The sequence below is a fragment of the Thermobia domestica genome, chromosome 9 (genome assembly GCF_964235325.1).
Source record: "Thermobia domestica chromosome 9, izTheDome1.hap1.1, whole genome shotgun sequence".
In the NCBI taxonomy this organism is placed as follows: Eukaryota; Metazoa; Arthropoda; class Insecta; order Zygentoma; family Lepismatidae; genus Thermobia; species Thermobia domestica.
This window is the reverse complement of record NC_137462.1, coordinates 151,987,473-152,059,561: the sequence shown is the minus strand read 5'-3', so window position 1 is coordinate 152,059,561 and position 72,089 is coordinate 151,987,473. Positions and strand designations below refer to the sequence as shown.

Genomic DNA, 72,089 nt, shown 5'->3' with positions numbered 1-72,089 from the left:
CACTACTGTCTAGTTTCGTAACCAAAATATCTGGGGTTATGTCATATATGCCATCCACACTCGGACCTAGTAGAGAAAAACTCAAAGCGGACTTATGTATGTATTTGCACTTCAACAATATACTGCTGATGGCATATATATATATGTATATATATACATACACGCTCTCAACACTTTTAACCACCAGAGGAAGTTTTACGACTTAGCTATAGCCTATCTTGTGCGGAAAAAGCTATAAACGTTGATCCTGAGATTGAGTTCCTATTCGGGTACGATTTGTATGGATTTCCAGGTTCTATCGCAACTTTGGGCATTGATAAATATTGTCTGAGGAAAATCATAATCGACTTGAAAATCACTCTTGCGGAGATTGAGAGTCCAGATTTTGATCTTGCGATCATGAACTAACGACCTTTTACTCTAATTTTTCTTTCCCCCAGCTTACAATACTGGAGGTTATATACAAGAAACTCACAACCACGCCCAAATGTAGGGCGAGTATAGCGACCAGTTCAAAACTCGGAAAGTCTTATCTACAAGCTTCTCTACTTAGGATCTACACTCTGCTTCCTAGCTTGAAGCACCGGGAAAACGAACAAGTCCAGGTTTGAAAAGGACATCTCTGTTGCTGAGGCACAAATCACGTAACGGTCTTCGCAGAAGAGCCCTGAGACTTTTATATCGACCCTCTTATACTCTCGCAAAGCAATGGGAACGAGAGATTTTTCTGCTTCGAAAAACGAGAAGATCACTCACTTCTCGCAACAGATAAAGCTCGGGAAGTCGATAAATCAAGAAAGAGCGAAAAAAAAAAGGTAAAGTTGGAACAAGAAATCTCATATAAAACCTACTTACAATTTATAACGTATGTATATCCATTGTAAGAGGTTCGATTATCATGCCTCAAATTCTCCCAATATTTGTGTAATGATTAACATATACCAGATACTAAGGTTGTGTTGGTTTATCGGAATATTTGAGTTAGAGGTGTTCGCTCTGCGTAGAGAAAACGTCTAATTTGCGAACGTATTTGTATCAGTAGTACAATCTGTGTTCATCTGTGCTTACTAGAACAACTTTCCGAGTACCTCGAAGTAGTAGTAGTAGTAATACTCATATAAAGCTGTTCCAGTATATATAGTTCGCAGATGTTTCAACTTCTAATACTCTTACATCGGTTGTCATGTGGTTTTCTTTTTTCTTCATCGACAAAAAAAGCCTATATCTTTTCAAATTACATGAATAGCAACTAAACTACGATTAGAATCACAGTCAATTTATTATGGATGCTTATTCAGAGAATGACACTTTCTGAGCACTTTCTAGTGCTAAGAACCATTTTAATATTAAATGTAATAGTTGCACAACACTATTATGCTCATGCACCAACTGGCAACTCTAGCAGAATATCTCGTATTATGTCAATTATTTCCGCTCAAATCAATCGAGAGACTTTTGTCAGACAGTAAATATATGCATGTTCTTGGGGGTGAAGACATACCGAAGATATCTCGTGGTTGGGGTTTAGGTCGCGTCGCTGCCTCGATGGCGGCACAAACCCATGGATTCAAATGGGTAAGCGCATGCCGGAGATATACGCTACATCACGACCTAGAAGTAGACCACGATGGTGAATTAGTGGTCGCGATGATAAACAACCGAGTTCGTTTTCACATCGATGTTCAGCAGAAGCATCGCTGTGGCTCGTGTTTTCACTGGTTCTCTCTGAAGCGCTGAACGGAATAAAATCTTTATTTGTTCAGAATTTCGTCTGCACAAGACTGTATGTGTCTATGTTCGAGAGGTTTTACTGCTCTATGAAATTCGATTATGAAATACATATTAATAGAAATAAAGAGGAATGTTCCAGTAATAAGGGATAAGAAGCACAAACATAATCATAATAAGCACATTTTAAATAGAGAATGGAAGAAAATAGCAACTCAAATACGAATGTCAGATAAGTTACTCATACTTATTTTAGAATTATACTGTATCTTATTATTATATAGGGAGGAAGAGGGGGTTATAGGGAGGAGGCTTTCGGGCTGAAGCCCCCAAATTCCAGAATTTCCAAAGAAAAAAGAAGCTAGTGTTAACTATATCTATGCTTAAAATCTTCATGCCCCCTCCCCCCAATAAAAAATAGAATTTGTTCTAAATTCGTTACTGATATAAGGTAAATAAACAGCTGTAAAGATTGGCACATATTCATGGGGAAGCAATGTCGAATAATGAAATTGCAGTGACGAAACTTCACTTGGTGAAATTAATACTCCCTCCACCCCGAAATCTGAAGACATGAATGTTTTTGATTTTACTAGGAAATTATTTTCTCGCCTGGGTGCTGAAAGAGAACACTTTTTCACGGAAAATTAAAAATAAATAAATAGAAGTCTTTGACTTACTGATAAAGATAGATCAGAGTTGAGTTGAGTTTGAGTTTAACGTCCCTTTCAGCAGCAAGGCTATATGAGACGGAACCTACTGATTAACGTGGAATTCGAACCACATAAGCTCCCGCCGGGAATCGAACCCGGGTCTCCCATGCGAAAGGCGCGTACGCTAACTGCTTAGCCACGAAGGAGCTTTAGGGATAGATCAGAGATGAGACTCAAATATTTTTGTGAAACACGAGACGAGATCTTTGTCATTTTTCATGTCTCATCTCGTGACAATCTCTATTTATAAACTGCTTGGTCGTTTAAATTTCAAAATGTGGTTTTACAGTGATATTTATACACTGACGGAAAATTTCACACACATCACAGCAATGTTTCTCCTCAAACTGAGAACTTACAGAGAGGACGTTACCTCTTCGCTATGTGCGTTCTTCATCCATCGCGACCTAAACATCGAGGTAGCGATCGCGACTTAAAACCTCGACCGCGAGGTATCTTCGGCGTGTCTTTTCCCTTGTATTGCTGATTGATTTATGCATTTTCTCTTACGTAACAGTAAGATGCCAGAAAATTATAGACATTCTTTGTTTGGATAAATTGCTCAATATTGTTCATCCTTTTTTGTTCCCGGGTTTCAGAGTACAAAAATGAATGGACGCTTAATCCTCTACTGAGAAAAATGATTTTATTTGTGTACAATCCTATTCAAAGCTAAAGATAAAAATACATTTAACAGAGAATTGTATGGCTAAAGTAGAAATCTTTCAGATCTCTTTTTATTTTATTTTATTTTATTTTATTTTTTATTTTTTAAAGCTATAGATGAACCACACACAAGCTCTTCGCATAATAGAATTGATTCTTAAATATACACTAAGACAATTAACCTCATTCTACAAGAAGAAGAAAGAAAAATAAAATTTATAACACAAATAAGGAAACAAATAATTAATTGAGAAAATCAATTACAACAAACATAATTTCATCGGCTTTGGATTCCAGATTGTGATTAGAAACCCATTCAGTTATTGCAATACAATCAACAACGAACATAAAATAAACTTATAAATAAATCAACGAATTCATTAATACCTGTTTCAAAGTAAACAAACACTAATATAAAACTTAAATATTTGGAATTAATTTACGGTAACTATAAAATTACTATAAATTTGATGTCAAATGTTTCTTTTCTATAATTTTCAAAACAAAAATTCGAATTTATATATGAATTCGATATATTATATATATAAATAAATAAATCTTACGTCAAGATATTTTCCATCTTTTCGTCACAAAATTTTCGACTACAGTATATTGGGAATATACATTGTAGTATATATACGAGGGTCGTTCCGAATTTAATGCCTATATTTTGTGTTGACTTTGTATGTCCGTGCCAGATGTCATTGGTAAAGTGCTAATGATTGAACCTTCCTCTTTTATTGCAGCTGGTCCCCTTGTTCTGCGGTAGTTGGCGTCAGCATAGGATTGTTCCCAAATGGTGCCTGATATGGAGGTGAGTATAAAACAACGATGTGTAATTGAATTCCTCACTAATGAAGGAATTGCGCCGATTGAAATCCATCGACGCTAGATAAAGGTTTATGGAGACGATACAATAGACGTGAGCAATGTGAGGCGATGGGTACGGCATTTTCAAGATGGTGAAAAGGGTGTTCATGACAAGCCATGGCCCGGTCGACCCTGCACATCTGTCATCCGTCGCAATGAAGAGCGTCTTGATCAATTCATCCGTGCTGATCGCCGAATAACGACCAGAGAATTGTGTGCAAAGATGAATGTGGTGAACATTTTCAAGACTCGGAAGCTGTTGTCAAAGCTGTAAGCGGTCTCAGCTGGTTCCGATTTTTACAAGCGCGGCATGCAGGCTCTGGTTCATCGTTGGCAAAAGTGCATAACGAATGGTGGGAACTATGTGCAAAAATGACAGTCTGTAGCTAAAATATTGAACTGTTTAACTGTGCTGTTGTTATTTATGTATCTCCATTAGTTTCAATGAAAAAAAGGAGGTATTAATTTTGGAACGACCCTCGTATTTACATTAATGAAAATAGTTAGCATTGAACCAAATTTGTATCATAGATACATGAAGAAGAAAGATTTGAAATACATGGTACCAATATAATACTGATTTTACATTAACAACAGAAGGGTACTCATCAGTGCTGCTTTTTTTAATTTTCTAAATATCTTGGAAGTTATAGAATAATGCTAGAATTTCTCTGTTATAGGACGCTGAAAATATTACTTAAATGAAATAGTCTGTGACGATATTACTCATTGTCACATAATATATACTCAAATAAATGTTGACGAAATACGCTTAGATGACTGACTAAGCATTAAAAAATACCACTTCAAAAGCACTACTAGTTTTTTCAGTAGTTTTTCCAACTTTCGAGAAAATTGCACAGAAAGAGAGAGAGAGAACTACCACTCATACCACGTAAAAGTGTTCATGTTTAGATAAATTTCTAATTGTACTTTTTAAACTAATTTGAAGACGTGGAATCCAATGAAACTTGTTAAGAATTTCCATCTATGGGGTCACGAGTAAAATGACCTCAAAATTGGTAATTTTATATCTTTTGCTTATGTCTTAGATATGATTAATAATAAGTTATTTTATTTATTTAATATTTGTGTAACAATTCCTTTATAGTTCAGTTCTTTAAACGCAGATACATATGAAAGCAAGAAACAATTAGCCAAAAGAAATTAAAAAAGAAATAACCTGAAAAAAATTGAGAAGACAGTGTACTGTATTTCAGACAGATAATTATAGACATGTGTTTATATGCGTATAACTATGTTTTATCATTTGTTTTTTTATTCTGATAGCTTTAAATTGCATAATTACTTTAAAATGGACACTTTTTCCATCTCTAAGAGAAAATGCATGGTACGTTTGGCTATCAACCGACTACTACAGTTGATCTTTCTGATTCTTCTCTTGGTTAAACAGATTTTTTTTTTTTTTACTACTTTAATTTATATATTTTTGTAGATCACGTCTTTTGTAATATGTATACTTTTTAGCTTTTTGAAATGGTATTAATTTTTTAATTATAATTATTTTAATTACGGGGCTTAAAGTTTATTAAGAAAAATGAAATCTTTCAGTTTTACTTCCCATGGTTATGGCGTGTGGGATAAAGGAGACTGTGATGATGAGAATGAAAGAAATACTAGAATGAAGTGAGAGGAAAAGGGAGAACCCTGAGAAAACCTATGCATAGTGTCTCCAGTACAAATCTCTCTGGCACGTTCTGGCATCGAATTAGGGACCCCACGCACAAAACGTGAACGCCCTATTACTGAGTCACCGCGGCCCTCCCTTATTAAGAAAACGTTTTCGCATGGTATGAAGTAATATGTTTGTAGGACAACATATTCAAGGGATTTCTTCTTTATGGCCAATAGTATCTTAGTACGTCCCACGATTATGCCGGTTAGGCTAAAGGAGACGGTGATGATGAGAAATGAATGAAGTGTTGGAATGAAGAAAGTGGGAGGAAACGGGAGAACCCCGAGAAAACCCACGAGCACGGTATTTATCCAACACAAAGTCCACACGGCGCGAGCTGGGATCGAACCAGGGACCCCAAGCACCGAAGGTGAACGCTCTACCACTGAGCCACCGCACCCCCTTAACCCAACTTTGAGATAATTCTTATCGTAACCCTATTGACGGACATGTTCAATAACAATTTCATTAAATTCCGCGTCCTCAAATTAGTATAAAAAGTGCAATTAGAAATTTATCAAAAAATGAGCGCTTCTACCATTGGCTTGAGCGGTAGTTCTTTTAATATTATTCTTTAACTTACGCAATGTTTTGAGATTTGAAGAAATGGATTGGGACTGATGCGTGCGTTTAATAAAATTTTAATTGCAGGACTAATTGCAGTCAGTTACATTCTACATGTAGAACCAAAACACAGACCAAAAACGCAATAGGCAGTTTTCTTAGAACTAATGTCGTTCCATTATTTCTTCAAAAACCTAATATTCTACACACAACATAACATTTCAGCAACTTCCATTTCCAGACTCGTATTTGACAATCTTTCAATTAGTTTCTTGCAGCTGAAATTGATAATTTCTATTACTGATTAATTAAATTTCTTTCCTCTAAACAAAAATCAATACCATTCCATTTAAGATTATATAGTGCTTGAGAAAAGAAGTACACGTGGAGACTGTTAAAATGACATAAAAGTATTAATGTTATTTGTGAGTTCATGCACAGTAGTATTCGAGGAAAAAAAAAACTTACGTCGATTTCTGTAAAATTAGGTCTAGGGTTATATACTTTTACCTTAGCATACAACAATTTTAAGTACTTTTTCTATCGTGTTAACTCATATAAAGCTTTACAAAAAGTTAAATAAATTATGTCACGTTTCTCCAAAGGTATTCTGGCAAACAATATTTAACTACATTCGTGAATATTTAAGTTTCGATACCTCGTTGTGGTACCTTACTCTGAATTTATAGCTAGAATAGGGAGTTTTGTTAAGGATCAGGTCAGTTATGGAGGATGAGCTACGAACTATACCCTGACTTCATTTATGATTTGAAGCTGTGTTTTCAGTCTTATTTTTTGTGCTCTCAATTCGCCTTTCCTTCTTTCTATATTTAGAACATAAAGAAAGAAAAAAAATTAAATGTATTTTGAACTGACTTTAAATGATGAATGTTTGCTTCACTCCAACTTCTCTTCTAATTTCAAACTAATAGTTGCCAGGTTGTTTTCCACCAAAATAGCCTTGTTGAATAACTCTTAGCTATACGATTATTATGCTATAACTTTGTAATTTGTTTTAATAAAAGACTGATAAAGTTGTGTATTTATTGGTATGTATGTAGTATTTATCATATTCTTACCTTTTTTTATGATGTTTATTTCGTTAGACTTGATTTATTTTCTTTAATGAAAGAGATCTTGGTAATTAGAAAGCACTATTATTGATACATTTGTTTATAACTACGATTTCATCTCACAAGTTGTTGAGGTTACCATTATCTGTATTCAAGGCTGGTAGTTTTGTACGTACGTAGAATGACTACGAATTTCTTTCTACCTGAAATTTAGGCCTGAGTAAAACTTTCTATACATTAAATGTTACGAAAGACCTGGTAAATTATTTTACAGCTAAAGAAGTTTTATCAGAAATATACATGGCTTCCTGTAAATGAAAAAAACATGTATCTCTACATCTATCTATACATACATATGTTAAGGGACATACAGCCATACATATCGTAAGGCTTAAGTAACATGCTACAATGTCAAAAACACGTCGATTCCGTTACATCAAATTTTACAAGACATTTACCACAAAATAAACAATTACAGATAGAAGTTATGCGCAAATTTAAATTTCAGACAGAAAGTCTTTCGAGTGATACTACATACGTACAAAACAATTAACGTTCAATACAGATAGTGATAAACTCGGCAAGTCATGGGATGAAATCATAAGGAAGGCTAAACAAAAATATGACTAACGATACTTCCTAGCTACGAATAATCTTTATCAAAAAAGAAAAAAGAATATTCACAATGACAAAAAAGTAAACATTATACAATAAGGTAAAAATAAAATTAATAGTTCACAGATGCTAATACATATACCAATCAGTATATTAAAAGTCCAGCTAAAAATTATTCAGTCACGGATATTTCACTACATAACAATCTGGCAACTGTGCATTTGCAAGAAGAAAAAGAAAAAGAAAGCTTTAGGAAACTTTTATAAGTTCAGTTTAATTGCTATTGAATACAGAAAGAAGAAAAAAATGTTTAAAAACATAAGAAAACAACATGAAAACGTAACGTAAAACCATATGTATAGTAAAGGTATGCACTTAGTTTATAGCTAACTCCATCACAATTAACCTGGTATTCACCAAAACTCGATCCCAATCCTAGCTATAGAATCAGAGAAAGGTACAATGATGGTATTAAAAATTAAATCTACAAGAAAATTAAGAATATAATTGAATATGTAAATAAAATTATGGAAACAATGTGTTCTTTGTGGATCATTCCAAAATTCTGGTATATAATTTCAGAAATGGGAAACATAACACAATTTTTCTCTTTATACAGTAAAATGAAGTTGAATGAACTACATGTAACGTTTCTTATAAAAAAAAAGAAGAAGAAGAAGAAGAAAAATAATTTTTATGCAAGTAAAACCCATAATATACTTAAAATTCACGCGCTGTGGGAAACAAACGAAAGTTAATTAAAGTTAAACAAACAAAAAGTTTGAATACACTGTCATCTGCAGAAAATTGTCTTTTCTTTAATAGTACACGAAATGAAATGAAATGTTTGAGTTTAACGTCCCATAATCAAGCCTTCTAGGCTAAGGGAGACGGATGATTAAGACAAGTGAATAATGATGGAAGAATTGCTGGAATGAAAATATGGAAGGAAACGGGGGTACCCGAGAAAACCCACGGACATGATGTTGTCCACCACAAACTTAGTTGGCTAGGAACCGAACCAGAGACCCCATGCACTAAGGGTAAGTGCTCTACCACTGAACCACTGTGCCACCTTTTTAATAATACAATGAACATTATGATTCGTAATGGAGAATTCAGACGAAGTTCACACATCATTTGCTAAATATCATATATTAACACTTTTACTGTCATTGTTTACTGATTGATATTTTAGTTAATAATTCGTTAAATATCACATTTTTCTATAGTCAAAATAAATATCCACAGTCATTTATAAAACGTTAAAGATCATGGGTTAAAATTTTCCTGTTGGGGGATGCTATTATTTTAATGCTTTGAATGAATTGCGTCTTCATTTAACTATGTTAAATGTCTACCTATACGTATAAAATTCTAAGTTTAATCTATTTTATAGAATCCTTAGATCTACCTATACGTACAAAATTCTACATTTATTCTATTTTATAGAATAGTTAGAAAAAGTACATAAAGTATTATTACTTTCTATAGTATACATTTAAAGCTAAATAGTGGAATTAAAAATAGAAAACTCTTACCCACAATAAATACAAAGTATACAAGTTTTAGGCAGCTACAAAAGTTACATGTTTATTTTCACATATTTTCTTCAAAATGTTTGAAATATTATAAACAAACCAACGGAGTAATGTGTTACACGCCTTACTGTATCACACGAATATACAGTACGCTGGAAATGTACAGTATTAGAAATATAGGAATGAAAATATGTCGTCTTGTCCATTATTAGCACAAAATAGACAACTATGAAATCGACCACTGAAGTTAGTGTTGCCAGTAAGATTACGTTTGTATTGTGTATAACTTTCTTTGACATTGTACGCTATCCTGACATGCTGTAATCAATATATGGATACTGCCCTCTGTAAAAAGAGTTCATTTTAATGTGAGGATCTTAAATGAGGTGCTGAGGAATTCTGAATGATAGCTTTAAGACGACTGTTTTGACATTCAATGCCAGTTTTGCTCCGAAGCCGATTAACAACATAAACGAGGAAATTATATACATATATGTCTGCTCAATGCTTTGTCATATATATACGTTTTTAATATTCAAAACTTAGTAAGGCATGTCTTTAACTGAATACTAATTATGGTTAGCAAAGCTTTCGATTGAACGTTAATTATGGTTAGCAAACCTTAGAGTTCACAATAATATAAACTTAATTCTCTATCATACGAAGGCAACTTTCGCTATCACTTATTTTTCGCAATGACATTGATCAACTAATGTCACTACAAATTTAACATGGCACTTTAAAATAACTACGTACTAGAAAATATAAATTGAGTTTATCAACAATGGTATTACGCTTATGTTGTTACCATGATCGAACCATTTCCTTGATGTGGATCATCTTGATTCTAGATCAGTAAACACTAAGCGTATTGATCAAAAACAAGAAGTTAGGGTATAGATACCCAAAAGATGCATACCCCAATACAATCTTCCTTCTTAATACAATTTGATGTTACTATAGTGAGTTAAGTACATGCGAAATTGCAATTTAACTTTGTAAAAGCGGTATATATATATTAGTTTCAGGAAGCGATATTCTTAAATATGTATACAGTAACAATAATTACTACTTATTTTTCAATAAAACCACCAAGTACAATGATTAATAATACAAAATAAAATCTACTGGTTCTGTTGAACTCACTTGAGTTATAACACGTACATCACATTTTGAAATAACACAAAATTTTCTCATCAAGCACATAGTAAATTGTTTCTTCGTTATGAGTCTTTATTGCAAGTCTGAATTTCAAATATTCTATCAATGGAATTTTAAAAGCCTCCCTTTTAGCGATAATACATAAATGACGCGTTAAATATTGGAACATTAAAGATAAACATATCTCTGTGTAAACTGAGATTACTAACCTTGTAGCCGTGAAAAAGATAATCATTTTTGTTAGATGATTTCAGTAGACTGCTACTTTCTTCAATAACTTCATGAACTGCTACGTTAGACTCACTGTGTATCCTCTCATCCTGTGACTATCTCGGAAGAGGACAATGATATTATATGGATACAAGGTTAATAATCTCAATTTATAAGTATGTATCTCATAGCATCCATCGATAAATACTGTATGGATTTGTTTCTACTAGTAGAATAAATATAAGTAAAAACTACTATTACCAATGTTATAGCTATTATTATAAGCAAACTGATTCTAATGGATGCTGTAGGAATACTAAATAAAGATCAAAATTATAAATAAACAATCACCTCAAAAATAATGATCAAGAACACACATGTTTTGAAGATCATTAGATTTGTGAACTTCTGTCAATATATGTAGGATAAAAAATGTGTTATGGACTACATTAATGAGAAGATTTCTCTAACTCCCTTACAAGATATTCCCCAATCTTATTTGTTTGTTTAATAGTAGCTTCTTAGGACAAAATGAGACGTCGATCATAGTTTAACAATGTTGAAAAAAAAGTAACACATAAATAAAATTTCCTTTAAGTCTCCTCTGCCTTGTAACGAATGCTATGAGAATACCTAGGTTCTATGTACTCGACAAGATGTAAGTATATCCTATATTTATGGATATAGATATAATACTTTACGCATCATAACTAGCCGAGAAGTGATGGTAACTGACGGGACAAATCCCAAGGTGTTATTACAATTTTTACTAGCTGGAAAAATATCAAGTAAATAAAAGACGACTAGTTGGAAAAAACATTAGTGCAGGAAACTACAAGTGTTATAATATATAATGACTATATAATGAACTACTAAGCGCACCAGAATACTTATAATTGATACAAATTTATTATTAAGGAGTTAGACTCTACATATAACAGCAATTGTGTGTACTTACTTAGGAGTTAAAATGGGTTATTTTCATTTATTTATTTATAACTTATTTGTTTTCGTATCAGTGACAATGAAGTGACTATATTTGCACTCGTCATCGTTTTGGTACTAATAATAAATTATTGGAGTGAAATCACATACGGATCATTCAATCACACGCTAACAAAAAACATTGATCAAATTTTTTAGCAAACAATATGACATGAAAATTTAGGAGGCTAAGTTGATAGGCTTTCTATTATTATTTCCCAGTCACCATTCCTGCTGTACACTAACAGATGCTGTAAAGTTAACATTTTTTATTGTAATATGAGCTATTATAGCTCATGCCGTAACAATTATTTTGGTTATAGTGAACCTAACAATAGGAATAATTTTATTCAGGTATAAAACACATACTTTAAATTCTAAATACACAATAAGAAGAAATAAAGCAAAGCCTCTCTTATGGGATAATACATAGGAGAGGCAGTTGTGATCGTTTTAAGATAATATCTTAACATTCTCTTAATAATGAAAAGATCCTCCACCAACTTGAATTGAAAAGGCAAGAAGTCCATCTGTTTTTGGTTTACTTTGAAGTTTAACATTTCTTTTCAAATCACGGCCATGAGACGTGAATCTGCAGCTTAACATAGGATCCGAAGCAGATGAGCTCCCATCAGAAAACTAACATAGGTCTTCCGTACTACGGACAAGAATGTCACGGGGATCCTATTTTTAACTTTTGAAAGACTTTTTGAACAGAATGACTTGTTCTTGACTTGAGACTTTTATCATTAGCATCATTTAGAAGAAATACTAATACATCTATATATCGGGTGTTCTAAAAATAGCGACCACGGAACACAGAGCACTATTCTACAAGTCATGATAAAGCAATATTATATATATATATACTTTTCGTGACCTTGTCTGGAGACACGAATTGCAATATGTGGCAACGTCGCAAATAAAGAATCATAGAGTAGATATACTAATCTATCAAATAGCTGCATCGATTCTTCTCACATGGCAGCTAAAGTCGATATTGATTGATACTAGCATCACTTATTAGTGTAGCAATCGATGTAACTGCTTCATGTGTTTGTAGAGTGATGCTAATGGTTCCAAGTTAATCTGCGACGTTGCCACATTGTGAAATTTTGATAAGCCATAGCGGCTAAAAGAGGCCCCGGAAGGCATACTATCATATAATATGTTCGCTTTATTTTGGCCTGCAGAATAGTGCTCTATGGTCCGTGGGCCCCATTCTTAGAACACCCGATCTCTCTCTCTCTCTTTCATATATATCCACGAATATATATATTCACGAATATATATATATATATATATATATATATATATATATATATATATATATATATATATATATGCTACTCAACAGAATTATCCACATGTAAATTCAATATAATTTTCAGGATAATAGAAAAATAATATTACTATTCATTAATAATAATTCAAAACAAACTACTCCCATCTATGAATATAAAACTGCCACGTTTTCCGATGGTACCTCATGTTATGTAATTCGGATCCTATGTTAAGCCGTTGATCCATGTCTCAGCTTGATATTAAAGCGGAACTTTAAACTTTGAAGTAACTAACCAAAAACAGATGGACTTACTACCTCATACATACCTTACATTTCGATTTCATGACAAGGATGACTGACCATACTTCTTAATACTTATGTGCTCTCAATTAATTGAACAAGAGAACACTACTAGATATGTTTTTTCACTTCCTTAATTGCTTATACAGCTAATTTATATTCATCATACTAAATAATCGTGTGACATTCTATACTGTATTGAACATGGGAAGGTCATAATATTTGAATATTTGTTTCCTCAGCACTTATTATTATGCTATTTTCTTTTCAGGTATGAAAAAATTTACAAATGCCTTATGATTCATTTCATCTTCTCATTGTTGCATACTCCACATTTTCAATCATCCCTAACCCCCTTTTTTTTCTTTTTTTTTTTCACATCAACATTTACAAATATATAATTATGTCATACTTTACAATTAACAGTAAAATTCTCTGATGTGAAGAATCCCGCCTCATAGGAAAAACATGTATATACATATACAAAATAAAGTTACATTTGTACATGGTTACTAGGATCTAAAGGTATAAATTCTACCTTCTAAAAAACTTACTATTTTGCCACAAATTTCTCTCAATAGATAAATACATCGTCACAATAACTTAAGTGTTTTAATTTAAAGTTAAATAAAATTTAATGATTTTAAAAAAATCCAAGTAATAAAACAAGAATTCTGTCCCTAATTTACGATCACATCAGGATAAAAAACAAAAGTTTGCAGAAGAAGGCAAAGTACAAGAATTGGGTTTCAGGCCATACTTTCTTTTAAGTTATTCCCCATCTGATACTAAATGTTCCTGCAGAGGAATGTTTCAGAGCCAACCTTTACACTAAGTGTAACATGTACTCCTTTTTCATTCATATGTTTTTCCAGCTGTTTGAACTCTTCCCTACCAATGTTACGACAATCTTGAATGTGAATTCGACATAAACTCTTACCTACAGAGAAAAGACGTATAACATGACTGGCTTGAAGATGCTCGCATTTTTCAACACGAAGAATGAGGAGATTTTCCCAACATGCTCCCGACGCACCATTTCGTAACGGTGGAATATTTTCACCACTCACAAACATAATACGCTTTGCACTTCCTCCAAGCAAATACTGCCATAGATGAGTTGGAATATTATGAACACCTCGAATACAAAGGATTTTTAGAAATGGCAATATCTGAGGTACAGAGGTGCTGATCGTCATTGGAGAGTAGCTAGTGCCTACTAGTCCTAAATATTCTAAATTTGGACACAAAGACAATATAAGTTCTAAGTCTATATCTAGCATACAGGTTAACTCTAAACGTTTCATTGTTTTCCCATGTTTTGTTAAGAACGTATACAGTTCCTGATTAATATTTTCATGAGAACTCATTCTCCACACACTCAGTTCCTCTACCCTCGGAAGATTATAAAAAGGATGAAGTAGAATTCCAGGAGTGATATCGTTGACTTTTAATCTTAGAATCTCAGCTTCTGGACACACTTGAGCTGCTAGAACTGCTGCATCGTGACTTGTAACATATGAAGGAAAATTTACAAATTCATTACGTCCATAAAAGGTCATGTCCAAATTTCTTAATTCATATTGCGGGAGTTCTTCAGTTTTTGTGGATCTATGCCGTAGATATAACGCAGGAACAACATATTCGTGACGTAGTATTCTAATTTTAGGACAATATTCCAATATACACTGAATATCGTCTACAGATAGATCTGTATCTGTTAAATATAACTCTGTAGGATACTCGTTATTGGCATCTAGAACACTTCTTGACGAGGTTAACATGTTCACAGAATAATACACTGGTGACCATATCCAGTTATACGCAACTAATCGAGGACTACTAACCAAAGATCGCCAAAGTTCAAAATTTCGAACAGCACGATAACAGAAAAACGACTCACAAATACATACTCTAGGAACAGATTTCACAAGGCACAAAATATCTGATACAGGTACACCATTATCACTTGGCAATACATATAACTGTTTCAGTTTATGACATCTTGCATGCAGGTAATTGAATAGCTTGTGATCAAACGAAATGATAGCCCTTTCGATATGGGGTGTCAAGAAGATCCTCCAATCAACTTCACTGTTTACGTACAGTTTCTTTATGAATGCAAAATCCATTAAATCTTCAACTATAGTGCCAGGCATTTTATCTAATGGCCATTCTTTACCAGGATTGCTGGTGTCACTTTTCAATTTTCTTAACTGTGGAACAGTAGCTGTCAAGCTTAAAAAATAAAGAGATGGGACGTTCTTTCCTGAAGGCATGCTGGGAAATACTGCAACTTGGTCCTATATTAAAAAGAAAGTAAGAAAATAAATTACACAGCATGTAATGTTATATAGTACTATATTTTTGCTTTAAAAACAAATACATAATTTAAAACGGCTAGAAAACTTACTACGACCAGCTCGTTTTAAATCTATTTCTCTATTTCTTTTATTAGAAAGGAAATAAGATTGGACAAAAACAGAAAGAAAAGGGGAGAAAGTTCGTAATTATTAAACTGAATGTAGTTAAGACCTTGCTTTGTTATACAGAAGGTCGGTCCACATTTATGGAAACGAAATGAAACGTCCGCCAGGGGCGCTAGAATCGCAGTCAGTAAGCACAGCAGAGTAATCACAAACCAGTTGTGTGGAGAAATCGGTAGCAGGAAGTGAAGTGCTCCGAATGTAAAATGCCTCAAAGTGACCCCATTTTGGGAGAGGTACATCACCGCTCTTTCCGACATCGGATACAGCTACAGTGCAATTGTGAAACAGTGTTTGTAAAAGAATTTCACGTTCGCCATTTCCAAGAAGGGTATTGGCAATGTATTCAAACTCAACAAAAATGCACAGCCAGAGGAAGCGGGTGTGCGCACAGTGGCACGAAAACAACACCCCCGTCCCAAACGTACAATGGATGTGCAAGTGCAGAAGTTGGTGACCCAGGAAAATCCGCCGCCTCAAAGAGACATTGCCAGGAGTGTTAGAAGATCCAAATCAACTGTGCATAGGATAATAAGCCAGGATTTACACCTGCAAGTGAAGCATAAGCCACGTGTTCACACACTCACAGCCAAACACAGCCGGGAACACAGGGTCTATTGCAAACGGCATTTAGCGGGTCACGTTAGACAAGGGCTGGATCTATTTGTCAAACTCCAAGCGGGTTCGAGCCATTTACTATCATCCCAAGGATGCCAAGGACCATGCCAATTGGGTCCGCACGTACCGCGAAAGTTTTGCCATCGGCTTCATGGTGGTTGTAGGTTTTTGCCATAAAGGGAAACTTCCCGTGTATAGAGTTGCACGAAATGTGAAAATTAACGCAGCATACTATCAACAACACGTTTTGGGGCCATTATACCGTCAGCATATTTCGTCGATGTATGGTGCTGAGGTGTCGAAAGTCTTAATTCATCAAGACAAAGCAGCCAGTCACACGGCCAGAACAACTGTGGCATACATGGCCCGCAAAGCGCGTAAAACTGGAATTCATGCTATCCCATATTCAGACATCCCTGTCAAGTCTCCCGATGCTGCACCAATGGACTTTTGTGCTTTCGGGTGTTTGAAGCGATCGATTTCCTTACGTCGCCCATGCACATTGACTGGCCTGTGGAAAGTTTGCAAGGAGGAGTGGTCCAAACTTGATCAGATTTCTCTGAACACAAGTCTACTCCAATGGGAACTTCGGTGTCGGGCTGTAGTTTGTGGTCAGGATCGTCATATCGAGCACAACCGCTGGCGGAAATACGGCTTTACGCCCTAGCGCAGGGGACACAAAATCGTGTCCATAAATGTGGACCAACCTTCTGTAGTTTGCAGCTACTAATTGTCTTCAACAAATAAAAATAGATGTTAACTATGCTTCTATGAAATACAGAGCAATACAATCTAGCTAATGTACATGTTGCAATTTTGAAATATTTGTTACCGAAGTTTTGAAGAAAAACATCCGAAGTAAACTAATAGAGATAAATAGAAGGAATCTTCATATTATTAAACAAAAATATTTCTCCCACAGTACATCTTATACTAAATGCATAAAGTATAGAAGAAAAAAATACAGATTGTAAGTCATCAACAAACAAAGTACCGTATTTTGTACACAGTTTGTCCACGGAGTAATCTATTTATTGTTTCAATGATAGCATATATCACATGCAACATTCCATGAACGTAGCTAATGTTTGTGTCATAGCAACTTCTACCGTCACAACAAAGATGGTCACACTTAAACAGCCTTGTGGAACACCATTTCCTTGCAAGAAACGGTCGGAGATTGTGGATACTAATCGGACTCGAAAGTATCGGTCTTCCTAGTAGAAAGAGGACCATACGGCCTTGTACTCTCCAAAGAAGTAGCTGATGTAAAATTTCATAATGCCAAGTGGTGTCATAATTCCGAAGATAAAAAAGATGTCGATCAGATGTTGGGGATGACGAAAAGCACCCTGGATTACACTCTCAAGATAAACAAGATAATTAGGAGTAAAACAGAAGTTAATTTTCAAATACCACACTAAGTGTGCACTGATAATTTTCTCCAGTAAGTTGCACAAGGCTAAGGAATTAGCCTATAACTAGAGGTGAATGTAGTCGATTTCTCAGGTTTCAAGATAGGAAGAATATAAGCTTCACGCCAGGTAGCAGGTAAGATCCATCAATCCAGATACAATTATGGAGGTCTAAAAGATGTTATTTGCCAATGGCAGTGGGAATTGTGAAGCATAGCATGATATATGGAGTCTGGTCCAGATGCAGTGTTCTTAATGTTAGTAAGAGCAGTGGTAAGTTCAACAATAGTAAAAGGCAAGTTGCAATCTTCATTATCTGGTGACGTAAAATATAAGGGTATACATTCTGCTCGTGTTTTAACTAGTATGAAGTCAGGCGTATAATGTGCCGAACTAGAAACTGCAATAAAATGCTAGCCCAATTCATTGGTAATCCGCTTGTGGTCAGTGATCAGTTCGTTTTGCACAAGGAGCGCAGAAACACCGACGAAAGTTGAATACACCTGAAGGCGACGAATTTTGGACCAAACAACATTCACTGAACTATCTGCTGTTAAACTGGAGACACAGTCGCGTTAACTACACCGTTTTCTTTGTTTGATCAAGTTGCGTGGTCTGGCGAAGGCGGCGAAATTAAGCAAATTGTCAGCAGCAGGAGCAAGATTAAAACTATGAAGTGTTTGGCGTCGTACAAGAATATCTTGACATATGTCTTCCAACCATCAAGGAACAGCACTTTTTGGTGGAGCTTCCCTAACACTGGAATCGAGACATTAGTAGAATCGAAGTAGTTGCCAGACTTCTGTGAAAGGCCTCAAGGTACTCATCAAAAGAAAAACTGGGGTCTGATATAAAGTCAAAGCTGCCAGAAAACTGTCTCCACTCTGCGCCGCAGAGATTGTCACGAGACAAATGAATAAATTGTAAAGGAGGTAGCCAAATAAGAATGATTGGAAAGTGATTGTGCCATACAAATCATAGTAGACACGCTACTGAAGGTTAACTGCAAGTCGTGAGCTACAGACAGAAAGATCCGGATGCGAATACGATCCTGTAACAGTGGTAAAATGTGTTACAGACTGCCGTCGTTCAGTAAGAGACAAATTCTTACAGAACAAATACATATTGGGTGATATGCATAAAGATGAGTAATTACTAGTGAGTACAATCTCACCTCTCGAATGAGATTAATCTACAAGTAAGTTCTTGCTCATAAATCGTATGCATAAAAAGAACGAACAGCAAATGAGATTGTTCTCACTGTGACATGCAGTTCCGTCTCATGTAAACTCGGCTTTGATGACGTTTCACACAAAAATGACGTAACGAAGGTGGGGTTGTTTATTTTCTTTCCTTTTCTAAATCAGGAATTCACAAGTGTGCGCAAGTGAAAACATGTGAGTAAAACTAAAATCAGTAGCGTTATTTATCCAGCACAAAAGAACGATTTTTGTTTTCTGTTGGAACTGATGGATTAAACTATGGTTACTTTCATTTGAATATTCCAGCAATATAAAACAGTGACAACACTATACGGCCGCAACTCTGTTTCAAGTTTGAGGAGCCAATTTATATTGGACAACATAAAAAACGGAACACTTTTGCATTTGTGATGGAGAAGGAAATTGGAAATGCTAACTCATCCAATGATGTTAGGCGTTTCAGGGGATTTTGAAAAAAAAAATGCTATATCGGTTTCCAGAAAACATCTAGAAGAGATTAAAGAACGGGAGTCAAAGTTTTAAAATAAGGAGAAAAACTTTGGGTAGCTACAAAATTATAAGATATAGAAAAAAAGGTCAATCTTGTTCCTCATAAAAAGTTACATTTAATTACACATAGAGAATACTAGAGCGCACATGTTGAAATCGGAAGTAGAGGGATTACCGGTGACCTTAAGATCGTGTCCACTATGAATTGCTAAAGAACAAGTAGTAGTTTCTCCCTACATCATCATGTATTTATTTTTTAACATGTTATTTTTTATTTATTGTACTTATTTATAATTGCGAGTGCAACGTGTATGAGGCACTGTGCTGTTTCTCTAACTATTCCAGCTTCAATTTTCTGCAACAAACGTTGTTCAATACTAACAAAGAAACTCATAAGGATAACAAGTGTCTCATAAGGATAACAAGTCAAAATGAAAGGAGAAAAAAAAGTAACTTTCTCTGCTTACATGCAGTAGGACTTCTTCATTCGAATCATTTTCATACCAGTTGAGAAAATTCATTGGATGTTCAGCTAGTTTCGTGATAAGAATGTGTATGCGGTCCACTACCCCTATAGCGTCGGGAAACGTATATTTTTTACACCATACAGTTTTCGCATCCTAAAGCGCTGAAGCGGTTGAGGGGAATTTTATCCATTGTTCAGGTTTACGTTTAGTTTTTGCAACTTCCCATATAGTTCTTGATACTGTCGACTGATGAATGCCAACATCTGCAACGCCAGTTTGAGAATATAAAGTAAGAAAACTCTCATCTTCTTCTCATTATTCAGAACTTCACCTCCGGTTTTCAGTAAATCCCCAAGAAAATGCTGTGCCATCCATTGTACATTTTGTTTTTTAAATCTCTAAAGACGTTTATAGTCATGCATATCAGTCTCTCTCCGAACTTTGTACACTGTTCTTCTTGACCTCATATCCATAAATTCAGCTATTTCGATCCACTCTTACACACTGTGAGACAGGTGTAAGATTAATCTCAGCTAGTTGAGATTATACTCAACTTTACGCATACAAAAAATGAGAAATCACAGTGTAATTCGTAAGTTCCAAACATTTACTCAAGCGGCCTGAGATTAAACTCAAATGACTTAATGTTGTCTCAAATTTTATGCATACGACCTTGAGATTAATCTCAAAATATTGAGCAAAGAGTCAGATCTCACTTTTATGCATATTACCCACTGACTTTACAGAACATGATCCGAGTATATCTAATGACCAATATAAGAGTACAGATATAAGTCCAGCTTTAATGTCAAAAATGGCTGATTTTCCCAGACACGTACAGGAACAGGAAATAATAATAATAATAATAATAATAATAATAATAATAATAATAATAATAATAATAATAATAATAATAATAATAATAATAATAAATCTGCAAAAACTTGAATTTGGAGGGTGGCCACCGAATTCCAAACTTGGACACTATGGGAAGCGAGAATTGTAACCGATAGCCCATGCCCATTAGCCAAATCAAGAAATACAACGGGGTATGGTGAAGAAATAATTAATCAACATTATGGAAAGGACTTACAAAAATCTTAATCCAGAAGTGGAACGAGAACGGTCGATGACTATGATAAAAATATATAATCAGTGAAAGTTTTGTAAAACACATGAAAATAGGTCTGAACACTCAGAAGAACTGGAAATTTGTCAAATGACGCTCTTCACTGTATTTTGATTTTTTTTTTAAATCGTCATGCAGGAACTTTATTTTATCTTTCTGTGTGCATACGTATTTTTCCTGGTAGATAAATTACTCCATTTTACACAGTAAGGTGAATTTTATGATGTACGTCGATGCTTCACTTTTCAGCTGATACACTTCTATATAAAGTCCTTTCTGTATATGGTTTATTAACGTCTTATAACGGCTCAGGCTTATTACATCTAAATTGCTACTTTCAAGAAGCACTGGAGATACATTCCAGTCGCCCCTATTACATACGCTCACCCAGTATCTACGACGAGCCCTCATTCCCGCCATTTCTATGTTTGGTCGCTTTATTACATATTTCAGTAGGGTGGTCCTTATTTCTCGAGTTGTATATATCTGAGACCGCACCCCTTATTTTTTTCCTTTTAATGAGAAAAGTGTCCTGTGTGAACTTGACGACTTCGTTATGACGACGAGAAATGGTGCCGCAAAGACATTTTAATCTTTGTAGGAATACGATTTAGAAAACAGTAGTTTCCTATGTTGCTCAATAGATGGCAATCCACTCACAAGTTTAGATTCTTGTATTTAGTTCTGTTGTATATGTAATTTAGAGCAGATTTATGAACAAAATTAAATCGGAAGTAATAAATAAGTATCAAACAATTATTTCTTTTACAATTATTTACAACTAAATCGTTCTCTCCTTTGTTTTTAGTTACAACTGTTATTATAACTAAAATAACTTTAGACTATTTATAATATATATATATTTGAGTTTTTTTTCCCCATTTCGTATTTGTAGTCTTTTGATATGATAATGTGATCGTTATTTTCAGGAGATTGAAGTTTCCTTGTGGGTCTCGTATCATCACGTGTGATTAAATAAGCAAAGTGACCATTATGTGTATGATGCCTAGTGAATACAGTTACCGCAGTGGTATTTACTTCGTTGGTAACATGAGTTAAGATATATTGGGTTCTGCCCAACAGACAAGTACTTAGCGTATTTTTATAACTTGCGAACGGTGAAATAACCTTTAAGAAAGAGTACTCGGTCAGCTGTTCGTGAAACAGAAATGTTTTGGTCTAAAGCAAGAATACCGATCAAGGACACTCGCAACAATCTCAATAAGCTCATTGGATTGTACGAAATGTGGCGTCTGTTTCAAATATCATGTATAAGAAATAGTGAAGGGAATAAGAGACAAGACACATATTTTTTAGATATGTTAGACGATTTATTTCATATAGCGCATGCAAATGCTTTAGACTTAATACAAATTCAGGACAAGGAATTCCGTATATCTCAAAGGCAAAAAGGACGCTCTGAAATTATGGTTGGTAGGAACATTTGTCTAGCTCGTAAAGAAGAAAGAGTAGAAAATTGAGTAAAGCTTGAAACGTCTCGCAAACAGAAATATACAGAGGAACAGTGTAAAGTGAGTGAATTGGGTGAATCGTCGATTATTAATTCAGGTGGTAAAGACGAACATGTATGCCAAACAGAAAAAACAATTCCAATGGAAGACGTAAATTCTGATGAGGTAGTGACAGGATCTTCGAGAACAAGAGGGAGATGACGTTTCATTATTCCACGACTCGTTGCGGCTCTTGATCGCAATAAAATGATTGATAGAGCTCCATACACATATTAATCGCAACATCATTGGCATTAGAACACAACTGAACGTATCAATGAAGCTTGTATCTTCCACCGTGTATCTTGAATAACCAGAATTATGTGAAGTTGTTAGGCATATATTTAGATACAAAATTAAACTGGGCAGTTCACACTCAGGAACTACGCAAAAAAACTCGCTCGTGTTCTTTACGTATTGCGGAAATTAAAAAGGTCTGTAAGTAAGGAAATGATGATTTCAGTATATTATGCTCTTTTTCACTCTCATTTATTGTATGGTAATTTACTATGGGGAAACTCTGCAGGTGCAAAGGACGTATTCAAATGGCAAAAGAAGGCATTACGTTGTATTAAAGGTGTACCTGATACTGAGTCCTGTAGGAATATTTTCAAAGAATACCAAATCATGACAGTTCCCTCAATAAATATTTATTATAGTTTAATTTATATTAAGGAAAACCAAACTAGTTATAATTTGCGATCTAACGTGCACAATTATAATACAAGGTACAAAGATAATTTAGAAACGCCGTCTGTCAGATTATGCAAGACGCAGCAAAATTTTAAATATAATGCAATAAAACTGTTCAACTTGTTACCTTTACATGTACGTAATTTGGAAAACAAGCAGTTTGTTAAACACATTAGTAATATATTAATAGAGTATTGTATATATAGTATTACGGAATTTGAGGAATGCATTTGTAATCAATAAAATGTAAATAGCTGGTAAAAATGTGAGGGTAAAGTTCCGTAGACGACATACTTCCTTAAAGGATTCAAACATGGTAGCAGTAATCAACTAAACCTGCAATTACCTAATCTACTACTACTATCGCTACTGTTACCATTGCTATTGCTACTACGGACCTTCACCCAAATTTGAAAGATGTAATTCAATAGAAAGCTTAACCCTAATAATGGTAATAATGGGCTTTTTGTTTATTGATATGTGGTAGTGCCAACAATGTAAATATGAAGTATATTTATTCTATGAAGTATATATGTAGTAATACTTCTATGAAGTAATTATGAAGTATATATGTAAATATGAAGTATGTAAATATGAAGAATGCAAATTGTGTTATAACTGTTAGTAATAGTTTCAATTAGTTATTAACTGTCAATTAGTAATAGCCATAGTTTCTTTTTTTGTTACATTTCAATAATTTTTACAATTTAAATACTATTCTGGACGAAGTCTATTGCAACTATGTTGTCTAATGACTAATAAAGTATTCTATTCTATTCTATTCTATTCTATTGTATTCTTCTTGAACAGAAATTGGAAAAAAATCTTTTGTATCTTTCGTGTAGGCATCACAGTTTTGAATTGATATTAAAGTGTGTATTTGAAGAATGTGTTCCAGTTTCTTTCTGTCCAGAGGTTCCAAGTTTTAAGCGTTTCCAGAAAGATTGGCCAACATTTCAACACAATCATTTTGTTACAGAAATTTCTGATCGAAGTGTCAATTCAGTTCTCTGCAACACGAAGGAAGATAATGCTAGTTTTTGCTGTTCAAAATTTGGAAATGGAGCATTGCAGAGAAGATTACAGAGAACTTTTGTAGTTTACAGTAATTTTTCTACGAAGTACGCCTCCACGAGGTATTTTTTTTCCGTTTCCATGGCGTTGTGCATCAGGGAAGGTGGATGGGAAAAGCCTTATATTGCTTAAAAATATTCTCTTCCGTAATCAGTTTAAATTAAGTGAGCGGGAAGGAGGAGGACTGCGTCAAGTGTGCATTTTTCTTGTTCTATTTTATGTACAAGCTTAATTGATTTGTCCCAGTGCATCTTGTGCACCACATCAAGATTTACAATTTTTGAAATCTTCAAACGTACAAAGTCATGAACTCTGATGTCTCGAGAGTGGCTTTGTCGAAGTTTTCCTGGCATCTTTGGTACCTCTCAGAGGAACGTACGGCACTTTCATTTCTTGACGCGAATGTCAGTAATGAACAAAAGCAAAAAATGGCAGAAAAATTTAAAAATGGTGAAAGTTCATATAAAACGATGAAACGATTTGAACTGCACGCTAGTGAAGTAGGTGGTATTGAAGGAAAAGAAATTGCTGATTTTCTGACAGGAAACACGAAGTTCTTTGAAAGCTTTCGGATTTCTATAGGTTTTTTGAACCTTGATCGGTTTGCTGGTCGACAAATGATGAATTTCTTTTCTGGAAAAAAGTAGTTGATAAATCGTATGTTACAAATGACGCAGCCGAAAGAGCGTAAACTTAATGAAAGATTACAATGCAGTTCTAACTAGAAATGAAGAACAGAAGCAATTCCTTTTGCAAGTGGTCCAAGACTATACAAACTCGTATCCATGATGTGGAAAAGCTACGTTGTGTAAAAAGCAAGTTATCATTAAGTCGATCTACATTTCTCCATTTTTTAAATATCACCCACTATCACTTTTATTGTACTTACTAGCTGATTGATTAATAACTAATGTAAATTTTATTTAAGAAGCAAGTGGCACGAGAAAGAGATCTAAATATCTTTTCCACAGTGGTTCATAACGCTATGTATTACTATAATTACTATATATACGGAAGATGATTATGATGATGATAGCTTGTTGTCTGATAACGAACCGACTGTATTTGAACACCAGTTAATTCTGAATTACGGAGGAAAACTTTATATTGTTCTATTTACATTTGTGATAACTATTATACGTTTATTGACAAATAGTAAATCGAGTGCCACTGAAATTCAAATGGATTTTTCATTTTCAGAAATCAAGTGCTTTGCAGCACGGGTTAATGTTCATGGATTTTTGTGAAATTTTGTGTATGATGTTTTTATTACCAAAGAAAAACAAATACGGGGTGCGGCGGAAGAAATTCGAAAATTTCTTTTTTTCCCATATACCTGAAGACCACCCTAATATATCAGTTTACTTGATAGTCTAGGAAAGAAATGCCTTTTCTTTTTTATTTAAACAAAAATTCAAATTCAAAAGATAGAATCCTCTCATGATTCCCTTCGCAATCCTGACTGATTAATCTTGTTTAAGGTAGTCCAATTATGAGCAAACATTGCTGTCAGGAAAGAAAGGAAAAAATAAGCAGCCATATGCCTTACTTCATCTATTTGCGTTGATCTTTTTTTTTTTCCCTACCATTCATAATGGATAGAAACAATCACAAAAATGGATACTTCCTGAAAGCTCAGATCTTGTATATTAACAATAAACTTAGCAAGAAATCTCACTATACTTGTTTCCTTCATCTGAAATAAATTAATAAATAAAAGGTGAGGAGGACCGCGCTAAACTATCGTTTCTATTTTTACATTACTTAGAAATGAGATAGTATGGTAGGAAAAGGGTTGATCCTATGAGGTTGATCTTGTATCCACCAACTGCCTAAGATTCAAACCCCGGTTGTAGTTATGAAGCTACGTTAATATTAGTTTTTGTCTCTTATAACTTTGGTGTTGCATAAGAATGCAAAACAGAAATTAAAATTCAAACCCTTTCTTAATCCTCGGAAACCCAATGGGGTACTTTGTACCACCACACTTTCAAAGAGTGCGGCCAACAACGCACTAGCCTGAAGTCCCAATTTCATCTCCCCATGAATTTGCACAAACTTAAGTGCAAGCGGTAGCTTACAATGCGTAGAACATGCCTGTGAAGGAACCAGAGTGGTCAGATGAACCATTCCTGCGACATCGCGTTCCAAAGGTGTGGGATGCCACGAGATGGCGCCAGTATCGAGGCGCAGCTGCAAGATAGCCTCTTCACGCCTCTAGGGTATTTGTATAAAGTATAAAGCTAATACGTTATAGAAGTCACACACAAACACAAGGCGAAGACAGGTAGAGCGGCAATCATTGTCTACTACTGTACGTGCGAGTCTGGAGCACGTACAGTAGGATGTTGTTCAGACGTGGCAACTATTATTTGGTACTTCCGTTACGGCCACAACCATGAGTTTGTTGTACCCGGTCATCGATTGTTCAACGTTTCTCTTCGCATTGAAAATGCTTCCGATGATGAGGACGTTTCTGATTTGAGTTTCATAAACTAAAGTAGCACGTCGATCTTAACCTCGATGCAGGCGCCTTCGTAGAATCATACACCCCTGGAACGCGATATCTCAGGAACGGCGCATCTGACCACTCTGGTTCCTTTACAGACGTGTTCTACGCATCGGAAGCTATCGATTGCAACTACGTTCGGGCAAATTCATGGGGTGATGAAATTGGGGCTAAACTGGCCGCACTCTTTGCTTCTGTTTCCTCAATTTTTCTGCGATTTTGGCTGTTCTTTCTCTAGTTGAATACTTTTCGCATTGCTACATTTTCTACATAAAAGCTTCGGTGAACGACATTAATTATTGAAATAACCGGAAATTTGTGCTACTGCGGTCCAAAATGTACCACTGCGAGCTTTCTAAAAGTATTCAAGTATTCTTCTTTTTTAAAAAGATGACTCTGCTCTTTGTGATATCAGTAAGATTTTATTTACCAGCAATGCAAACATTTGAGAACTTCACAAAATTTAATGTAAGTGGATGTTTCCTTCAATTTTTTTTTTGCACTTTTGTTTCTTAGAGTTTGCTTTTCTAGGTCCATGCATTTATTTATTCGACAAAATCCCTTATCATAATAATCTTAATTCTCTTTTTGCTTTTCAAAATATTATATCATATTGTTTGAATTTATTGATACTATCAATAAAAGCTGTGCACGCAAACAAAATAATAATTTTAATGCTTTTCCTCCAATATTAATGTAAAAAATAAGTTGGGGTACAAAATGTACCACACTGGGCTTTCGCGAAACAAAAGGAGCTTGGTATACCGAGGGTTAAACGAAATCGTGCCAACAAAATTATGATGGATCTTTTTAATTCTTTTTTTTTTTCTTTCTTCCGAAAGACCCTTTTGAATAAAACTTCCACCAAGTGCGAACTACCCATTGTGGATTTTTTTTTTTTTTTTAAATCAGAAATGACTTATGTTACGTATACTATACGATTGTATAATGAGACTTACGAAGTATGAACAAAATCGCCTGAGTTGTATTTGATAAACATTTTTCGTGAAAAAGCCACCATCAAGAATACTACGTCCTTCAATTTTTTTTCTTCTTAAATTTTTGAAGGCAGGAAATAGACCCTATTTAGAGAATGTTACACTTAAAATTTAGTCCGGATAATCTGCAGGCGAGTATACATACATATAAACAGGAATAATAAAAAGATCTGTAAAATTCTTCATTATATATAAAAATGATTAAAATGAGTATTAGCATTAAAGTATAAGAACATATTAAAGACTAAGTGAAAACATAGCTAATTCTACTTTGTCACAATATTTATAGGGAAGTGAATACAATAGAAAGTATAAATATTACACAATGAAAAAAAGAAAAAAATACACACATAAACGAAAAGGATTCTATCTGAAGCTGTCGATATTCTCATGAACAAATCATATCAAAAAATTTGGATAAGGGAAAGCTTAACAAATATTGGTTCAATATGTCAACGTGCAAATAGCACTATAATTTGTGTTTACAAACAAGCTTTATCCTAACGTCAGGACAATTTTAACTGACATAGTTATTTCAAATTTATATGAACGACTGTTTTCCGTTTGGTAGGAAGAAGAATGAAACGTTAAAACAAATATATGAAATAAAATGAAATTTGGCCTCGTGTCCGATTATGCCCTTCAGGTTAAAGAGGACGGAAGAATAATGAAAGTAAATGATTATGAAAGAATTGGTGGAATGAGAATGTGGATGAAAATCCGAGAAAAGACGCGGACACGATGTTGTTTACCACAAACTAGCGTGGCTAGGAATCGAAATGATATGAAATGAGATCTTTAAGTTTTACGTTCCATGATTATATCGGTTAGGTTAAGAAGACTGTGACGATGAGAAATGAATTAAATTGTGAAATGAAGAAAGTGGGCGAAACGAAAGAACCCCGAGAAATCCCACGAATCCGGTATTTGTCCACCACAGAGCTCACGTGGCGCAAGTTGGGATCGAACCAAGGACCCCATGCACCCAGGTAAACGCTCTGCCACTGAGCCATCGCGGCCCCTGGCTAGGAATCAAATTAGGGACTGGACTTCTCGTACCAGGTGAACGCTCTTCTACTGCGTCACCATGCCCCCATGTGGAAATGAATAAATAAAAAATCACACGGTGTAAAGATTTTTTTTCGATAATAAAGACAAACATTTGCTTTTGAAACAAAAACCAGGCAACTTACTAAAAGGAAAGAAAACAATCTGCAACTGTTCAAGTGCCAATCGAGGGAAGTGAGAGAGATCACTGAACAGTCAAAATTCTTTTTTCTTTTGAGCGGAGAGGTGAGTGGCAGCTTTTTCTAGAACCATTATTACTGGTTTAATGTCAACTCGTATGGACAAATCCTAATGGATTGGATCAAGGTTCGATAGAAATGTGGGGCATATAAAAAACCTGTCTTCACTCGTGTTCCATTAACTAGTGAGTGAAACCTGAACATCCTTTGCGGATAAGTGTTCTCTTCACCAGTAAACTTTAAAGGTGAGTTACCTGAAGATTTTTTTTTTTTTTTTTTTTTTTTTTTCATGTCACCCAGCTCCGTTATACTGAAGAAGTCAAAGAGTTGCTGGATCAATAATTTCTGGGATTGGTCGGCGGAAACACATCGAGTAGAAACTTCATTTACTAGATCTCACACTCCTTGACTTTTACATTTGTGAAGTCTGAAAGGCATCGCGCAAAAGCAATACGTACAACATTTTCACATCCCCAGTGCATGTCTCGACTTACTGACTTCGTTCTATGGATTGGAGAAAAAAATAACAAAAACTTGCTTTGTATGTCACGCAAAATGACCGACAGATTAAGCATATGCTGTAGGATCTTCGACAGTAACAGCTTCTCCCTTAATAATCGAAATTACTGAAGTAAATCGAAGATGGTCTCCTAATGCTCAAGCCTTCATCAGCTAGATCGTTTCACCCCCATTACCATATCCAATATGTAATCTCTCCAATTGTTTTTAAATTATAACTATGTTTCTACATTTTTTACCTCGCTCTGTAATATATAGTTGCCAATGAAATTAGTAGCCCTCCCCGCTGGTCTAGTGACTAGCGCATATGCTTTTGTTGCACGCTGTTCTAGGTAGGAGGGTACAAAAAATTTAAATTCATAATAATTGACTTTCATTAATCATCGTCTGCTTTAGCCTAAAGGGCATAACTGTGGAACGTTAGACTAAATTTAATTTCGCTTATATTACTTGACGGAATCCTTCTCTTTCCTTAATAAATCTCTTGATGATTGGAGCGCTGTCTTTTACGTTTCGCAGACCATTAGAATTTCGGCATAGAAGAAAATGTCCCGTTTGGTCAAATTTTAAAAATCATTTACTCTAGGACAAGTTTCCACACATAAAAAGCCTAGGTAGTTAACCCTAATATCTATACGTTCTCTGTACATATAGAAAAAAAGACCATCCATCTTAGACTACTTGTTTCCGCATTTTCTCCAATACATTGTTTATTCGACAAATATATATTTAATAAAGTTTATTTCTTTCTCTAGCAGACAAAACGGGCTATTTTTTTTTCCTTAAAGATAAAACAAAACTAGCACCAGATTTCTTGTTAATTACAAGTAATCAAATAAAGGCTAAAATCAATTTCTTATCTTCTGATCTCCATATGCTCTTTGGTGTAGGTGTTCGGACAAAATTTTGATACTTTTTTTTTAGTTTCTGTCTGACTGGTCCAAGTATTCATTCCAAATTGTAGTTCTTATATATAGCTGTACTATAGCTGTATATAGTGGTATTAGAGTATTCATATGCTAAAAATATCAATTGGTAAACAAAATACCATTGATCGATCTAGTGATCACGGCACCAATCTTAGGGCAGCAATTCCAATGTGTACTGTTCAATTTGGATGTACTTTTCTGAGGAAAATTGTGAGTTGGTGAATTTTTGAAAATGTTGAAACTTGCCAGCAAAAGCAACGCATTTTAGAGAAGTGAAGATAAAGAGTTGTTCCTGTTATCTCCAAATTCATAAAATAGACTTAGCTAAAAGATTTTTAGAAAAATGTCATTCATCGAGATGCTTTCGAGTTTTGCAATAATGGGCAATTCTCTATAGAAAATACTAATAATAAAATATATAATAGGGTTCTATTACATGAATACCAAAACGTTTAGGTCATCGATTAAATAAATAAATAAATACATAAATAGGTAAAGTAATGCGCAACAACTATTTATAGAAATTTTTAAGAACAATAATCACAACCAAGAAGCTGGGAATAATCGATCTATCAACGGATGAAACAAGGGATAGCCTAAACGTTACTGCAAAAGACCGTTTGATAAGATAAATCTGTAAATGGTGATCTAAAAAGTGGTAAGGAAACGAGATCGGCGTACCATACTGTCTCAGTTAAACAACGTTTGCTGCAACAATAAATGGATATTCAAATCGAAAACGAACTTCTTAATTACTTAGAAGAAAATGCAAATAAGCAATATTCGACATTTAGGCAATATAGAAACAGTAAAACAAATTTTATATTTTCACTAATCGCCTATGTGATCCCTATGGGAATACTTATTGTTAATGATCATGTGCAATATACTTTCAGAAAAATTCTTTCCTCATCCTCGGTCCCTGTAGAACTTTTGATGCGAACAGTTATACATGGAAGATTTGGCAAAACAATTTCTTTCCTCTTATTTTCTCGTCGTTTGTTTATTTTACTTAAGATTGTCAAAAATCAGAAATTAATTAGAAGTATAACCTGACCAGGATAGCTGTGCGGTTTTGGAAGGGTGGCGTTGCTGTTGTGTTTACATCAGTTTCTTGGCAAGCGCGGTGGGACAGGGGAGCGGAGAGTTTCACTTTGCAGTGTATCCAACGTTTTTTTAAAGTTGCAATTTAGATGTTATCCATAGTCTAATCTCTTTACACTTAATAAAAAACGCCATAACTTATGTATGTATTGTAGTAAACCATTCCTGCAGTAATGCAGATGTATTGTGAATAGTGATTTATGAATGGAAATTACCAATTTAAGAACAACATAGCACAGTTGACAATTCAGTGAGCTTCTACCGTGTATTAAGCAGATTGTATAAAAATTGATTACGTTTTATTCGATTTCATTATAAAACAGTAGCAGCCTGTAAAACGCAGAAATGACAATGTCAGTGACTAAAAGATTAATTTTGGGTTGATAGCTTAGAGTTTTGCGCAATATCTTGTAATTGTAAGTTTAAATCAAGTTAAGGTTAAGGCTCATGATGCTGCTGTTTAAGTGTATGTTTATCTATTGACAAATAAATTATTTTTTCGAATTTTAGCCAGGGAGGAATCTCGAAACGTTTCCTCTCGAGATCTGTGAAAGTCCTTTCCGCTGGTCTATTGGCCAGCGTATGTGCTTTTATTGTATGTGGTTTTGGGTTTGACTCCCATTGAGGGAACAAAATTTAATTTTACAATCCTTCACTTTCCTTAATCATCTGTCTCCTCGAGCATAAACAACATAATCATGGGACGTTAAAAGAAAGAAATTTCATTTTTTTGTTCGAGAAATCTGAACCCTTGGGGAGAAAAGGAGGTGAAGAAATTTTTCCTTCATTTTTTAAAGATTTATGGGATTGGATAGCTTGCCTTTAAGTATTGATTTGCACAATTTGGTTCAGTGCACCCTTCTTTTAGGATGATTATAGAAATCCAGCCCTTTGGTAGAGTTCGAATATAAATATTGATAAAAAATCAGCGTATGTGTAGTGTAAGAGTATCATTGCTTCAGCACACAATAAATTTTATTTATGTGCAAAGAAATTACCTCTGGACTAACTCTGAATTTCTCTCAGGTTTTAGCTATCATGTGACAAAGAATTAAATCTACTAACTGTTTTCACACACAATATGATTTTGAAACTTGGGAGCCTAGTGTTATATTTGTGTCTGTAGTATATAATAATGCTGATACGTTATTCTGTTGAACATCTTAAAGGCATTTGTCGATTGACTTCAAAGGACTGAGTTTAGCTCGTAAACACAAGTTGCCTATAGTTCGAACATATCAGATGTACGGTCTTGTTTAATAAACCTGCTCCTCCCTGTCCTCTATCTGAAAAGCCCTATATTGTTATTCACATATGAAATTCAAAGGCAAAGTCAATCGTCATTATTCAGTTGTATTTTTATTTCAAGTGTAAGTATTAAAATGCGCTACGCATGGTTGGAAGAGGTTGGGTGGCTTTTTAAAAAAATACTGAACTAACATTGGCACTCATCTTCTTTATAAATTGATGTAAGAAATAGCCGATTAATTTTCAAGCAAATTACTTCATCACCGGTATCTTTGAACAATGAGATAACAATGGAAGACAAACTTCGTTCTTTTCAAACTTGATTCTTTGAAAAACTTATGAAAGTGGTTTTGTTATTCAAATACATATTCGCTCTAATCAATTTCAGAAGTAACATTAATCTTAGAATAACGTAATGGCTGTAAGTTACCCTGAAAATTTATTTTGTATGTTTTCTTTTTTACGTAATTCAGAGATTTTGTCTGAATTTTACTGGAGTTATAAGGAACCTTCAATTATCAGGCACCCCATTTTAATCGCTCCCCCTCCGCCGTCAATGCAACACTTCTAACCGTCTCCCCAGGAGTCCTGGGTCCACCCCTGATTGAGATGGTACATAAAAATAACTTTGTCTAATCTCTGTCATTATTTAGCATGGTTTAGTATTTTTTTTTTTTTTTTTTAAAAAAAACGATATTTCTACCACATTTAGAAAACTTTATTTGAAAGTTTTCAAAATGTGGCAGAAATATTTTTTTTTTTTTAAATTACTAAACCATGCTAAATAATGACAGAGATTAGACAAAATTATGTACCATCTCAATCAGGGGGTGGACCCAGGACCCCTGGGGAGACGGTTAGGAGTATGGCGGTGAAACATTATCAGTTCTCTCTCTCACCAAACTTTCGAAGTACATCCGAATATGATGTTAATGCAAAAGAATTTTCTTACTCAAGAACCCCAATCGCTCCGCCCCTGACTTGAGCATATGCGTGAAGTGGTTTATTACGAACAAGACAGAAAGAACTGTGATAGATTGATCACAAGTAGTCCGGTTAGAAACACTGCTGCTTGCATTTTAGTTCCAAAACCGTCCGCCCGCACTCGTTCGCTGGTTGTGTTATAACAGGTTTTCCACTTATTTGGCGAGCAGGAATTACCTGACTTTTCCAGGTCACGATTTACAAATTTTCATGTCTATATATATAAGACGTAAGAAAGCAATCAAATTTCTCCCGATAGATTCTTCATCTACTATGCGTACATGTATATAGTGAGTATATAAGAGAAACGTTATGCAAAACAACCTCTACCAAATAGCCGGTAAATCAAAATGACAAACGAGTTCTAAGTAGTAAACATTCGTACTTAAAATTTCGAGGTTTTCCCCCCGATTTTCTAGATCGGTGGGAACTCTGAGTAAGTATTAACCTATCAAGAAACATGGAAAGATCTCTCATCAATCACAGGAATTATTTTGTAGATCGCACCTTGCTAAGTGGAGTTTCGTAAGTCATATGCAAAGGTGAGAACATATATATTAAAAAAAAAAAAAAAAGCCGTGGTGGCTCAGTTGCAGAGCGCTCACCTCTGATGCATGAAGCCCTTGGTTTGATCCTAGCCAAGGGCCAAGTAAACTTTGTGATGGACAAACACCGTATGCGTGGATTTTCTCAGGGATCTACAGTTTCCTTCCACTTTTTAAATTCCACTATTATCATCCATCTCATCATCACAATCTCCCTTAGTGTCGGCGCATAATCGTGGGACTTTAAAAAAAATCAAGAAACAGATGACAATAATTAAGAAAGATAATGCTGTGGTGTCTAAGCATCTGTACAATTCCAAATACAGAATTCAAAATGTTAAGATGCTGCATCGGCATCATTTTAAGAAGCGTGCTTAAAAGTATTTTACATAAGGAAAAAAATGTCTGAATTAAATACAAAGAAAGACCAGTTGAACAGGGAATGGAATACTGTCGTGTGCATTTACAGCAATAAAAAGTACTGTTAAGATTACCTACGTAATTTATTCATGATTATAACACAAATATTTTGTTAAAAAGTACTACATATCGCCTGTTATTTCAAAAGTGACATAACTCAAAATTTCTAACTTTTGAGAAGAAGCGTTCGAAAGTTTTGAAATGCATTGAAAAAGACTTGGCGCAAGAACGACACAAGTTCTCTAGCGCACGGTTTTGGAAGCACATTTGTGAAATTTTTACCAAAGATAGACATCAAGATTAGCTTTCTTTATCTGCCCGCAAGTCAATAAGGGTGATTTTTGAGTTATGTCACTCTTGAAATAAATAGGCGAATCCCGAAGAAAAAATTCTACTTATGAATTGGGAGCTTGAAAATGTAAATACAGAAAATAGCAGATGGTAGACTACATATTCACAACTGGAGTCATTCCTGTTATAATTTAAGTGCTGAATTTGCTTAAATGAAACTATAACATGTGTTAATGTTCTTTTTACTATTTTAGATGGTTATAAATGTGGTTACTACATCTAAAAATAATAACTTGTGATAAACAAACTAGTTTACCAGTTACCAAAGAATCAGTGAAATTAATCTCTTTTTATTTTCTTTATACGCTGCAAGTTTTGCTCTCTTTTAAGTTTAGTAGTTATTCTCAAGTTCGACAAGCTTCCCTTTTAAGGATTAGCATTTTTATTGTACAGTCCGCAGCAAAAAAACCTGCAACATGAGCAAGTAAGTTTATTGTGAAACGACGAAGTTTCTTGTTCCAAAATGAATGTGCAGGGGAGGACGCCGAGATTTCTCCTGGTGCCACTTAAACGTTATGTTGATTGCATGCGCTGTTAGGCGTAGTTTCACAATAAACTTACACGCTCATGTTGCAGGTTTTTTGCAGCGGACTGTACACTGTACTTTATGGAAATATTCGACAATATTACATAACAAGGCAAAATTGATCAAATCACTAAATATACAAAATATTAATAATACTTGTGTAAGGCATAATATTTTCGGCGATGCGACAATGTCGAAATTGTTAACAAATTTTATTTTTACACATTCAGTGCTCTCGTCAATTTTGTTTTAGTAATACTGAAGGATTAGCAATGAAACAATACAGGAATAAGAAAAAGAGCATGTAAATTTGCAAATACTCACTGTCCAACAATAGGGAATAAGTCCAACAATGGGGAATAAGCTTCCTTTAAAATACGAGGTCCATGCCGAAAGTTTTTTGATACTAAAATTCGAACAGCGTTACTGTACTGAAACTTATCACGTTTAAAAGTGTATGTCTTGTAGTAGTGAAAGGTATAACTGCAAGACTGCAGGTTTGCTTGTTTGAAAATTAAAGAATGGAAGCATAAATTAATATGAGCCTGCAGCCGGCAACAATGGAGCTCGAGCGAAGTGACTTTCGTGCAATGATCGCTTAGAGAAGTATTTCAGTGACACGTGCAACCGTTTTTAATTGGTTTTCGAACTTTCAAAGTGGCCGACAAAGTCTAATAGATGAGCCTCGCTCCAGGCGATCTAGCACCGCAGTTACAGATAAAAATGTTGTAGAAGTAAGAAATGTGAAGGAGGATCGTCATATCACATACGAAGAAATTCGGTCAATCTTGAAGATTGGATCAACTGCAGCTGAGTTCATATGAAAGATTATCTAGGAGTTTCCAGGCTTTACAATCATTGGGTCCGATATGTGCTTATGCCTGAGCAAAAAAAGATCGCATGGAATGGTGCCAATATAAGCTTAACGGATTTTCGCAGGGGCAAAGTAAAAACAATTGTAATATCGTCACAAATGATGAAACGTGGATTTACAACTGTAACGTCGAAACAACTGAATCCACAGTATGGTGTTTTCAAAATGAAACTCCAGTTTCCAAAGTAAGAAGAGCACGGAGCATGGGTGAAGTTATTGTGGCATCTATTTTCTCTAAGACCGGCCATGTAGTAACTATATAGTCAGATGATCGATGTACAGTGATAGTAGAGTTATACGTTTTTTATTGCCTTCCAATTGTCTTTGAAGCTTGGAGATCTGCCCACTGAAAGTCTTCACTGTCTCACTTTCTTCTTCATCACGACAATATACTGCCACACATAACAGCGAAAACTTTGGAGTTTCTACAGGAAAGTAGTCTGCATCCTACCGCACCCGCCTTATTCTCCAGATTCAATTCCGTATGCCTTTTTCTTTCCCCAAAAACTCAAGAAAAAGCTTTGAGGACGCCGCTTTCAAACATGTGAAGAGACTATCGCAGCGTACTATAATGAAATTTCTGATATTTCAAAACGAATTTTTAAAAAGATTTGACTCGTGACTTTTAAAAATGCAAAAGTGTATTGATGCTTGTGGGGACTATTTGGAGAAATTGTAAAAGATTTTGTGAAAAAAAATTGATTTTTCAAAGAGAATCTAAAAAATTTCGGCATACTCCTGTATATTACAGATAATTCAAAATAAATTTGTCAAGAGTGAAAATATGAGAGAGAGTACTTAAATTTTACCTGTCCCGCTTTGTATTGCCTAAATTATTGCTTAAATGTCTAATAATATCTATTTTATGCATTTTCTTCAAAACCAAGATTATATTGAGGTTATTTCAACGTGTGTTTAGGTTTCTTGTTTCAAAAAAGTTTCCTTCAGTTCCAAGAAACATGAACATAACAGGTAACTAGAGCTACCTTTGTGCCGCGAATAATACCTTACTATTCGTGACTTACCTCGATCAACTCTGTGACTTCAGCCATCACCACATTCACTTGTACAACTTGATATTTAGTTACTCATTATTAAAGATGTTAGCTTAATTCTTATGAGAACACAAGAATTTCCTGAAGAAGAAAAGGGACATTCGATAAACTGGCATACTTCGTCAATCCAACATTGTTATGTCTTACTCATGCCAGTGAAGAAGTCTCCAGCTTTTCAAAATAGCCAGATTTTTTAAAAGTTATTTAGGCTTATTCAAACTTTAATTTTTAACATTTAACAGGAATGAGGGTTAGGAGCATCGATTTGTCTTTAGAAAGTCATGTTTCTTTTGAAGACTGAATTTCTTGCGGGAGGGTTGATCTTTCCTTTAAAAATTTAAGAAGTTCATACGTACAACAAATTACTAATACCCTACGAGCTAAGGAAGGACGCTTACAAATAAATAAATAAATAAACAAACAAATAAATAAATAAATAAATAAAAAGAATAGTTTACGTCCCGTTCGCATTTTTTTCCAACATTCCTTCACCCAATCATAAAAGAAAACTTTCATTGAGCAAAGAAAGAAAAAAAAATGATAGTAATTTCAAATCAGGAAACGAACTTCACAAGAATTTAATCACGTGAAGATTTAAAAATTCGTTACAAAGGGTAACCACATATTTTGTTTCTTATAAGCGTGAAGGAAGGACACATAATTACCAAATATGATCGTGTGCCTGTGTAGGAATTATAGGAGTAGTAAGTGATATAACCACATCGTTGTTTTATTTTACGAAGCAACAACATAAATAATGAATAATTATATATCAAGTGACAGAGGCGGATCTGTTGGTGACCAAGATCACATAGCTGATCGAAATGATTCACGAATAGTAAGACAGTCTCCGTGGTACAGACGTAGATTTACTGTTTTTTATGTAATATGTGCCCTATAGTTTCAATCAGTAAATAAACAAATAGGCAGGTTAAGGTCAGGGTCATGAAAATACTATTACCTTGTCTCCTGGTCTAGTGACTATCGCGTGTGCCTTTGGTGTGTAAGATTCAGGGTTCGATTCCTGGTGGAAGCGCACTGTAATTAATCATCTATTCTCTTAGGCTAAAGAGCATAACCGCCAGACGTTAAACTAAAATTCTCTTTCATATCAAACTGCGGGCGATGATTGAATGTGAAGCATATCCTCACCTACATCATACTCCTCTAGTCTATAGTAGCGTTGCATTCCACGCTGAAGAAAATGGCTTCTTTTTTAAAGAACGGATTTAGCCCAGGGATTGCCTTGTTATCGGTTGTACAATGGTATGTATATGCTCTTAAGTAAATAAAGAAAGGAAGAAACTATTTTCTTATTTTCAAGATGTCACAGAAAGAAGGATCTATGAGAATCAAATTAAGAGAATATACGAAGGAATTATGTTGCTATGTATTTACAACAAATAGATCGGCACTATATTGGAAATTATGTGAAAAAAAATATTCCGCTACACAATTCAGAAACTGCTAAATAAAAATTTGCTTCACAAGAAAAGTAAAAATTATGTGAACCAAACCTAGGTGTACTTCCTACGTTGTTTCTCATCGTCAGTCCCAGTTGCCTGTACATTCGAAAAAAAATGAAATGAAATCTTTGAGTTTTACGTCCCACGTTTATGCCGGTTAGCTAAAGGAGACGGTGATGATTAGTGATGAATGAAATGGTGGAATGAAGCAAGTGGGAGAAAACGGAAGAACCCCGAGAAAACCCATGCACACGGTGTTTGTCCACTACAAAGTTCACTTGGCGGGCGCTGGGATCGAACCCGGGACCCCATGCACCGGAGGTGAACGCTCTACCACTGAGCCACCGCGGCCCCTGACTTGTACATTCGAATCCACAGAAACAAACATTCCTTTGTAGAAAGTAAAGAGTATCTCCCTCAGGTGTTTTTTGTTGACGTACACATGTAAACAGATACGGATTGAGTAAACATTGCATAAAAATATACATAGACGAGGGCATTAGTGCTGTTTCGCAGGACCACACAAAAATCGAAAAAAATCCACTTTATTTGTTTAGATTACATTACAGCACGTTAGGTTGCGTTACATTAGGTTAGGTTAAGTTCAATTACAAGTCAAAACAAAGGCGTGCAAACTTTTACAGGTTGAAATACAAAATTATCATTTGCGTATAAATACAATGCGAAAAACACAAACCGACCTGTGCTAGGTCGCTACTAAAAAGCACAAATGCTATCTAACCAAGTCAGAGCAGGATGAAGGTTGTGGACCTGAAGAAAGCACCCGCGTCAACGACGGTGAGTACGTGTATAAGTGAGTGTAATGAAAACTGGTTGGTCTTGGCAATGATGTGAGGGATTGAGTATAGTCCGCCTCCGCACCCCCATTGATTTTTAACGAATCATAGTGATCCTAACGATTCGTATTATTTCATAATGAATCGGAATCGCATGTTATAAAGATTTAAACGTAAATCTTCTGGTAAGGAAACTTTAGTATAAGTAGTAGTAGTGGTGGTAGTTAGTAGGAATAATAGTAGTAGTACTAGTAGTAGGAACGGGTTAGAAGCCCCGCAGGGATTCGTTAGGTTGTTCTCGATATAAGTAGTAATACCGGTGGTGGTGGTGGTGGTAGTAGTAACAGTAGTGTAGTAGTAGTAGTGGTGGTGGTGGTGACTCTTCCAGTTCCGGTGACAAAGAACTGGGGGAAGCGGGGTATTCACAAGCTGATGTGAGTTTCAATAGTTCGTGTCATGGTTTCATATTACTGTACACTGTGCACAAATACACCGTCGTAGTGGCGAACTAGCAGATTACGATACACCGTCGTTATTTTTGTATAATTCTATAAAATTCAGACACGACAGGTCACAACCTTGACATATACGCGCTATTTGCATCACTAAATCATAACAAGTGTACCTCTGCCAAATACCGACAGTCCCTTTCGCTTCCACATACAGTGCTGTTTAAATCACAGAAAACAGCTTACAATTTCAACCATCTTCATAACTATTCCCCTCACCTGATTTTTACTCACCCTTCCTCACAAATCAAAATAAGATCTCGAATTCACCCCATAATTGTCCCAAAGTTTCCGGCAATACAGTACATAACTCTTGTCGAGTGTTAGTGGGAAATCACTGAAAAACTTGAGTTTCCGAAGAGAAGAGGCAAAAAAAAGTCCTTTGTGTCGATTTCTGGAAACCTCTCTTGAAAAATGTACAGAAAAATAGTGAAATAAGTTTCATTTCTAAATACCCGCTTCAATAGTTCTGTACAATATCACGGAACTTCAACTTTCATTACTTTTTATTATTATTATTATTATTATTATTATTATTATTATTTTCGACAGCTGCACAAACATGAAATACTTAGGTCCAATGCTCAGTACTCAATTTATCCATAAATTTCCAAATTATAGTGTTTTAAAACTTAGCCTGGAGCAATGATTTATTGTATTATAATATACATGCATTCAAAGTGTCATGATAATGTATTGACTTCGTTCTATATTTTAAAATTTGTACATTTTTCTTCGTACATCTGTCACAAAGTAATTAATAGTTTGATTGATTTGATGGATTAACACTTACAGCCTAATTTTATCCTGGTCAAACATAATACTAATGAATTTTAAGAACACGTCACCTTACCTGAATATTACTTCTGATTTGTTTACTCTAAAACGCAATGTTATGTTATAAATTACGAATTCAAACGTCAAATTGAATTGTACCTAAACATTTTGCACTAGAACTTTCGACACAGCTGATGAGCAGAAGAAACTATTTTCGCTATGCATTTGTTTTTGGCCAACATAGAAAATTAGAGTACCAGTACAGGAACCAATTCATTTCCTAAAATTGCAGTACATTAATATCAGTATTAACTAAAAACAATAAAATATTTGATATAAAAATCGATAATTTAAGTATTTGAGGCTTACAAAATAATATAATACTTCATTCATCATAATACTCGAAACAAAAAATGAATGCAATATAATGAAACTCAAATTCCTCAACTTCATATGACAATTCTTAGATACTAGCCCCATTCTGTAACGATTTGTAGAATGGCAAATTTTGCATTTTAGTTTGCAAATATAGATAAAGCTTCTATTATTATTATTATTATTATTATTATTATTATTATTATTATTATTATTATTATTATTATTATTATTATTATTATTATTATTATTACATTGTGAGCTAAGTTATGCATTGCAATTTTGCGAAGACAGGAACGGCATGACGGGTCATTCCGTGTGAGTTTCCGAAATTTTTTGTGCAGCAACAAACTGAAAAGAAAAAAAAGAACATTACACCCGTTATGTTGATGATCGCAAACTGAGCTAAGCAATGATACATATTGTTATGATATGCATGCAGTTTTACTACACGGATCCATAGTATAAGTAGTAGTAGAAGTGGGGAATGCAGTAGGAGTCGAAACGGGTTAGAAGCCCCACAAAGGTTCGTTGGGTTCTGTTCTAGACATAAAATGAGCAAATTACAGACTTCCGTAAATTTTTAAGCTCTTGTACAATCTATGGATCCGTATAGTCAAACTGCACCATGAAATGTGCCCACGTATGTGTTCGCAAAGTAAATTTTAGTCTTATTTTGCAATATAACGCACTTACAAATTTTGCGTTTTGGATATATTTATCTTTAGGAGTTATTTCGAAAAATCAATACCAAAAATTGTAACACATATATTGCGTTGCAATCCGGTTTGTATGTTTAGTGAAAAAAAAAAAAAGATCAACTGACACAATTCATAACGGTTTCAAACAAAGGAAAGCAAAATTTCTGATAATCGGCATAGCAATTTTAATGAATTTTGCATATCTATATAGGATGTTTAATTATTATGTAGCCAAAATCCACTCGTGAAATCCTCTCATCCAAACAAGTAAAAAAAAAAAAAAAAAAAGACCATATGGACATAGGGTGAAAACCGTATTGTTTCAAAGTTACGCGATGCTGAAAACGAGGAAAGTGTAACTTTGAGGCTGCCTAGCTCGAAAACTATAAGAGATATTAAAGGCGGTTAAAGAAATATCAGAGGTTCTAATACACTCTCTATCTAAATATCCATGTTTTAGAGTTAGGCCTAGGTCATACCGGCGCAACGAATTTTATAGAGGAGCTGTGGTATTGGCACCCTGATTTAAGTACGGAAAATGGAAGAAAGAAGATATGTTTTGCTAGGAAATGTCTAATTATCGATTTATCAAGTTGTTGTGTTGTGTACGTGAATATTACCATTTGTAAATTTCACATTATCACTAATTTTAATATCTGCAATTATGCAACTACCCACAACACATTCTGACATCAAAGAAAAGTGATCGATTACACTTGCAAACCAAGTTGCAACGTTAAATATTAATTGATAACGGTGATCTAAGCAAGATAAACTACTTAGCAAAGAGCGTAGGTTCTGTAGTTCAGAAGAATATTACATTTATGTTCATAAAGTATTCACTGCTTGCTTCCAAAACTGAGCATGGGAAAAAAGTATTAAGAACAATTGTGCAGTCGCCCCTTGTCGGTCTGAGAGCTCAGATGATGTGTTAATAATTGACGTGTTTGGGGATGTCAGATCCGACAAGTTGCGCCCAGGATTTTGTAAATATAGAACTTAACAAAACATGAGGTACGGGATCTAACCTGGGTTGCATTTAAATGAAATCCAACACGTACAAAAGAAACAGACTGTGATGTTAAAGGGGGTGAAAAAGGGGTAAGAAGGGAGTAACTTTCAGGAGAGGTTAATCTACTCGCACTTACTTGCAGGTCTGATCGTTGTCCTCTCCACGATTCCTCCAACGGGCAGACGTCCGTCCATCCCTCTGTTTGGCTGGCTGGTCATTCCTGTAACCAAGGCTAAGAGTTGGCGAAACCCGGACTGAGTAACCAACTTCACGAAGTCCGCAACTTTAGATAAACTTAAAACTTCTTCTTAAAAAGCAATACATCGTCGTTGAATCAAAGGTGCTCTCTAAGACAGAGCAAGGCTATTAATCGTAAATTTCAAATGAAGCTAGCGGTCTACATTCTAACTCGTCTCTCGCTCCATGTCGACTGTCCCTTCCAATAGTCTCTCAATCCATTTTGTCTGGCGTTCCTTCCGGGTTCATATCTTCGGTTATTCACTTTGATTTGTGTCTCGATGAAAAAAGTGCATGCTCGTAGATTAACCAAGGTAAAGTGATGATAGGAATGCGGACGGGGAAGCAATCTGTTATTTTATTAATTGAAAAATTTACAACGTAAGAAATGAATGACAGACAGCAAAGGCAAATGAACTTAGAAAAACAAGTCGATAGGTGATTTAATTTGAAACGAATGATGATTCTTTTGACTGAAATGTTCTTTTAAAATAAAATGTCCCATTGTTCAAAATAAGAAACTTTTCCATATGTCCAAATACACATATCTTCACACAATAACGAAAAATACCCTATTTAATATTATAGTTGGTACTATTTGTGTATGTAAATACAACCTAGAACAGCGTAAATGGAAAGAATCGAAAACACACATTTAATGTAACAGTTTCTACCCTTAAGGTTCAGGAGTTAAGTGAATGTTGAAAGTGAATGATTACGGAAACATCTGTAAAATAGGATAAGAGGAAAAGGAATAAGTAAAATGAAGTGAAGACGAGATGTTGGTATTTTTGTGAGGATAAGGTTAGGTTTGAATGCGAATTAATACATTTGGAGGATAGTCCCAATGTCTCGTTTTCTGACGTTTCATTTCTTTAGATGGATACATTATATAACACGTTAAGACCATTCAATTGTACACTATTTCTTTCAATTTCAAATAAAAATGACTTTCGGATCCCGAAACCTCACTGAACTCCGAATAACTCTGAATAACAATTTATGTATAGAGATCATAAACATAATAAATAAACCTTGTATTTCGTAAAGAAACCAAGTATTATTGTACTTTGTACACACTTCTGCACTTGTTTTATTTGAATAGAGACTTCGTGTCGTCCTTTAGTAGGCGTGTTCGATTTTGTTGTAATTCTCGTATCTAGTTTAGTTGAATGGAGCACATGGTGCCATCCGTGGTGTTAGATGTTTTGATGTATGTTCATCTCGTGTGTGGTGTTATTCAAATATGATCAATGTAGGCGTACACATTTAATGAAATGGCAGATATGTATATTATGTATGGTTGAGCTTATGGGAACCCACATGAAGCACGACTATATAATGAATATTTTCCAAACCGACTTCTTCCCAACCGTATTACTTTTGCTGATATCGACACGGCATGTGTGCTACGTATGATTCAATTGGGCGCCCTCGGACAATCTTAACTCCTGATCGAGAAGAGAGAATTCTTAAGATAATTAAAGATCTTCGTTCCAGTACAAAAAGGCTAGCAATGCTAGGTGTTTCATATAGGACCTTGTGGAGAGTGTTTTGTGAACAACTGTATCTCTACCTGCCAAGTGCAAGGAATATAAGAAAGAGATTATTCTCCACGAAGACACTGTTGTGAGTGAAAAACCTTATGTTTCCTTCATTAATCATATTTCCTGATGAGGATAGGTTCGCGCAAGATGATGTCAACATCCAGAACGAACACCAATGGGTAGAAATAAACCCTAAGGCAAATTTACCTACCCGTCACCAACATCAATTCTTGATTAATGTCTGGACGGACATATTGGGGGACGAATTTCTTGGGCTATAAATTTTATCACAACGTCTCATAAGTGCAACATACCCGCAATTTCTCCAACAAAATCTTCCGGAATGGTAGGAAAGTGTTCCTTTCACGAGAAAGTCTCAACTTTGGTTTATGTACGATGGTGCTCCACCACATTTTCTGCCAGACGTTAGTGAATTTCTTGATCAGCACTTCCAAGACATACGAATAGGGCGAGGAGAATCCTTACAATGGCCTCCTCGCTCCTTTGACCTAAATTCTTTGGATTTTTTTTCTGAGGACACCTCTAAAGTACACTGTACAAAACACAAATAAACGAAATACATGAATTGGAAAAAAAATCGTAATAGATTTGCAATGATTCGTAATACAATCTTGTACGTGAATTACTATCAACTCATCCAGAGTATTGTATGCCCATGACGGAGGACACATTGGGCATATGTTCTAATTATTTTTATTATCTAAATTCTTATTCAGAATAGTAGCTACGCAGAACACAAAAGATGTATAGGGTGATTTTGTGGAATATGGGTAGTTCGATAATATGGGCAGAACTAAGCTTTTCATAGTACAACTGGAAGAGGAATTAGGTAGAAACGAAACCTGGTAGTTGGGAACACTGTGTGGAGTATTGGCACAACGAAAAGACAGCGTCGTGGTGTTCGGCTTCAAGTTCTTCTTATTTTGAAAGGAAAAAGGTAAGCAATCTGCATATTTTCTATTGTATATTTTATTGTTTCTAAAATGTAAGGTATTGCAAATAAGAGATTCACGCGAAATAAATGTTTGGGTAGAAAAATCACCTTGGTGAGTGTAATCTGTGAACATTGCATCATAGTTATCCGAAATTGGAGGGAACTCGTACGATGTCTTCTTGCTGCAGTGTTGAAACTTACTAAATAATATCACTATGGGGAAAATGAGTATATACGTTTTGTATAAAACGGGCAGATGCATTGAACATAGGATAAGTACATTTTGGAGAAAATCAAATAAAAAGATTCGCATAGTTAACAAGTTCTTCATCATGAAAGAATACAGGCATATTTGAAGATACATATTTCTGAAAAAATTATAAATAAATTTACTAATTTATTTTCTTCAATATTGTACTTAAGTAGCCTTACAACTTGACTTTTTTCTATTCGATTCGCTGAGTGGTCACAACACTGGAGAATTAATCCTTCGATACAATCCTTAGCATTAATTTTGTATTAGGTACTAAATGTGAAAATATATAATCTTGAATCGAGCACAGGATCCATAATATTAAAAGTGACCACACGCGGTTTAAAAAAATTGAGTAAAATATTCCAGTTAATGCAGCAAACAAGCAGGTTTGAATCGTTGGCACTTGTTCAATAACTCAGCCGGATGTGTTTCCCAAACATTGCGACTATAAGGTAGCGAGAAAAACGAAAACATCAAGTGAGAACTAATTAACATAGCTCATGGCCGCTAGTGTTGCTCATGTCTTGTCTTGAACCTGTCTCGTCTTATCTCGTAAAATAGGTGTCTCCTCTCATCTTGCAAAAACAATGATAAAAATTTTCGAGACAAACGTGACGAGACGAGACAGGTGGAAGAAGGTATCTTCTCGAGTTTCAAAAGTCCTGTCTCGTCTCGTGGCCATCACTAATGGCTACAGCTCTTATAAGCACTGTTGGAAACAATAGCAGCTGATTATTTTTTGCTTTCACATTAATAAATGTTTGTCATTCTCTTCTCATTGTTTTAATTTGTTCCCTCTCCCTCGTCTTTTCATATGTTATTTATTAGGCCTATTACGGTATTTTTTCATTGCAGATGGCTCATAAATATACCAGGAAATCTGACAGGCAAACATGGAACATCGAGTGCATGGAAATGGCTATTGCAGCTGTGAAGAACGGAGATTGTAACCAGTCAGAGGCGTCTCGACTCGTATATGGAATACCTCGTCAGTCACTTCAACGTTACCTAAAAAAGGACAGTGATGAACCGTTCGTTGTGGCAAAACTGGGACGACAGTGCGAAATGGGCAGAGAAGCAGAAGCTGACCTATGTCAACATGTAAAAACTTTACAAGAACATGGCTTTGGAGTGACAAGAACACAACTGAGATCACTGGCGTTTGAATTTATAGAACAACTAAACGTGCCACACAAATTTAATAAAAATAACGAATGGCTGGGTGGGAATGGCTGTATGGGTTTCTTGGACGTCATCGTGATTTAAGTGTTAGGAAAGAGAACTTACCACTGAACCGTGCTCTTGGGATGAACCGTCAAGAAGTGGGAGAATTGTTTACTCTCTTGGAAAATAAACTTACCGAACTTAACTTGCGTCAAAGACCAGACAGAATATTCAATGCGGATGAATTTGGTCTGCAAACGAATACAAGACCAAGACATGTAGTTTGTGAAAAAGGGAAGAAGAATACCTACTCTATCAGTCCTAAAGAAAAAGGAGAGACAGTGACCATATTAGCGTGTTGTAATGCTGCGGGAAATTATCTTCCTCCCTTCGTCTTGTTCAAAGGTAGACGGAAAAGGCAGGAATTCGAAGACCATCTTCCTTCTGGAAGTCACATTTATATCACTGATAGCGGATACATAACTTCTGAGGTATTCTTCTCTTTCATCAAACAGTTTGTAGGGTATTTTAGTGTTACTTTAGACAACCCCGCGCTTCTACTTGTGGATGGTCACGACACTCATTGTAGTAACCCTGCAATGCTGACATATTGTAAGAACAATGGGGTGTGCTTGGTGTGTTTTCCTGCTTACACAACTCATTGGCTGCAACCAACAGACAGGTCTCTTTTCAAACCATTGAAGAAATACTTTTATGAGTTTGCGCAAATGTTTGTGCGTAATCACCAGGGTCGCGCTTTCACCAAACTTGAATTTTATGGCATATTTTCACAAGCATGGCAAAGGTCGGCACATGCAGCCAATGCCACCAATGGATTCCGTGCAACAGGAATTTGGCCGCTTAATCCACATGCAATTCCAGACGAGGCTTTCATCGGAGAAGATTTGGAATGTGCTATCCAAGCAGAGTCTTCGGCAAGACGATCAACAAGCTCCAATGCAGAAACTTCACAACAACCTGATGAAATTCCTGGTCCCTCCGGCATGCAACGATGTCGCACAGGCTTACAGAGGCAACATCAACACCTTCCTAAAACAACGCTGCCTTTATCAAGACCATCTGCTACAGCCAACCCAGCGAGTACGGCAGCAATTCATCGCAAGAAAGCTTCACAACCTGATGCGAATCCTGGTCCTTCCGTCATACAACGATGTAGCAAAGACTTACAGAGGCAACAGCAACAAGAGCTCCCTGCCACAACACTTTTTTTTCATCACGTTCGTCAGATTCGTCGGTAAGTTTGGTGGAGGACCAACAGCAAAGTCTACCAGACATTCTTCGTTCCATTTCTCCTGTTCCGAAGATAAAGCTCCCAGCCAGGAGAGTGAACTCTCGACGTCGATGCACCAGAGAACTGACTAGCGACACGGAAATAAATGAATCAGTTGTTAGAAAGAAAAAACGGGAAGAGAAGGCAAGTTTTCAGCCATCTAAACGAGGGAAGAAAGTAACAACGAGCAATAGTGTTCAATCGAAATGTCCTATTTGTGCCGTTGATTTTTATTCTGAAACAAATGGAGAAAGGTGGGTCGAGTGTCAGATGTGTGCAGTGTGGTATCATGAGTTGTGCATTGGTACCGGGTCTCGAGGTGAGTTTATCTGCGTTAAATGTAAGACATAATACAGACGTTGCAGTGAAACAATGTTCATTAGAGAATGACTATACGTGGTGTCTAATGTATCCAAATATGAGCGTAGTTTGAGATCGTGGCTTTGATCTCTTATTATTTTCATGTTTCGTAATTTAGTTTTGTTTACTTTTTCATATTTTTTGTATTTTTTTTCGTGAGTAATGAATTAAAAACGAATTGGTTAAAACAATTATTATTATAAGCAAACAGTACGCCTGCCCATATAACTTCGGTTAATATGGGCATTTGAAGTAAGGTTAGTATTTAATATTTCCTCGCAAGACCCTTACATATTGATGAACATAAAATCCATGAAAGGGTAAGTAAGGTATTATTCTATGTGTCTGTAACATTTCTTGTCATATTATCTATTGATGAATATAAGTAATATTACATTTTGGTTTTTTCTGCCTATATTACCCAAAATTACCCTACTCTTTTAATACGTCATAGTACGTAAATTCGTGGTGGACGACATCGTGTCAATGGGTTTACTCGATATCTTCCGTTTCCTACAACTTTTCATTCTATCATTTTTTTCATCATCATTTACTAGCAATAGTTGCTGTATTTACTGTTGGATAGAAAAAGTGAGATGCCAGTGAAGGTAACATGCTACACCTTCTCTTCGGGAAATAGTATTTCGAATCCTTTGCCCTGACGTTCGTTTTCACAGCATTTCGGATTTCTGTATCTCTGCAATCATTTGTTTATCATCTATTGTCTCTATGACATTTATCTTGCTTAGATCACCGTTATCAAATGATATTTACCGTTGCAACTTGGTTTGCAAGTGTAATCGATCACTTTTCTTTGATGTTACAATGTGATATGGTTGGTTGCATAATTGCAGATATTAAAATTAGAGATAATGTAAAATTTACAACTGGTAATATTCATGTACAAAACATAACAACTTAATAAATCGATAATTAGACATTTTCTAGCAAAACATATCTTTTTTTTTTCCTATTTTCTTTCTTCCATTTTCCGTACTTAAATCAGGGTGCCGATACCAGAGGTCTCTCTATAAAACTCGTTGCGCCGGTACGATCTAACTCTAAAACATGGATATTTAGATAGAGAGTGTATTAGATCCTCTGATATTTCTTTAACCGCCTTTAATATCTTATAGTTTTCGAGCTAGGCAGCCTCAAAGTTACACTTTCCTCGTTTTCAGCATCGCGTAAATTTTAAACAACGCGATTTTCACCCTATGTCCATATGGGCTTTTTTTTTTTTTTTACTTGTTTGGATGAGAGGATTGCACGAGTGGATTTTGGCTACATAATAAATGAACACTCTGTATATTAAAATGCTAGGTTTATATGTTTATCTCCAATCTATTCGACAATGAGATCTCGAAAACCACAAGCACTAGAAACATGCAGTTTTCATTGACCGATACCAAATTATGGGTAGATTGTCCAGTTCTAATTCAATATTTTAAAAAATATGGTCGTTATTTCTATAACTATTCTATCAGGCCTTGTTTCCATTTTGTACTAAAGCATAACAACACACTGAGCAAGGCTATATGATAATATGTAACAAAATACACAACCACGTAACAGTTTCGACACAATAACTGTCTTCATCAGATTTCCAGTCCTTCTGGCTGGTTGGGAGTTCGTCACCTCTTATATACTCTCCGGAGATTAACTTTTAATTAATCTCCGCACCTTCAGTAAAAAGTAATACTTGTGTGGTTTTCACTTTCACTTTTAGCTGCAGACTTGTCCAATTAAAAGTTTACTTTTTTTTCGCTGGATATATTCTGCCTTTAATTATCCTTATTTTTCTTATTAGTTTGTTCTCTTTCTTTCTTCCTTCTTTTCATTTCTTCTTTTTTAAGCAGAATCTTCTCCCCTTTTAATTTATCAAGAATCCTGCATTTCAATTCAACATCTTGTCTCCTGCCTTCATAATCTCCCTGGCTTCTTTCCATTTTCTCACCAAGGTTCTCTTCTCTACTTCTATGACCTCTGCTTCTTCCCACCCTATTATGTGGTTTGTCTCTTTCTGATGCTTATATATTGCATTATTATCCCTTTTCAATCTTACATAATCCTTGTGCTGTTTTATCCTTTCTTCCATCTTCTTCTTGGTTTCTCCTATGTAAATTTTGTTACACTGCGCGCATCCTACTCTATATATTACCCCCTTTTCGTCTTTGTCCGCTATTGCTTTTCTCTTGGTTTTCCTAACCAGTTTAATAATTCTGTTTCCTCCTTTCCTGTACGTCCTTATTCCCGCTTTCCGAAGTATTCTCTTTATCGTCTCTGTTTCTTTGCTTAGGCTTTCTATTCCAAGTCATTTTTTGTTCTTGTCTTCTTCCTCTTTCTTCCTCTCTCTTGCTATGTTTCATGTCACCCTATCCTCTTCGTTGATCTCCGGAGAGTATATAAGAGGCGACAAACTCCCAAACAACCAGAAGAAGTGGAAGTCTGATGAAGACACAGTTATTGTGTCGAAACTGTTATGTGATTGTGTGTTTTGCTACGTATTATCATATAGCCCTGCTCAGTGTGTTGTTGTGTTTTAGTAAATTATTTCTATATTACATTTTTAGTGGTACACTGGATGTTGAAACTTTTTTTTTTTTTTAAAGTAAAGCATCATATCCAACACCATGTATTTATATATAGGGGTTAAATATCTCTCAGGCGTTTGTTTCATGCAAATGATAATGAAAAACGAAGGATAACCATTTCTGCAGTCTAAAATGAATTTTTATTGTTTGTAGTGTTTTGCGCAATGAACACTACATAGTTATAATTAATTGTGTGTAAAGTGTATTTGCTTATTACGTCCTACATGCAAGAAGGAAAGAAAATACTGATCATGCATGAATTAAGAACCGTTTTAACAAAACTCAACGAACGCTAGTCTTTCAAAATGCGTTTTTTTTTTTACGGTACCTTAATATGAGTCTCACAAAATAGCTGACAGAAAATACGATGAAACTGAATATTTGTTCGTTGTAAAAGGTGCCTAAATATAGCAAATTTTTACAAAACTCGACATCTCCATTTTTCAAGGTTTTACAATTATTTCCATTTTCAAGATTATTTCTCAATATGTGAACATAGCTTTTTACCTCTAACAGGGTTTTTGACCTTAGTAAAAACAAACAAAAAATATAAAAATATGAAACTATCACTCTGTCCTCAGAATATTTTGGAAAAGTTTGGGGTAAAGACTGATATAGTTACAATATAAAATCAATCTCGTTGAATCAACGTTTAATGAAAACCAAATTGCTTTTTAGGATATCTGAGGCAAGAGTACTGCATTATGTAAGAAAACCTGAGAGCAGGGCACAATGCCTTTTTCAAAAATCTTACTTGCTACACCGATAGACGTTTAGGTGTTTAAACCTGGAATGAAAAATGCTTCAATAATGTTTGAAGCACCTCAGTTTCCATCATTGAATCATGTAAACAAAAATAAAGCTAATGACATGAAGAAGTTTATGTCTTACTTTGACAATGATTGAAAGTAAACAGTTCTATTCAAGAGTTGTACAAAGGAATGCTAGTGATATTGAAGACAAAATTCTGTATTATGAAGAATCATTACATTAAAGAGGACTGTGTTTCTGTATTGTTTTCACACAGCTTTAAAAATCCAAACATTGTGTTATGTACTATTGCCTTAGTTACCATTTCAATGTATCATAATAGGTTTCGAATGTGAGAAACATATTTTGTTAATGTGGAAACTTCTGTTCACTGTTAACACACCCAAGCCACAAGATTGCTGACACGATCTTAAACCCTTCCATTGCTACATTTATTTATTAGTACACATACGAGAGCTGTTTGATAAATAACTTAGTTTGTATGCTAGTAGATAGCGCTAATGTAATTTGTGTGTGTATATAGTCTTATAAAGTTTCCTTTCTACGAATAAATTATATCCAGTCTCTAGTTATTTTGACAGTAATTCGTTCTTTGACTAACTAAATAACTAACTCTATGGCCTATTGAACCCAGAGGTTCAATGCTCCGTTCACAAAAGCTCTCCACTGACTTCTATCCTTAGCCAATTGGATCCAGTTTCTACTTTGTATTCCTATTTTTTTTCGAGACCCATCTCAATATTGTCCTCCCATCTGCGCCTAGGTCTTCCTAATAGTAGTTTTCCGATTGGTCTTCCAGTTAAGATTTTGAAAACGTTCCTGCTTTCTTCCATCCTGGCTACATGACCTGCCCACCTGAGCCTCCTAGACTTGATGACCCTAACAATTTTCGGTAAACCGTATAAATTGTGTTGTTCCTCGTTATGAAGTTTCCGCCATTCCTCATTCCCGTTTCTCTTGGGTCAGAATATTCGTCTCAGGATCTTGTTCTCAAATACTTTCAATCCATGTTCTTCCTTCCGAGTAAGCGACCATGTTTCGCAAACATACAGAACAACAAGCATGATTATCGTTTTATATATTTTAAGCTTCAAATTCCTCGACAGAATTCGCAACGACAAGAGATTTTGAGCTGAATAAAAAACACGAATTCCCAGCATTTAATTTCGACATTTAATTTATTCGTGAATATGGTTTTCGTCTGTTAATATTGATTCTAGATATTTGAAAGTACCCACTTTATCAAAAGTATTATTCGATATTTTAACGCATACATAATTTGCCGTATTCTTATCCCGACGAACTTCCATGTATTTAGATTTATCTGCATTTACTTCTAAACCTATGTACCTGCAAGCGTTTAATAAGACCTCTGCATTTCTTTCTATTGTTCTCCTATCATTCCCTATTTACATCATCGGCATATGACATAATCTGGTGAACACCATTCAACTCTAGGACCTGGTTGCTAACTTTGATTTTCCTTACAGTATATTCCGGGGGGTTCAGCGTTAATATAAAAGAAAAATATAAATTTACTGATACACTGTTAACCTCTTATCTGATATTATCTACAAAATGTAATAGACTTAAGAGCCCATTGAATTTAAATGTTCAGAAGGTATACTTTACTACCTGGCTTAATAAAATAAAGAAAAAAAAATATGTATGAAAAAGTTGATATGTTCAGTTTTGTAAAAAAAATGTAGTTTCTAACTTGTTTTCCTCAGTAAAGATCGTTAGTGGTGAACTTTAATTATTCGTTCGTCAATCCCTATCTCCAGGACCTTTTGAATCAACGATATTGAGTACAAATTTAAAAAAAAAAAAAAAAAACTCTCCTGGGAAATTTTGTAAATTGCGTTTGTTGAGTTTTTTTAAAACAGCCCTCAAGTAGAAGTTCCAACCAGAAGTAGGCTCAAATCTTGCAAACGGTGCGAAATTGAAAAAATAATTGAAAAATCTTCCCTTTATGGTACCCCTTGCCGATTTTTATCAAGACTCTTTCACTTGATCTGTAAAGGGACATGTACAAATGTTGGAGGAATGACAAGGAGATTCATGCTAATATGTAAATGATGCGCTGTGTAGAGAGCGCATGTTCAGCTAGTCTATATATTAAAATGCTAGGTTTATATGTTCATCCCCAATCCTTTCAACAATGAGATCTCGACAACCACAAGTGTTAGAAACGTGCAGTTTTCACTGGTAAATTCCAAATTTTGTGTAGATTATCCAGTTCTGATTCAATATTTTTTTAAAAAAAATAACGTGGCCGTTATTTTTAGGGGTACACTGGAAATGTTGAAATTTTTAAAAAGTAAAGGATCATATCCTACGAGTTATACATTCCAACATCACATAGTTGTATATAGGGCTTGTATATCTCTCAGTCGTTTGTTTCATGAACAAATGATGATAATTAAAAATGATGGACAACTATTTTCACCAGTCTAAGATGAATCTTTATTGTTTGGAGTGTTTTGTCCAATCAACACCATATATCACTGACATAATTAGTTGTGTATGAAATGTATTTGCTTGTTACATCCTGCATGCAAGAAGAAAGAAAACACTGATCATAGATAAATTAGAAACTCTAACAGGAAGTAGGGCCGCGGTGGCTCAGTGGTAGAGCGTTCACCTCTGGTGCTTGGGGTTCGATCCCAACCCCCGCCAAGTGAACTTTGTGGTGAACAAACATCGTGTGCGTGGGTTTTCTCGGGATTCTTCACTTTCCCCCACTTTCTTCATTCCACCATTTCATTCATTACTCATCATCACCATCTCCTTTAGCCTAACCGGCATATCCGTGGGACGTAAAACTCAAAGAATTCATTTCAGTTCATTTCTAACAGGAAGTAGGCTCAAATCTTGCAAACGGTGCGAAATATTTAAAAAATAATCAAAAAATCTCCGCTTTATAGTACCCCTTGTCGATTTTTATCAAGACGTGTTTCACTTATGTCTCCAGAACATATACAAATGTTGTGAGGAATGACAAGGTAATTCATGCTCATATGTGAATAATGTGCCATGGAAAGAGCACAGGTTCAGCTAGTTCAGATTTACTTTGCTATACCCAGAATTTAACAAAGATATGTACACTTATTTCCAAAATGATTGTCGCATATCTATAACTGTCTTCTTGTAAGAATATAATTTGATAATAATTTTGCAGGGTACTTTTAATACTGATACTGTGTGTATGGTCGAGAAATGTATATTTGTGGTAAATTTCATAGTAAAAGAATTAGAAACACGAAAATTCGAATGAGTAAAACAAAATGTTGTTAAATGGACAAGAAAGTTTTATTTTCGTTTTATTGTTCTTATTCACTGCTCTTTTGACATGCAATTTGCTACATATATGTCTTTGGCGATTATACACATACTAACATTATAATAAATACCGGGCGAATTCCTTTAGCGATAAATGAACTTGCCTTCTCAGCTTCAGCCCCTTCCCGACGATGATTGTCCGTTTCATGAAGGGGTTCACACCTTAGAGCAGTGGTTCCCAATCAATGTGTCGTGTGTCCTATAGGGTATGACGCGAAATCCTACAATTTTATGAACCTACTAGTTACAATCAATTTTCAGAAAGACTGTACCATCAACGCTTCCAACGGTAGCAACAACGCCCAATAGTGCACTACTTTATAACGACTGATGGTCTTTCACTATTATCAGTGACGTACGCGAGAGGGGTTCGCGATTTTAACTCCTGCAGTGATGGTTTTAGCGGGTAGACCGGGTAGGCACGGGTCTACTTAAACATTTTGAAAAATATATAAACTCTAAAAGATACAACAAAGAGTACTTTCCATATTTAAATTAATGATAGATAATTATTTAACAAACAGCATCAACATCTACTTAAAAAGTAATTTCCTACTGTTATTAATCAATCAAATCTTCATATGTATCCATAAGAGAGGAGCGGGCCTACCGAAAATTAAAATTCTAAAGCCGCCTATAAACTCCTGTAAGTAAAATTAGTACAAAAACCTTCCAAATTTGAATTTTTCGCAATTTTTACCCATCCAAGGGAACGAGATGAACAATCCAAATCTCTAGAGGCACCTAAGGCCTATCCCCTCTACCATTTTTTTTTTTAATTTTTTGAAGTTTCCAAAGTTTAAGGGGCAATCCCATGCATGTCTGCTGAAAATTAACTAGTGAACTATGATATCCCTGCTAAAAATAAAAGGAGTGAGCCAATGCACGCCTACCAAAATTCATTTTGACAATTAGGTGACCCAGGTCAAGACACTCCTAAATCTCTTTTAGGTTTATTAGCCATAATGCAGTATATGGTATTACTCCGTTTTTCTGTATTTTCCAAAATTCTGGTTTCAAAAGGGCGAAAGGGAAGAAATTTAATCAATATCCAAATTTCTAATTCAATATACAGAAAATGCACAATACAAGAAATCGCTTAACCTGGTGGTGTAAAATTCGGTACATAAAATCTTAAAAAAAAAAAGAAAATAATGAGTGTTTCAGCGTTTTCGTTAAATTTAGCTTCTAAAAACAGGAATTCAGTGTTATTCAAATTTTCGATTCGTTATTGCTGTAATATTTAATATGGCGATTCGATTAAGTTCGAAGTGTGTAATATTAGGGCGTTCCCTAAAAGAATATTTTAAAGGAATATGGGGATTTCTTAAAGTGAAAATGTTCATTTTGAAAATTAACTTAAATTGAACGTGTGAAGTTCGTTACAATAATTCGAATTGCAAATAAGGGAAACCATGTTGCAGAGTTTTCGAAAATTCCACAAAGAGGAAAATTTGTACAAGACTTAAATTCCTAGTTTCACCTATTCATTAAGCTTTCTTCTTCTATTACGAAGATTGGGCACTCCTGCCTGTGACTCATAAGTAGTTTCTTCCTTCTGCAAGTGTAAGCGCATTTCGCTTATCAGCTGTTTCATTGAGTGAGAAGCAGTATGGTGGACTATCAAATTCAGTGTTTGTGTAGTAGAAGATAAATAGTTTATACAGAGATCATGTGACTGGCGAAAGATTAAGCCATTTGAAAGAACGGCACACATAAAAAGTGTCAATATAAATTTGAATTATCTCTTTTACTCCAAAACGTTCCAATGATAGTGAGAGCAGGAACAAGATCCACAGAGCTTCAAGGATGCATGATGCATACGAAGTTGCCCAGTTGTTGAAATTGACTGTACAGATAGAATCTATAGCAGCTTATGGTAAGAGATTTTCATTAAGTAAAACTTATTTCATGTAAGTGACATTGAACACATTGATATTTATAGATTAAACCAATGCAAATAGTTACGATCGTTTAAAGCTTAGGCTCTTATTCGATTTAAATTTACCACTAGTGCAGAATTTCGCTTAGAAGGCAATGGATTAATATGTCAGATGTGTCTTTATAATATTTATTTTGTATTTTCATCACTTGGAGGAACATGCAAGGGTAAAGCATTAGGTGGGATATTTTATTGTGCAGTATATACTTGATAAGTCAGGTTTCCAGCTGCATTCTGTGCATGTTGTTCAGCTGAAATTTGAAGCGACGAATAGCGGTGTAGATTAAGAATATGGCTTTAAAAATGTACTCTGTCGGTGCAGATTCAGAATAGTCCGTTAGATTAAGAAAACACTGTATATTTGCTCTAAATGATACCTTAATATGTATTGAATCTTTTTTTTTTTTTTTTTAATACCCTGACGCATGCCTAAATAATTGCGTACAGATTGATAATATACATGCAAGCTGATATGTTCTGGAAATGATCACGTTCTGCCGTATGTTATGCAATTATTTTATCACAAAATTCACTCGTAGCACCTTAGAAATTGTTTCTTAAAGTAGGAGTTGCAGTCATCGGTGCAATTTCACTTTACAAAAACTTCGGGTTCACTCGAGCAGACGGCTCTACCAAAAACAAAATTTATAGGTAAAATACGATGTCAAGCACTTTTCGTAAAAGAAATAAAGTGTGAATATAAGTAATTTCCGTCATTAAATATCATATTGAATGGGAGTGAATGTATTCTAAATGTGTGTAACTATTTACTGAAGCGGAAGAATACAAGAATGCGAAGAAGGTGGAAATAAACGGCGGGAATGTTCTGTTCGTGTTAGCAGTGGGCATTTGCGATGGATGTAATGCAAACATAAGATTTTATTACAAAGAATTGTGGTAAAGAGCGTCATATTATCAAGTTTTTGCAGCGTTATGGTATGTTGAAACGTAAAATCAACTACGGTATGCGAAGTATGAAAAAAAAGTAAAAATTCGAAACTGACGAATTTCTCCTCGCAGCTTGCCATTTGTACCCGGGAAACCAGTGAAGCCATTTTGAAAGTAATAGTTATTACATTATTTAAGTGTTTTTGAAGGTGAAAATTATTGCCGATATTTTATGTTTTTTTCCACTATCCTTGTTTATGCGTATGCCCCTCTTTTGCGCTCCTGCCCTGACTCGGTTAGATAGCATTCATGCTTTTAGTGGCCACCTAGCACAAGTTGCTTCGTGGTTTATGCATTGGCTTCTAGTTTAGTGCATGCTCTGCAAGAAGAAATCGGAAAATACAATAAATGTGTGAAAATTTGGTAGAGCCGTCTGCTCGAGTAATGCCAAAACTTCTTCTTACGAGTGTGCGCGTCCTGACGTATGTGGTGGAAACGACTGTGCCACAACCACTGAAGAACTTGAGTTAGCCACTAAAAGGGAGAATGTTATTTAACCAAGTCAAGACATAAACGCAGCAGGGGAAGGGGAAAGCAGCATGATGGATGATTCGTCTACAGGGAACAAGCGCGTGAACGACGGAGAGTAGATGTAGAAAAGAGAATAGTGTAAGAAATTTTTGATGTTGCTGGATAAAATCTCGTAGATTGGTGAACTTGTAATGGTTTCACACTTACAATTTTATAAACTCAAAGTACAAGTTTTCTGCATCGTGCAGAAATACTCTATATGTGGAAATTACTGTGTTCCGCAGAGGGTTGGCTGGTTTAAACCGACTTAAAAAAAAAAAAAAAAGTTTAAACAAACAAACAAAATATAAAATAAAAATTAAACAACCGAAAAATGCTTTAAATTGTGTGAGTTTCGTTGTGACGTTTCCATATATCAAACCATCTACAGTAGTTTTTTCTACTTTTCACCTTTTAATCAAGGGGTCATGTGTTTAATTCTCGGTCGACTTACAACCCTTGTTTGAAGTGTAAACCAAGTAGCAATTCGGGTGTCTCTTTAAGCGAAAGTCTTCTTGATACCCTCGGTATTTCATAAGGATGTTAAGCCTAAACATGCGAAACGAAACCAAGTTCTATACTTCTGCTTGCCTGAATGCCTGTTGTTTTATAAAGAAGCCAAGGTTGCTTTAAATATATTGACAAAATTGATTATGATACGTTGACCTTAAAATTTTACATGCATATCAGGGTTTGCCCAAGTGGGCCCAGCCCGAAAAAAACCACCTGGGCTTTTGACCTATTTGTTCGTATATTATTGGTACAACTGAGGTGATCACATTGTAAGTGATTTTTATCAGATTTTAGACTTTCCGTGGGCAAATTAGAGGCTTTCACGTTAAGGTATACAACAACATTCAACATAAGACCTTTATAAAGTTCTGAATGCACTAAATGAATTACAAAAAAAAAAAAAAAAAAAAAAAAAAAAAAAAAAAAAAAAAAAAAAAACAGCTGAGATAGTTATAGAACAAATTAATGTATGGATTATGCTTATAGCCTATTTGGAGTAAAATAAGCAATTTTGTACTTTAGAAAATATTTTCCGTAAATAGTGTGCTCGTCGACTTGGCGACACCAAGGGACATTATCACTCATACGTTTGAGGGGTTTAAGGTTATAGGTGCCGGTAGTAATAGTACCGTTTCGTATAGCCTCGCTGCTGAAAGGGTCGTTAAACACAAAATCAACTTAACTCGTTTGTCTGCCTCTACCACACACACTACAGGTTACAACTTTCGGCCTTTTAAGTTAAAATTGTCAGAGTACAAGCACGAGACACTCTAAATTTCCTGTACAGTTTTGACGGCATACCAACGTAAAATTTCAAAATGGCGGTAATTTTTTCAAAACAGCAAATATCCACGCTACGAAGAGCAATTTTCAGTCTTTTAAGTCGAATTTTTGACGGTGGAAGCACGAGATATGCTAAATTTGCTGTAGAGAATTTCTCGGCGATTGAATGTAAAATTTCAAAATGGTGGCAACAGCAGTAAGTAGAATATTGTTACAAGTTGTGACAATGACAATCTTGAAATATAAATCACATTTTAACACTTTTACCCCAAAGACATTGAAATATTTCGAAAAAACCCAATTAAACCCGAAAAGACCCATATGGGCCCAGGTGGGTTGGGCTTTTTCAAAAAGCCCGGGTTTTTTCAAACCCTGATGCATATACATTTAAAGTAATAACAGGATTTTCCCAGTGGCTAAAGAGGGAGTCTCCCGATGTATATATAATTCTGTATAATGTTTTTACTTGTGTAACTGTATCTTTTTGTTCTGAAATGACTCTTGACAATTATATTAACAAGTAGGCCTATGTAAAGATCAGTAGAACGTGTTTTTACTAGGAGTCCGTAAGTGAGTCGGCAGACTCATTGCATTTGTGACCAACTAGTCCGAGCTTCGTGTCCAAGCTGTGCATTTTTTAAGAAAACACTACTGGGTATCCAGGCACAAAAGGGCCCTTTACACACTCAAAGCAAAATTCAAACGTACAGAGTTTTTAAAGCGCATTTTTGTATAATGTACACTTTTGAAATAATAACATACAAAATGATGTATTTGTCAGACTTCTGCTGGCCGTTTCATTTCCGATTTAACATATCGCCATTAATACAGGAGCGGACATGTTCTTTTTTTACATTTTGGCTCAGATCCGCCCTCAGGTTGGTATTTAAAGATAAAACCATACTGTGCTATCATGATTGGATATTTTCCTTCATTTATTTATTCATTTATTTTTATATCTTTTTATTTTTTTTTAAAAGTTGGACATAGGACAAGGACAAAGAAACGCTATTAGTAGAGATGGAGAGGACAAAAAACACACAATACAAGACACAAACCACTAAACAAAGAAATTGAGTGATTCCATTTCAAATCGTCCAGGGTGGTCCACACGACTGTCTCAGATTTAGTTCATTTTTTAAAATAAGAAACTACATACAGAATTAAGTGAACTTTGTGGTGGACAAACACCGTGTGCGTGGGTTTTCTCGGGGTTCTCCCGTTTCCTCCCACTTTCTTCATTCCACCATTTCATTCATTTCTCATAATCACCGTCTCCTTTAGCCTAACCGGCATAAACGTGGGACGTAAAACTCACAGATTTCATTTTACATACAGAATTATTAGACTCATATTTTTTCTTTTTGCTGAAAAAAATTTTTTCTTCGACATACAGCCTTCCAAAATGGCCGCCCTCCTCTCAGATTGCTCGAAAAACTAAAAAATATGTCAAATTAAATATTTTACTGTAGAGAAACGAGTGTACTTAGTAACGTAATCGCAATAGCAGGAAAAGTATAAAGTTGTATGTTTCGTTGGTGGGCCAAAATTCGTCTATTGGTCCAATAGGAATCGCGCAATTCACTCGCAATGTTGCCAACTTTGATGAAATTTTTGCTAACTTCAAACCTTTTTTTTTTTTTTCTGTCCTCACGAGCAATATCAACCATCTGCTTATAGCATCGAAATCTACTCCATAAGGTCTCTTGAAAATGTAAAGGACTTACGTTTCTGATTATTACATCCCACGTTATAGCATGATGAAAAGCTGAAAATTGCATTAAGACGCCATGTTTGGACGCCATTTTCTCAAAAACCCCACCTTTTAAAAATCTGGATTTTTTACATGTATTGGAGAAGTACCTAAGTATTTAAAATCCGTTAACCGTTCATGCGGCTGCAGCCCCTAACATTCGCAATTAATTATTGAAATTTCGATTTTTGTATTTGCAATGTAAATATTTCCTATGGGCATTTAGGTCCTATACACAAGGCGATTTGAAAGGGAGTATGAAAATTTTGAGAGTAGAATCCTGACATGAAATCCAGTAGAAAAGTTCCTATAAACATGAGTCGAATACCGTTTCGTTTTCGAGTTACAGGGTTTCCAACTCGAAATCCAAAATCAGTTCGGAACAATAGAAAATGAAATATATATTTCGCGTTAAATCAGAAACTGTGTGTTACAGCTTTGATAAAGTTCAGAAAGTTGATTTGTATCAATATGATGATTTTTACGTGCGTTGCAATTCAGTTGGCAGTGTTGCCAACTTGCTAGAACTTTTATTTGTTTCCAAAAGACACTACGTGGATTTTATTTGATATTTGGTATTCATTAGTGATTGCCAGCATCACATGAAGCATAATTTTCCCCACATTACCACAGTTTTCGAAAACTTACATGTATTTCATTAAAAGGTTTTATCTCGTGCGTTATTGATAGTTTGTGTGATTCGGTGTCGTGAACATCGTCCTAGTGTTCTCTGAAACCATGAAAAATTGTTTTCACTGGTAGCATGACATTGTAGTGCACTAGTTAAGTGTTTTTGTGAATAACAATGGGGAAGTCCTATTACAGTAAGGACCGTATTAAATGTGTTGATTATGCTAAAGGCCGTAAGTTGATTGTGCACAGAAAGAATTTTAGACAAAAAATTTATCTTGCGGTAAAATATATGGATTGCGTACAGCGTGTCAGCCCAAACGTACTATTAGGGGAGGATGATTATTTGTGTCCTGTACATAAGGCGATTTGAAAGGCATTATGAAAAATTTTGAGATGTGAATCCTTTACCGTAGTCTAGGTTTCACCGATAACGGCCGTTTTAATGGGGAAACATTCATGTTTAGCATGTTAACTATCTGGTTAATGGTTTCCAAATCTACATTCAGAGGAACAAATTCTTTATCTTGCTGGTGCATAATTTCATATTTACATCTTCTTTCGTGATCACCAATATATCACACACATTCACGTTGTTCACGGTAAATATTCAAAGCACCCTTTACACGAATAATCATTCTCTCCTAATACTACGTTTTGGCAGATGCGCTGTACGCAATACATATATTTTACCGCAAGATAAAATGTTTGTCAAGAATTCTTTCTGTACACAATTATCTTATGCCTTTTAGAATCATTAACACATTTAATACTGTCCTTACTGCAATACACTGAGAAAAAAATTGTAGGTGGTAACTTAAAAAAATAGGTTACATGCGTAATTCCTGTATTTTTTGGACAACGTAAAGCAGACGTATAACTGAAAATGCATGTTTTATAATACTTTCTGTGTAAGTGTTCCATATATACGTACTTTCTGTATGAAACAATGTAGACGGTCAGGATCTCAGAAAGAAATGGACGTATATAACATATAGCTGGCGAAGGTAACATAAGTATATACATGTGATATACGGAAAACTGTTAGATGTCAGACATCCTGCAACAGCATGATGTAACATCTAAGGGCAGTGCCTATGTAGCATACGGATAACGTATACTCCGTAATGATTTCTAAAGTAAGCAAGAGGATATCGTATATTTGTACAATAAACCGCTGTACGGAGAACGGATTTTTCTCTGTGTAGGACTTCCCCATTGTTATTCACACAAACACTGTAACTAGTGCACTACAATGTCATGTTACCAGTGAAAACAATTTTCATTATTCCAGAGAACACTAGAACGATGTTCACGACACCGAATCTCATAATAAACTGTTTCGTGGTTGCAGCAGAACTTCTTGATTAAGTTCGAACTTGATGCGTGGAGTTACGAGAGGTTTTGCGACAATAAAAAATATTTTCTTCTTCATCTTTATTATTATTATTATTTTATTATTATTACAACTTACACAGACGTAGTTTTTATCCGACATTTTGGTTTTACTAATGATGGCATACATCAAGTGAAATTCACACGTAATGTTGCAAACTAGCAATAACGCATGAGATAAACCTTTTGATGAAATACATGTAAGTTTTCGAAAACTGTGGTAATGTGGGGAAAATTATGCTTCATGTGATGCTGGCAATCACTAATGAATACCAAATATCAAATAAAATCCACGTAGTGTCTTTTGGAAACAAATAAAAGTTCTAGCAAGTTGGCAACACTGCCAACTGAATTGCAACGCACGTAAAAATCATCATATTGATACAAATCAACTTTCTGAACTTTATCAAAGCTTTAACACACAGTTTCTGATTTAACGCGAAATATATATTTCATTTTCTATTGTTCCGAACTGATTTTGGATCCCGAGTTGGAAACCCTGTAACTCGAAAACGAAGCGGTATTCGACTCATGTTTATAGGAACTTTTCTACTGGATTTCATGTCAGGATTCTACTCTCAAAATTTTCATACTCCCTTTCAAATCGCCTTGTGTATAGGACCTAAATGCCCATAGGAAATATTTACATTGCAAGTACAAAAATCGAAATTTCAATAATTAATTGCGAATGTTAGGGGCTGCAGCCGCATGAACGGTTAACGGATTTTAAATACTTAGGTACTTCTCCAATACATGTAAAAAATTCAGATTTTTAAAAGGTGGGGTTTTTGAGAAAATGGCGTCCAAACATGGCGTCTTAATGCAATTTTCAGCTTTTCATCATGCTATAACGTGGGATGTAATAATCAGAAACGTAAGTCCTTTACATTTTCAAGAGACCTTATGGAGTAGATTTCGATGCTATAAGCAGATGGTTGATATTGCTCGTGAGGACAGAAAAAAAAAAGGTTTGAAGTTAGCAAAAAATTCATCAAAGTTGGCAACATTGCGAGTGAATTGCGCGATTCCTATTGGACCAATAGACGAATTTTGGCCCTCCAACGAAGCATACAACTTTATACTTTTCCTGCTATTGCGATTACGTTACTAAGTACACTCGTTTCTCTACAACAAAACTTTTAATTTGACATGTTTTTCAGTTTTTCGAGCAATCTGAGAGGAGGGCGGCCATTTTGGAAGGCTGTATATCGAAGGAAAAAATTTTTTCAGCAAAAAGAAAAAATATGGGTCTAATAATATTGCATGTAGATCCCAAATAAAAAAAAATAAATGAAATCTGAGACTATGATGGGGACCAATTGTGGTTTGCCTGGACGATTTGGAATGGAATTGGTCAATAACAATATGTGAACCTGACTAAACATTTCCCTAACGAAATCATTTTAGGTGTATACGTATGTATTTGATACTAAATATTACTATCAATATTTTATTTTTTAAGAAACAATGTAATCAAAAATTTATCTTTATGGTTTAAATCTCTCCTGTTTTAAAGAGTGTTATTCCACTTGCAACTGGTTAATTTCTAGTATTATTTTCACACTTCAATTGCATTGTTTGGTTTCTTACATGTTTAGAATATAATTGAGTAAGTTTCTCATCTAGTTACCATAGGTTTCTCGGAGCCGTTAATATCACTAGCAGTCTTAATACCTGTATTACTGTCACGGAATTTATACATGATCTACTATCACCGAATAAATGGCACTGACTGATTACCAAAGAAAAGGATTTTTTTCTGACAATATTTAAGGAAACGCGCTGAAGAAGAAAAAAGAAAAACCGGAAAAATACACAGTGACTCAGTATTAAATATTCTAGTATCTGAGTATACAGGAAAAGGGGGATGGGCACAAAGGTAACAGCAACAGATTTATAAAGATATTTTGGTAGGGGGTTCTCCTAGGAATATTTCGTGTATAGGAATCTCAAAATTTTGGGAGAAGGGGTTTGAAGATTATGAGTAACATTTAATTCCTTTCCTATAGAAATCGTAAAATTTTGGACCTCAGCCCTCCCGCCATTACAGGTAACTGTGCAACAAAGAGGGTCAAAAAATTGTTAAAAATAACTCTTTGTACTTAATGGACAATCTCTTACTTTCTTACAAGTTTGTGCCATCTATTAATTACGTCAGAAAAATTGTTTGAACAAATCTCAATTATCGATATTGCCCATAGCAGACATGAAATGTTTGGTTGTCAGAAAATGTTAGGCCAGGATACTTAAAGAGAACAATCTTTGAGAAGACTGGAATTGGGCGATAATGAGAATTTTGAAACTCTGGAAAGCGAACCAAATAATTCAACTAAGAGCCTATCCGGTTTGCCATAAGCACCAAACTGTCACGTAATCAGGTCAAAAGTCACGTTGCGTACTAAATCGAGTCTGGAGATTCCAAATCAAGATGTGAGATATTTCAAGCACGTAACCTCCGCGTGGCGTGACCTGGGTAATTCGAAGAAGATACATATACTTTATTATTATCATTGATTTTACTCAAACAACTTGACTTTTGACAATGTTCTATCCATATTTACCCTATGTGCTATACATCGTTTATAAGCTCTTCACTATGTCTTTGTTATAAGCTTTCTATTAGCCATATTCTTATTACAGTTTTTGAGATATGTGGACAACTTCATTATTTTCACTGATTTTCCATTGACTTGACTTTTCCATGTTTCGTGATCTTTTTTGACTATGTTCCATCCATTTTAGGACAATTTCTTTTTTTGTATGTAGAAGAATCTGCATTGTATGTTCAATATTTAATCTAATTTTCAGCCATCTTCCTCTTAAGGTTTTTGAGATAAGCGGAGGAAATACTTGTTTTCCATTGATTTTTTCCTGACATTAATATTAATGTTTCGTGCCTTTTGACTATTTTCTATTCATTTTATGACAATTTGCTTTAGGAATGTAGAACCTGCGTAGTCTCTTCAACATTTGAGCTTAATTTCAGCCATCTCCCTGTTTTGGTTTTTGAGATAAGTGGAGGAATTATTTGTTTTTTGTAGATTTTCCATTGACCTTAATGTTAATATTCGTGCTATTTTTGAGTATGTTCCATCCATTTTAGGACAATTTGCTTTTCGAATATAGAATCTGCATAGTCTCTTCCACATTTAAGCTGAATTTCTGCCATCTCCCCCAAGGTCTGTTTACATCATTGAAACCGGATGGGCCCTTTATTGTTCAAGTACTCTTCCAGTAATTTAAAGATTTATGGAGTGCACTGGGTATCCAAACTACCGGGCCTGGGTATCCAAGTGCTGGAACTGGGTGTCCATTTGGATACAAAAAGGTGGCTTAAAAAATGCCCTCTGTCCAAGTGGACAGTTTCTCTTGGATGTAAGCCGAGAAGCGGTATGGATTCTGCTTGTGTGATCCCTTCCAGCAAAACCTGTTGTTGCATAATAACACCAAGGCGAGACAAATTTATTTCTGTCCATATGTAATATGAATACATAGAACAAATTATTTCGACCAAAAAACCTGGTTTAAACAATAAAAAAGGGCGGGTTAAATAAAAAAACGGTTTTTTTGTTTTTTAATAAAAACCTTGTTTTTTGCCAACCCTGGTTCCGTAGTCGTCTCTGATATACATTTTGACCCTATTATAGTTTCTGTAATTGTTCCACACTTGTAAGCATTGTGAAAAATTCCTCGGACAGTGATTTAATATCTTACACAATCCTCGTGCACTCACTCATTTTAATCATAAAATTACCATTTTAATAACGAATTGTTCTCAATCAGTACCACTTGATATCCGTACATAGGCAAAAGTAGAAGTGGGCTTTCATGTTAATAATACAGTAATGTCTTAAATTTAAAAAAGAAAGTCATATAAGTGAAAGCAGACGGCAATGAAAATAATAAATAAAGTAAAACAACAACATATTTCCAATTCGCAGAGGAAGCAGCCAGTACAAAATGTTATAGCCCGGCGTGACGTGATCCATTTACTTCCAGCGATTTCGTTCTAGGAATATAGGCACTCTGTCTAATTATTTCAAGAATATTTTTCAGTCATATTTTAAATGAAATAAAAGAAACATAAATAGCTAAAAAGTGAAAAACTCACCAAAGATAAATCGTGAACTTCATACCGTTACTATTTACCACTAGGGATGTAAAATACCTGGGTATTTATTTCAGCGGGTAAATACCCGGGTATTTACCCAAAGTGGGTATTTTAGTGGGTATTTTATGTTTCTATTACCAATAAATGGATTTTATTATTGTCAATGAAAAATATAATGGGCATTTGTATCACCTGCAACAGGAGCACTAAATAACCATCTAATTAATCATTTTTTCTAGTAATTAAAGAATGAATTTTATGTTTGTTAAGTAACACAGTGCAGATTTCCTAGCTACTCAACATTATTTCTCTTTCGACTTACACTAAATTTTCTTCTATTACCCTTGGCGGAAAATTATTGTCCATTCTATGCCGTGAATTCTTACTTTAGTGTGCCCCTGAGGCGTCCAATCAGCTGCACATTAGAATTCGATAGTGGATCAAACCAACACGAAAATAAAAATAAAAAAATTTTGACAGAACAGGACGATGACTAAAGAAACTGCAGTCAGTTGTCACCAAACTAATCATACACTATTATTAAGTATTCTGTCTGTCACCAGCTCCTGGTATTAATGACACGGAATTTAAGTTCTGCCTTAGGTTCGTGTCTGACGAAACTGCTTTCTCCATTTTTCTCGATCAGGCGCATCTTCTTTAATCTTCCAATACCTTCTCCAGATTTCCAAATCACCGATGAACACACTACCTAAACTATTTAAGTTACAGCAGGATCTCTATAACTAAAATGAACAACCACTTTTTCTTTTGGTTTACCAAATTTATTAATCGCGGAAAATGAATTATTAATAATTACTTTCGTATTTTAAGGATTTAAAGTTTACATTACCTTAAAAAATTTAATAGTACTTATGACAGACAACTTTTTAATAATTAGAAAACTGAACTGATATTCCAAATACAGATGGTTACTTTCTTCACTCAAAATAATGTTATTTTTGTTATTTTATCTATAGACAATGAGATGTCCTGAATTGTCAATTATGCAAAAAAAAAAAAAAAAAAAAAAAAAAAAAAAGGACCAATAAGTTTCTTATATTTTACTCCTGATTTACTGAATTAATAAATTAATACTGTTTAAGAAACTACATTGTAACAACTAAGTTGTTGATACAGTTATATCAAAGTAAAGAAATAAGACTTTAGTAAGTAGCCTAGCCTAATAACCTAGAAAATACTTAGAAACTAAATATTTACCTAATTTGCCATTCTGTAGAAGTAATTGTACGAGTTTAGATTACAAAAGTTGTAGAATAATCAAAGTAACTAAATTTAATATATTGGTAGATCAAATTATTTACTAAATATGCCGTTGAAAGAAAATTATAAATAAAATAAGGAATAACAGTTCATAAAACACTTAAGTAACTATTTCCTGATGTTTAGAAGTGTTCACTAATTGGAGTTTAAGAATAATGCTTTGTGAAAGTATTTATTGAAATAGCATACTAATAATGCTATTGCAATAAATACTTTTAAAATATTAATGTGATAATCAACGTTAATCTAATAGGAAATCAGTGAAGGAAATATATATACCTTAAATTATTCAGTACAGAACAGCAATTAATCTGTACCATTTTTGGAGCACTATAAATAAAACGACCACAAATTTTACCGTCCTATTCAGAATCAACCGTAAGATCAAAGTCGGAATTATCACACAATTCTTCAGTATCAACATCACTATCACTCGTTTCTTCATTTTCTTCTGTCACTCATTTCTTCTGTATCCTCTTCCAATATGTCTGGTGTTTTGTTCTGTTCCATGCCAACAGCCGGTGACGTTTTCCTTGATGACCCTGGTCCTGAGTGTTGCATCCGTGAAACTTCAGGTAATTTCTTATTGAAAAGCTTCCAGTTATATGAAAGATATTTTAGTTTTCCTGTCCTCTTCGATGATAAACGATTTCTGGTTTTACTGTAGATCCATTAAATGTAGAAAAATTTCTTTCTCTGGCAGCAGATGTAACCGGAGCACTAAGGATTCGAATGGCGACATCAACAAATTCAGTGATGCTTCGAAACCCTCTCCACCAAAGCAGTGTGCTCATTTGTTCCACTCCGTCCCACAAAACTTCCTTGCCAAAAGTCCTTTCTTGTCCCTACAGTCAGTCAAATGTGCTCTCAGTAAAACAGAATTAAATCCCATTTGTTTTCCAACTTCACAAACGAAGTTTACTTCATCAAGCAATTCTTCAGAGGTCAATTTGCAGCCCTGGAAAGTGGGACTGGGATCTCAGTCAGATAACTTGGACCCAAGTCGAATTAACTTCTTTCTTTAAATTTTTCCATGATTGAGTGCTCTTTTGTTTTCAAAAGGATTGATGATGGTAACTGTTCTACCAGAGTTTGATGAAGGCTCTGGAATTTTGAGTGCACAGTGTCTATCTGAGGTTCATTTTACTCGAAGAAATTAATCAAATCCACTATAGGTTTCAAAATGGCTACAAGGTTTTCAATACAAACCGAGAATACATCATCAAGAAGTCTCTTCTTGATTTCTGAAGGTAATGACAATTCCTCACTCACAGCGAGCGCCTGAAGTCCAGTTTTATTGACAAGCAAACTTTGGAGGCAGTGCAAATGGCTTCCCCATCTTGGTTCTCCAAGCAACTTTAACGAAATTGTAACCCATTTCTCCCTTGAGATTTGTGCAAATAGTGCTTGCAAGTGATGGCTAAGTTGGATTGTTTTAACAACATCAATTACACTTCTCAGTAATGTCTTTACCGATGGACATCCGATGATGTCAGAACAAAGCAAATGGAGAAGATGAACAAGACGACCCAAAGATACTATACTAGGGTACTTCTGTTTTACTAATTTAAAAGCTGTTCTCACGTTGGACGCGTTGTCTCCTATGATTACTAAAAATTTTTCAGGGTTATATTTTTACAGAAGTTTCATAATCTCTTCAGACAAGTAATGTGCATCGTGTTTATTTTCTTTCGACAACACGAAATCAACAAAAACAGGTTCAGGCTTTGAAATGACGAAATAAATGATAGATTCATTTCTCAAGTTACTCCCAACCGTCACACTGTAAATGTAGGTTTCTTGATTCCTCTAACTTCCTTTTAACTTCCCCTTGCATTTCACTGTATTGAGCGTCCAAGTAACTCGTAGTCAAGCGATACCTTGATGGGAGAACATACGAAGGAAGAGTTTTCTTTAAAATTTCAATCCACAAAGGGTGATCAACAAGTGACAGGGAACACCCACTAACGAAGATCGCTTTGGGAAGGCTTTCGTTCAACACTTCCTGTAAGACTTCGTTATCGTTCTATACGTTGGTATTTGTTTTAAGAAACATCAAGATTTTATCAAAAGTCCTAAATAGTAACGTTGAACCTAAGAAACCATAAAAAAATAAGAAATGCCTGTGTTTGATGAAAAATTAATGTAATGTTTTTTTTCTTCAGCATTTCTTCTTATAATAAATGCGACTACACCAAATATATCGAACTCACTTTCTCCTTTCATGAAAAAAAAAAAAATACTCTAAA

At 34.9% G+C, this 72,089-nt stretch overlaps 2 protein-coding genes across 2 annotated transcripts in view; one reads left to right on the top strand and one right to left on the bottom strand.

Moving 5' to 3' along the window:
* Positions 1-13,665: 13,665 nt before the first annotated feature.
* Positions 13,666-41,603, bottom strand: LOC145695107 (uncharacterized). Its single transcript, XM_081772007.1, has 2 exons — positions 41,446-41,603; positions 13,666-15,709 (listed from the first exon to the last, which is right to left on the bottom strand). The coding sequence occupies exon 2, from the start codon at positions 15,683-15,685 to the stop codon at positions 14,195-14,197; it is 1,491 nt and encodes a 496-aa protein (XP_081628133.1). The 5' UTR covers positions 15,686-15,709; positions 41,446-41,603; the 3' UTR covers positions 13,666-14,194.
* A 15,913-nt stretch (positions 41,604-57,516) lies between these two features.
* Positions 57,517-72,089, top strand: part of Vps39 (vacuolar protein sorting 39) — an 80,608-nt gene continuing 66,035 nt past the window's right edge. The window contains exon 1 of the mRNA XM_081772006.1: positions 57,517-57,853. Coding sequence (XP_081628132.1) covers positions 57,784-57,853 — 70 coding nt within the window. The 5' untranslated portion in view covers positions 57,517-57,783. The remainder of the gene's footprint in view (positions 57,854-72,089) is intronic.

Bases quoted from the DNA above. Each gene is read 5' to 3' on its own strand.
- LOC145695107 (XM_081772007.1), bottom strand. From the start codon at position 15,685: ATGCCTTCAGGAAAGAACGTCCCATCTCTTTATTTTTTAAGCTTGACA.